The sequence below is a fragment of the Castanea sativa genome, chromosome 5 (assembly GCF_040712315.1).
Source record: "Castanea sativa cultivar Marrone di Chiusa Pesio chromosome 5, ASM4071231v1".
Lineage (NCBI taxonomy): Eukaryota > Viridiplantae > Streptophyta > Magnoliopsida > Fagales > Fagaceae > Castanea > Castanea sativa.
In genome coordinates this window covers 36474238-36546326 of record NC_134017.1, presented here as the reverse complement: position 1 = coordinate 36546326, position 72089 = coordinate 36474238, and positions in this window count along the sequence as shown.

The following is a 72089-nucleotide window of genomic DNA, read 5'->3' as shown; positions in this document are numbered from 1 at the left end:
GTAGTTGCTTTGATGTATCAGTAGTGAGATCTAAAGTCACGATCAAAATCTCAATATGTTGGGGAGCCACATCTAGTGTTGATGGAACATATATTCTCAAGATGGAATTCATAATCTCTTAACGGATATATAAAATATTCCATTGAGATAAGTTTAATGGGTTTGGTCATTTAGAGTGTTAGGCCTAACCATTCAAAGTGACAGTCTACATTCATGACTTTATATTACTACGAATATTTTATAAATGGGTTGCATGTATAATAAAGTTTTGGGATATAATTTATTAATAACGTCTAAAGTGCAATTATATTTATATAATAGTATTAAATATAATTCATGGTTACTTTGGACTTGTCAAGAGTTGACAGAAAAGGCCAAGGCCCATTGAAGCTAGTGTGTTATTGGTCCCTTTTGGTCCCACTCTAAGCCACACACTAAAGCCCAATTGGAAAGGCCTAATAGGCTAGCCCAATTATATAATCGGTTAGATATAAAGGGCGAAACATATAGAATTTTATAGATGAAACATCGTTTTGAAATGGTGTGTATGTGTGAGTGAAGCCACTCGATTATTCTCCCTTGAAAACTGATTAAGAGACCACACTTCTTGGGCATAAAGTGGAATTGGTGTGAAGATTAAAAGTGTTCCTAAGTACTTCTAATATTTTGTTTTGAATTTCACCACACCAAGGTATGCTACCTTGTTCTTAAATTCTGAAATTTACATAGTGCATGTTATCAATCATGAATGAAATAGATACATGTTTATTGTTTCCGCTGTGTGTTTTGTATGAGATACAAAACTAGATTTTCCAACACAAGCGTCCTCGCTCCATGTGTTGGAGTTTATGCCCTAAAATCCAATTTATTTGCATGTCATAAATAATTAAATTGTTTAATTATATGAGACTATTTATAAATGAACTAATGGGACATTATCTTAGTCCATGAGATGTATTGTATGTGATTTAGTCACAAAAGATGTAAATCACAAGTTGCTTGTAAACTCAAAATGTAGTTCGTAGTCGGTGATGAAATTGGGCGTTTCATCTGCGAAGGCTATAACATATCAACTAAGATGATTTATATTGATCATGGAAAAGGAGATTTCTAGTCGGTATGTTGATAAGTTTTAAGAGTTAAGACATATTGAACTGAACTGTTGTGAGATTTATTATTCTCCTAACGACTGTCACATGAATAATAAATCTCATGACTTCTATTTACATGAACTCTTAATTTTGAGAGCATAATGAACTTGATCGTGAAATGTAGTTGCTTTGATGTATAAGGAGTGAGATCTAAAATCACGATCAAAATCTCAATATGTTGGGGAGCCACATCTAGTGTTGATGGAACATATATTCTCAAGATGGAATTCATAATCTCTTAACGGATATATAAAATATTCCATTGAGATAAGTTTAATGGGTTTGGTCATTTAGAGTGTTAGGCCTAACCATTCAAACTGACAGTCCATATTCATGACTTTATATTACTCCGAATATTTTATAAATGGGTTGCATGTATAATAAAGTCTTGGGATATAATTTATTAATAAGGTCTAAAGTGCAATTATATTTATATAATAGTATTAAATATAATTCATGGTAACTTTGGACTTGTCAAGAGTTGACAGAAAAGCCCAAGGCCCATTGAAGCTAGTGTCTTATTGGTCCCTTTTGGTCCCACTCTAAGCCACACACTAAAGACCAATTGGAAAGGCCTAATAGGCTAGCCCAATTATATAATCAGTTAGATATAAAGGGAGAAACATACTGAATTTTATATATGAAACATCGTTATGAAATGGTGTGGATGTGTGAGTGAAGCCACTCGATTAATCTCCCTTGAAAACTGATTAAGAGACCACACATCTTGGGCATAAAGTGGAATTGGTGTGAAGATTAAAAGTGTTCCTAAGTACTTCTAAGATTTTGTTTTGAATTTCACCATACCAAGGTATGCTACCTTGTTCTTAAATTCTGAAATTTACATAGTGCATGTTATCAATCATGAATGAAATAGATACATGTTTATTGTTTCCGCTGTGTGTTTTGTATGAGATACAAAACTAGAATTTCCAACACAAGCGTCCTCGCTCCATGTGTTTGAGTTTATGCCCTAAAATCCAATTTATTTGCATGTCATAAATAATTAAATTGTTTAATTATATGAGACTATTTATAAATGAACTAATGGGACATTATCTTAGTCCATGAGATGTATTGTATGTGATTTAGTCACAAAAGATGTAAATCACAAGTTGCTTATAAACTCAAAATGTAGTTCGTAGTCGGTGATGAAATTGGGCGTTTCATCTGCGAAGGCTATAACATATCAACTAAGATGATTTATATTGATCATGGAAAAGGAGATTTCTAGTCGGTATGTTGATAAGTTTTAAGAGTTAAGACATATTGAACTGGACTGTTGTGAGATTTATTATTCTCCTAACGACTGTCAAATGAATAATAAATCTCCCGACTTCTATTTACATGAACTCTTAATTTTGAGAGCATAATGAACTTGATCATGAAATGTAGTTGCTTTGATGTATCAGGAGTGAGATCTAAAATCACGATCAAAATCTCAATATGTTGGGCAGCCACATCTAGTGTTGATGGAACATATATTTTCAAGATGGAATTCATAATCTCTTAACGGATATATAAAATATTCCATTGAGATAAGTTTAATGGGTTTGGTCATTTAGAGTGTTAGGCCTAACCATTCAAAGTGACAGTCTACATTCATGACTTTATATTACTACAAATATTTTATAAATGGTTTGCATGTATAATAAAGTCTTGGGATATAATTTATTAATAAGATCTAAAGTGCAATTATATTTATATAATAGTATTAAATATAATTCATGGTAACTTTGAACTTGTCAAGAGTTGATAGAAAAGCCCAAGGCCCATTGAAACTAGTGTCTTATTGGTCCCTTTTGGTCCCACTCTAAGCCACACACTAAAGCCCAATTGGAAAGGGGTAATAGGCTAGCCCAATTATATAATCAGTTAGATATAAATGGAGAAACATACAGAATTTTATAGATGAAACATCGTTATGAAATGGTGTGTATGTGTGAGTGAAGCCACTCGATTATTCTCCCTTGAAAACAGATTAAGAGACCACACTTCCTGGGCATAAAGTGGAATTGGTGTGAAGATTAAAAGTGTTCCTAAGTACTTCTAATATTTTGTTTTGAATTTCACCACACCAAGGTATGCTACCTTGTTCTTAAATTCTGAAATGTACATAGTGCATGTTATCAATCATGAATGAAATAGATACATGTTTATTGTTTCCTCTGTGTGTTTTGTATGAGATACAAAACTAGATTTTCCAACACAAGCGTCCTAGCTACATGTGTTGGAGTTTATGCCCTAAAATCCAATTTATTTGCATGTCATAAATAATTAAATTGTTTAATTATATGACACTATTTATAAATAAACTAATGGGACATTATCTTAGTCCATGAGATGTATTGTATGTGATTTAGTCACAAAAGATGTAAATCACAACTTGCTTGTAAACTCAAAATGTAGTTCGTAGTCAGTGATGAAATTGGGCGTTTCATCTGCGAAGGCTATAACATATCAACTAAGATGATTTATATTGATCATGGAAAAGGAGATTTCTAGTTGGTATGTTGATATGTTTTAAAGGTTAAGACAAATTGAACTGGACCGTTGTGAGATTTATTATTCTCCTAACGACTGTCAAATGAATAATAAATCTCACGACTTCTATTTACATGAACTCTTAATTTTGAGAGGATAACGAACTTGATCATGAAATGTAGTTGCTTTGATGTATCAGGAGTGAGATCTAAAGTCACGATCAAAATCACAATATGTTGGGGAGCCACATCTAGTGTTGATGGAACATATATTCTCAAGATGGAATTCATAATATCTTAACGGATATATAAAATATTCCATTGAGATAAGTTTAATGGGTTTGGTCATTTAGAGTGTTAGGCCTAACCATTCAAAGTGGCAGTCTACATTCATGACTTTATATTAATACGAATATTTTATAAATGGGTTGCATGTATAATAAAGTCTTGGGATATAATTTATTAATAAGGTCTAAAGTGCAATTATATTTATATAATAGTATTAAATATAATTCACGGTAACTTTGGACTTGTCAAGAGTTGACAGAAAAGGCCAAGGCCCATTGAAGCTAGTGTCTTATTGGTCCCTTTTGGTCCAACTCTAAGTCACACACTAAAGCCCAATTGGAAAGGCCTAATAGGCTAGCCCAATTATATAATCAGTTAGATATAAATGGAGAAACATACAGAATTTTATAGATGAAACATCGTTATGAAATGGTGTGTATGTGTGAGTGAAGCCACTCGATTATTCTCCCGTGAAAACTGATTAAGAGACCACACTTCTTGGGCACAAAGTGGAATAAGTGTGAAGATTAAAAGTGTTCCTAAGTACTTCTAATATTTTGTTTTGAATTTCACCACACCAAGGTATGCTACCTTGTTCTTAAATTCTGAAATTTACATAGTGCATGTTATCAATCATGAATGAAATAGATACATGTTTATTGTTTCCGCTGTGTGTTTTGTATGAGATACAAAACTAGATTTTCCAACACAAGCGTCCTCGCTCCATGTGTTGGAGTTTATGCCCTAAAATCCAATTTATTTGCATGTCATAAATAATTAAATTGTTTAATTATATGAGACTATTTATAAATGAACTAATGGGACATTATCTTAGTCCATAAGATGTATTGTATGTGATTTAGTCACAAAAGATGTAAATCACAAGTTGCTTGTAAACTCAAAATGTAGTTCGTAGTCGGTGATGAAATTGGGCGTTTCATCTGCGAAGGCTATAACATATCAACTAAGATGATTTATATTGATCATGGAAAAGGAGATTTCTAGTCGGTATGTTGATAAGTTTTAAGAGTTAAGACATATTGAACTGAACTGTTGTGAGATTTATTATTCTCCTAACGACTGTCAAATGAATAATAAATCTCATGACTTCTATTTACATGAACTCTTAATTTTGAGAGCATAATGAACTTGATCGTGAAATGTAGTTGCTTTGATGTATAAGGAGTGAGATCTAAAATCACGATCAAAATCTCAATATGTTGGGGAGCCACATCTAGTGTTGATGGAACATATATTCTCAAGATGGAATTCATAATCTCTTAACGGATATATAAAATATTCCATTGAGATAAGTTTAATGGGTTTGGTCATTTAGAGTGTTAGGCCTAACCATTCAAACTGACAAATCCATATTCATGACTTTATATTACTCCGAATATTTTATAAATGGGTTGCATGTATAATAAAGTCTTGGGATATAATTTATTAATAAGGTCTAAAGTGCAATTATATTTATATAATAGTATTAAATATAATTCATGGTAACTTTGGACTTGTCAAGAGTTGACAAAAGCCCAAGGCCCATTGAAGCTAGTGTCTTATTGGTCCCTTTTGGTCCCACTCTAAGCCACACACTAAAGACCAATTGGAAAGGCCTAATAGGCTAGCCCAATTATATAATCAGTTAGATATAAAGGGAGAAACATACTGAATTTTATATATGAAACATCGTTATGAAATGGTGTGGATGTGTGAGTGAAGCCACTCGATTAATCTCCCTTGAAAACTGATTAAGAGACCACACATCTTGGGCATAAAGTGGAATTGGTGTGAAGATTAAAAGTGTTCCTAAGTACTTCTAAGATTTTGTTTTGAATTTCACCATACCAAGGTATGCTACCTTGTTCTTAAATTCTGAAATTTACATAGTGCATGTTATCAATCATGAATGAAATAGATACATGTTTATTGTTTCCGCTGTGTGTTTTGTATGAGATACAAAACTAGAATTTCCAACACAAGCGTCCTCGCTCCATGTGTTTGAGTTTATGCCCTAAAATCCAATTTATTTGCATGTCATAAATAATTAAATTGTTTAATTATATGAGACTATTTATAAATGAACTAATGGGACATTATCTTAGTCCATGAGATGTATTGTATGTGATTTAGTCACAAAAGATGTAAATCACAAGTTGCTTATAAACTCAAAATGTAGTTCGTAGTCGGTGATGAAATTGGGCGTTTCATCTGCGAAGGCTATAACATATCAACTAAGATGATTTATATTGATCATGGAAAAGGAGATTTCTAGTCGGTATGTTGATAAGTTTTAAGAGTTAAGACATATTGAACTGGACTGTTGTGAGATTTATTATTCTCCTAACGACTGTCAAATGAATAATAAATCTCACGACTTCTATTTACATGAACTCTTAATTTTGAGAGCATAATGAACTTGATCATGAAATGTAGTTGCTTTGATGTATCAGGAGTGAGATCTAAAATCACGATCAAAATCTCAATATGTTGGGCAGCCACATCTAGTGTTGATGGAACATATATTTTCAAGATGGAATTCATAATCTCTTAACGGATATATAAAATATTCCATTGAGATAAGTTTAATGGGTTTGGTCATTTAGAGTGTTAGGCCTAACCATTCAAAGTGACAGTCTACATTCATGACTTTATATTACTACAAATATTTTATAAATGGTTTGCATGTATAATAAAGTCTTGGGATATAATTTATTAATAAGATCTAAAGTGCAATTATATTTATATAATAGTATTAAATATAATTCATGGTAACTTTGAACTTGTCAAGAGTTGATAGAAAAGCCCAAGGCCCATTGAAACTAGTGTCTTATTGGTCCCTTTTGGTCCCACTCTAAGCCACACACTAAAGCCCAATTGGAAAGGGGTAATAGGCTAGCCCAATTATATAATCAGTTAGATATAAATGGAGAAACATACAGAATTTTATAGATGAAACATCGTTATGAAATGGTGTGTATGTGTGAGTGAAGCCACTCGATTATTCTCCCTTGAAAACAGATTAAGAGACCACACTTCCTGGGCATAAAGTGGAATTGGTGTGAAGATTAAAAGTGTTCCTAAGTACTTCTAATATTTTGTTTTGAATTTCACCACACCAAGGTATGCTACCTTGTTCTTAAATTCTGAAATGTACATAGTGCATGTTATCAATCATGAATGAAATAGATACATGTTTATTGTTTCCTCTGTGTGTTTTGTATGAGATACAAAACTAGATTTTCCAACACAAGCGTCCTAGCTACATGTGTTGGAGTTTATGCCCTAAAATCCAATTTATTTGCATGTCATAAATAATTAAATTGTTTAATTATATGACACTATTTATAAATAAACTAATGGGACATTATCTTAGTCCATGAGATGTATTGTATGTGATTTAGTCACAAAAGATGTAAATCACAACTTGCTTGTAAACTCAAAATGTAGTTCGTAGTCAGTGATGAAATTGGGCGTTTCATCTGCGAAGGCTATAACATATCAACTAAGATGATTTATATTGATCATGGAAAAGGAGATTTCTAGTTGGTATGTTGATATGTTTTAAAGGTTAAGACAAATTGAACTGGACCGTTGTGAGATTTATTATTCTCCTAACGACTGTCAAATGAATAATAAATCTCACGACTTCTATTTACATGAACTCTTAATTTTGAGAGGATAACGAACTTGATCATGAAATGTAGTTGCTTTGATGTATCAGGAGTGAGATCTAAAGTCACGATCAAAATCACAATATGTTGGGGAGCCACATCTAGTGTTGATGGAACATATATTCTCAAGATGGAATTCATAATATCTTAACGGATATATAAAATATTCCATCGAGATAAGTTTAATGGGTTTGGTCATTTAGAGTGTTAGGCCTAACCATTCAAAGTGGCAGTCTACATTCATGACTTTATATTAATACGAATATTTTATAAATGGGTTGCATGTATAATAAAGTCTTGGGATATAATTTATTAATAAGGTCTAAAGTGCAATTATATTTATATAATAGTATTAAATATAATTCACGGTAACTTTGGACTTGTCAAGAGTTGACAGAAAAGGCCAAGGCCCATTGAAGCTAGTGTCTTATTGGTCCCTTTTGGTCCAACTCTAAGTCACACACTAAAGCCCAATTGGAAAGGCCTAATAGGCTAGCCCAATTATATAATCAGTTAGATATAAATGGAGAAACATACAGAATTTTATAGATGAAACATCGTTATGAAATGGTGTGTATGTGTGAGTGAAGCCACTCGATTATTCTCCCTTGAAAACTGATTAAGAGACCACACTTCTTGGGCACAAAGTGGAATAAGTGTGAAGATTAAAAGTGTTCCTAAGTACTTCTAATATTTTGTTTTGAATTTCACCACACCAAGGTATGCTACCTAGTTCTTAAATTCTGAAATTTACATAGTGCATGTTATCAATCATGAATGAAATAGATACATGTTTATTGTTTCCGCTGTGTGTTTTGTATGAGATACAAAACTAGAATTTCCAACACAAGCGTCCTCGCTCCATGTGTTTGAGTTTATGCCCTAAAATCCAATTTATTTGCATGTCATAAACAATTAAATTGTTTAATTATATGAGACTATTTATAAATGAACTAATGGGACATTATCTTAGTCCATGAGATGTATTGTATGTGATTTAGTCACAAAAGATGTAAATCACAAGTTGCTTCTAAACTCAAAATGTAGTTCGTAGTCGGTGATGAAATTGGGCGTTTCATCTGCGAAGGCTATAACGTATCAACTAAGATGATTTATATTGATCATGGAAAAGGAGATTTCTAGTCGGTATGTTGATATGTTTTAAGAGTTAAGACATATTGAACTGGACTGTTGTGAGATTTATTATTCTCCTAACGACTGTCAAATGAATAATAAATCTCACGACTTCTATTTACATGAACTCTTAATTTTGAGAGCATAATAAACTTGATCATGAAATGTAGTTGCTTTGATGTATCAGGAGTGAGATCTAAAGTCACGATCAAAATCTCAATATGTTGGGCAGCCACATCTAGTGTTGATGGAACATATATTCTCAAGATGGAATTCATAATCTCTTAACGGATATATAAAATATTCCATTGAGATAAGTTTAATGGGTTTGGTCATTTAGAGTGTTAGGCCTAACCATTCAAAGTGACAGTCTACATTCATGACTTTATATTACTACAAATATTTTATAAATGGGTTGCATGTATAATAAAGTCTTGGGATATAATTTATTAATAAGATCTAAAGTGCAATTATATTTATATAATAGTATTAAATATAATTCATGGTAACTTTGGACTTGTCAAGAGTTGACAGAAAAGCCCAAGGCCCATTGAAACTAGTGTCTTATTGGTCCCTTTTGGTCCCCCTCTAAGCCACACACTAAAGCCCAATTGGAAAGGCATAATAGGCTAGCCCAATTATATAATCAGTTAGATATAAAGGGAGAAACATACAGAATTTTATAGATGAAACATCGTTATGAAATGGTGTGTATGTGTGAGTGAAGCCACTCAATTATTCTCCCTTGAAAACTGATTAGGAGACCACACTTCTTGGGCATAAAGTGGAATTGGTGTGAAGATTAAAAGTGTTCCTAAGTACTTCTAATATTTTGTTTTGAATTTCACCACACCAAGGTATGCTACCTTATTCTTAAATTCTGAAATTTACATAGTGCATGTTATCAATCATGAATGAAATAGATACATGTTTATTGTTTCCTCTGTGTGTTTTGTATGAGATACAAAACTAGATTTTCCAACACAAGCGTCCTAGCTACATGTGTTGGAGTTTATGCCGTAAAATCCAATTTATTTGCATGTCATAAATAATTAAATTGTTTAATTATATGAGACTATTTATAAATGAACAAATGGGACATTATCTTAGTCCATGAGATGTATTGTATGTGATTTAGTCACAAAAGATGTAAATCACAAGTTGCTTGTAAACTCAAAATGTAGTTCGTAGTCGGTGATGAAATTGGGCGTTTCATCTGCGAAGGCTATAACATATCAACTAAGTTGATTTATATTGATCATGGAAAAGGAGATTTCTAGTCGGTATGTTAATATGTTTTAAGAGTTAAGACATATTGAACTGGACTGTTGTGAGATTTATTATTCTCCTAACGACTGTCAAATGAATAATAAATCTCACGACTTCTATTTACATGAACTCTTAATTTTGAGAGGATAATGAACTTGATCATGAAATGTAGTTGCTTTGATGTATCAGGAGTGAGATCTGAAATCACGATCAAAATCTCAATATGTTGGGCAGCCACATCTAGTGTTGATGGAACATATATTCTCAAGATAGAATTCATAATCTCTTAACGGATATATAAAATATTCCATTGAGATAAGTTTAATGGGTTTGGTCATTTAGAGTGTTAGGCCTAACCATTCAAAGTGGCAGTCTACATTCATGACTTTATATTAATACGAATATTTTATAAATGGGTTGCAAGTATAATAAAGTCTTGGGATATAACTTATTAATAAGGTCTAAAGTACAATTATATTTATATAATAGTATTAAATATAATTCATGGTAACTTTGGACTTGTCAAGAGTTGATAGAAAAGGCCAAGGCCCATTGAAGCTAGTGTCTTATTGGTCCCTTTTGGTCCAACTCTAAGCCACACACTAAAGCCCAATTGGAAACGCCTAATAGGGTAGCCCAATTATATAATCAGTTAGATATAAATGGAGAAACATACAGAATTTTATAGATGAAACATCGTTATGAAATGGTGTGTATGTGTGAGTGAAGCCACTCGATTATTCTCCCTTGAAAACTGATTAAGAGACCACACTTCTTGGGCATAAAGTGGAATTCGTGTGAAGATTAAAAGCGTTCCTAAGTACTTCTAATATTTTGTTTTGAATTTCACCACACCAAGGTAGGCTACCTTGTTCTTAAATTCTGAAATTTACATAGTGCATGTTATCAATCATGAATGAAATAGATACATGTTTATTGTTTCCGCTGTGTGTTTTGTATGAGATACAAAACTAGATTTTCCAACAGAGGCGTCCTCGCTACATGTGTTGGAGTTTATGCCCTAAAATCCAATTTATTTGCATGTCATAAATAATTAAATTGTTTAATTATATGAGACTATTTATAAATGAACTAATGGGACATTATCTTAGTCCATGAGATGTATTGTATGTGATTTAGTCACAAAAGATGTAAATCACAAGTTGCTTGTAAACTCAAAATGTAGTTCGTAGTCGGTGATGAAATTGGGCGTTTCATCTGCGAAGGCTATAACATATCAACTAAGTTGATTTATATTGATCATGGAAAAGGAGATTTCTAGTCGGTATGTTAATATGTTTTAAGAGTTAAGACATATTGAACTGGACTGTTGTGAGATTTATTATTCTCCTAACGACTGTCAAATGAATAATAAATCTCACGACTTCTATTTACATGAACTCTTAATTTTGTGAGGATAATGAACTTGATCATGAAATGTAGTTGCTTTGATGTATCAGGAGTGAGATCTAAAATCATGATCAAAATCTCAATATGTTGGGCAGCCACATTTAGTGTTGATGGAACATATATTCTTAAGATGGAATTCATAATCTCTTAACGGATATATAAAATATTCCATTGAGATAAGTTTAATGGGTTTGGTTATTTAGAGTGTTAGGCCTAACCATTCAAAGTGGCAGTCTACATTCATGACTTTGTATTACTACGAATATTTTATAAAGGGGTTGCATGTATAATAAAGTCTTGGGATATAATTTATTAATAAGGTCTAAAGTGCAATTATATTTATATAATAGTATTAAATATAATTAATGGTAACTTTGGACTTGTCAAAAGTTGACAGAAAAGCCCAAGGCCCATTGAAGCTAGTGTCTTATTGGTCCCTTTTGGTCCCACTCTAAGCCACACACTAAAGCCCAATTGGAAAGGCCTAATAGGGTAGCCCAATTATATAATCAGTTAGATATAAAGGGAGAAACATACAGAATTTTATAGATGAAACATCGTTATGAAATGGTGTGTATGTGTGAGTGAAGCCAGTCGATTATTCTCCCTTAAAAACTGATTAAAAGACCACACTTCTTGGGCATAAAGTGGAATTGGTGTGAAGATTAAAAGTGTTCCTAAGTACCTCTAATATTTTGTTTTGAATTTCACCACACCAAGGTATGCTACCTAGTTCTTAAATTCTGAAATTTACATAGTGCATGTTATCAATCATGAAAGAAATAGATCAATGTTTATTTGTTCCGCTGTGTGCTTTCTATGAGATACAAAACTAGATTTTCCAACACAAGCGTCCTCGCTCCATGTGTTGGAGTTTATGCCCTAAAATCCAATTTATTTGCATGTCATAAAGAATTAAATTGTTTAATTATATGAGACTATTTATAAATGAACTAATGGGACATTATCTTAGTCCATGAGATGTATTGTATGTGATTTAGTCACAAAAGATCTGAATCACAAGTTGCTTGTAAACTCAAAATGTAGTTCGTAGTCGGTGATGAAATTGGGCGTTTCATCTGCGAAGATTATAACATATCAATTAAGATGATTTATACTGATCATGGAAGAGGAGATTTCTAGTTAGTATGTTGATATGTTTTAAGGGTTAAGATAAATTGAACTGGACCGTTGTGAGATTTATTATTCTCCTAACGACTGTCAAATGAATAATAAATCTCACGACTTCTATTTACATGAACTCTTAATTTTGAGAGAATAATGAACTTGATCATGAAATGTAGTTGCTTTGATGTATCAGGAGTGAGATCTAAAATTACGATCAAAATCTCAATATGTTGGGCAGCCACATCTAGTGTTGATGGAACATATATTCTCAAGATGGAATTCTTAATCTCTTAACGGATATATAAAATATTCCATTGAGATAAGTTTAATGGGTTTGGTCATTTAGAGTGTTAGGCCTAACCATTCAAAGTGACAGTCTACATTCATGACTTTATATTACTACGAATATTTTATAAATGGGTTGCATGTATAATAAAGTCTTGGGATATAATTTATTAATAAGGTTTAAAGTGCAATTATATTTATATAATAGTATTAAATATAATTCATGGTAACTTTGGACTTGTCAAGAGTTGACAGAAAAGCCCAAGGCCCATTGAAGCTAGTGTCTTATTGGTCCCTTTTGGTCCTACTCAAAGCCACACACTAAAGCCCAATTGGAAAGGCCTAATAGGGTAGCCCAATTATATAATCAGTTAGATATAAAGGGAGAAACATACATAATCTTATAGATGAAACATCGTTATGAAATGGTGTGTATGTGTGAGTGAAGCCACTCGATTATTCTCCCTTGAAAACTGATTGAGAGACCACACTTCTTGGGCATAATGTGGAATTGGTGTGAAGATTAAAAGTGTTCCTAAGTACCTCTAATATTTTGTTTTGAATTTCACCACACCAAGGTATGCTACCTTGTTCTTAAATTCTGAAATTTACATAGTGCATGTTTTCAATCATGAAAAAAATAGATCAATGTTTATTTGTTCCGCTGTGTGCTTTGTATGAGATTCAAAACTAGATTTTCCAACACAAGCGTCCTCGCTCCATGTGTTGGAGTTTATGCCCTAAAATCCATTTTATTTGCATGTCATAAAGAATTAAATTGTTTAATTATATGAGACTATTTATAAATGAACTAATGGGACATTATCTTAGTCCATGAGATGTATTGTATGTGATTTAGTCACAAAAGATGTAAATCACAAGTTGCTTGTAAACTCAAAATGTAGTTCGTAGTCGGTGATGAAATTGGGCGTTTCATCTGCGAAGACTATAACATATCAATTAAGATGATTTATACTGATCATGGAAGAGGAGATTTCTAGTTAGTATGTTGATATGTTTTAAGGGTTAAGATAAATTGAACGGACCGTTGTGAGATTTATTATTCTCCTAACGACTGTCAAATGAATAATAAATCTCAGGACTTCTATTTACATGAACTCTTAATTTTGAGAGCATAATGAACTTGATCATGAAATGTAGTTGCTTTGATGTATCAGGAGTGAGATCTAAAATCACGATCAAAATCTCAATATGTTGGGCAGCCACATCTAGTGTTGATGGAACATATATTCTCAAGATGGAATTCATAATCTCTTAACGGATATATAAAATATTCCATTGAGATAAGTTTAATGGGTTTGGTCATTTAGAGTGTTAGGCCTAACCATTCAAAGTGACAGTCTACATTCATGACTTTATATTACTACGAATATTTTATAAATGGGTTGCATGTATAATAAAGTCATGGGATATAATTTATTAATAAGGTCTAAAGTGCAATTATATTTATATAATAGTATTAAATATAATTCATGGTAACTTTGGACTTGTCAAGAGTTGACAGAAAAGCCCAAGGCCCATTGAAGCTAGTGTCTTATTGGTCCCTTTTGGTCCCACTCAAAGCCACACACTAAAGCCCAATTGGAAAGGCCTAATAGGGTAGCCCAATTATATAATCAGTTAGATATAAAGGGAGAAACATACATAATTTTATAGATGAAACATCGTTATGAAATGGTGTGTATGTGTGAGTGAAGCCACTCGATTATTCTCCCTTGAAAACTGATTGAGAGACCACACTTCTTGGGCATAAAGTGGAATTGGTGTGAAGATTAAAAGTGTTCCTAAGTACCTCTAATATTTTGTTTTGAATTTCACCACACCAAGGTATGCTACCTTGTTCTTAAATTCTGAAATTTACATAGTGCATGTTATCAATCATGAAAGAAATAGATCAATGTTTATTTGTTCCGCTGTGTGCTTTGTATGAGATACAAAACTAGATTTTCCAACACAAGCGTCCTCGCTCCATGTGTTGGAGTTTATGCCATAAAATTCAATTTATTTGCATGTCATAAAGAATTAAATTGTTTAATTATATGAGACTATTTATAAATGAACTAATGGGACATTATCTTAGTCCATGAGATGTATTGTATGTGATTTAGTCACAAAAGATGTAAATCACAAGTTGCTTGTAAACTCAATATGTAGTTCGTAGTCGGTGATGAGATTGGGCGTTTAATCTGCGAAGACTATAACATATCAACTAAGATGATTTATATTGATCATGGAAAAGGAGATTTCTAGTTGGTATGTTGATATGTTTTAAGGGTTAAGACAAATTGAACTGGACCGTTGTGAGATTTATTATTCTCCTAACGACTGTCAAATGAATAATAAATCTCACGACTTCTATTTACATGAACTCTTAATTTTGAGAGCATAATGAACTTGATCATGAAATGTAGTTGCTTTGATGTATCAGGAGTGAGATCTAAAATCACGATCAAAATCTCAATATGTTGGGCAGCCACATCTAGTGTTGATGGAACATATATTCTCAAGATGGAATTCATAATCTCTTAACGGATATATAAAATATTCCATTGAGATAAGTTTAATGGGTTTGGTCATTTAGAGTGTTAGGCCCAACCATTCAAAGTGACAGTCTACATTAATGACTTTATATTACTACGAATATTTTCTAAATGGGTTGCATGTATAATAAAGTCTTGGGATATAATTTATTAATAAGGTCTAAAGTGCAGTTATATTTATATAATAGTATTAAATATAATTCATGGTAACTTTGGACTTGTCAAGAGTTGACAGAAAAGCCCAAGGCCCATTGAAGCTAGTGTCTTATTGGTCCCTTTTGGTCCCACTCTAAGCCACACACTAAAGACCAATTGGAAAGGCCTAATAGGGTAGCCCAATTATATAATCTGTTAGATATAAAGGGAGAAACATACAGAATTTTATAGATGAAACATCGTTATGAAATGGTGTGTATGTGTGAGTGAAGCCACTCGATTATTCTCCCTTGAAAACTGATTATGAGACCACACTTCTTGGGCATAAAGTGGAATTGGTGTGAAGATTAAAAGTGTTCCTAAGTACCTCTAATATTTTGTTTTGAATTTCACCACACCAAGGTATGCTACCTTGTTCTTAAATTCTGAAATTTACATAGTGCATGTTATCAATCATGAAAGAAATAGATCCATGTTTATTTGTTCCGCTGTGTGTTTTGTATGAGATACAAAACTAGATTTTCCAACACAAGCGTCCTCGCTCCATGTGTTAGAGTTTATGCCCTAAAATCCAATTTATTTGCATGTCATAAAGAATTAAATTGTTTAATTATATGAGAGTATTTATAAATGAACTAATGGGACATTATCTTAGTCCATGAGATGTATTGTATGTGATTTAGTCACAAAAGATGTAAATCACAAGTTGCTTGTAAACTCAAAATGTAGTTCGTAATCGGTGATGAAATTGGGCGTTTCATCTGCGAAGGCTATAACATATCAACTAAGATGATTTATATTGATCATGGAAAAGGAGATTTCTAGTCGGTATGTTGATATGTTTTAAGAGTTAAGACATATTGAACTGGACTGTTGTGAGATTTATTATTCTCCTAACGACTGTCAAATGAATAATAAATCTCACGACTTCTATTTACATGAACTCTTAATTTTGAGAGCATAATGAACTTGATCATGAAATGTAGTTGCTTTGATGTATCATGAGTGAGATCTAAAATCACGATCAAAATCTCAATATGTTGGGCAGCCACATCTAGTGTTGATGGAACATATATTCTCAAGATGGAATTCATAATCTCTTAACGGATATATAAAATATTCCATTGAGATAAGTTTAATGGGTTTGGTCATTTAGAGTGTTAGGCCTAACCATTCAAAGTGACAGTCTACATTCATGACTTTATATTACTACGAATATTTTATAAATGGGTTGCATGTATAATAAAGTCTTGGGATATAATTTATTAATAAGGTCTAAAGTGCAATTATATTTATATAATAGTATTAAATATAATTCATGGTAACTTTGGACTTGTCAAGAGTTGACAGAAAAGTCCAAGGCCCATCGAAGCTAGTGTCTTATTGGTCCCTTTTGGTCCCACTCTAAGCCACACACTAAAGCCCAATTGGAAAGGCCTAATAGGGTAGCCCAATTATATAATCAGTTAGATATAAAGGGAGAAACATACATAATTTTATAGATGAAACATCGTTATGAAATGGTGTGTATGTGTGAGTGAAGGCACTCGATTATTCTCCCTTGAAAACTGATTGAGAGACCACACTTCTTTGGCATAAAGTGGAATTGGTGTGAAGATTAAAAGTGTTCCTAAGTACCTCTAATATTTTGTTTTGAATTTCACCACACCAAGGTATGCTACCTTGTTCTTAAATTCTGAAATTTACATAGTGCATGTTGTCAATCATGAAAGAAATAGATCCATGTTTATTTGTTCCGCTGTGTGTTTTGTATGAGATACAAAACTAGATTTTCCAACACAAGCGTCCTCGCTCCATGTGTTGGAGTTTATGCCCTAAAATCCAATCTATTTGCATGTCATAAAGAATTAAATTGTTTAATTATATGAGACTATTTATAAATGAACTAATGGGACATTATCTTAGTCCATGAGATGTATTGTATGTAATTTAGTCACAAAAGATGTAAATCACAAGTTGCTTGTAAACTCAAAATGTAGTTCGTAGTCGGTGATGAGATTGGGCGTTTCATCTGCGAAGACTATAACATATCAACTAAGATGATTTATATTGATCATGGAAAAGGAGATTTCTAGTTGGTATGTTGATATGTTTTAAGGGTTAAGACAAATTGAACTGGACCGTCGTGAGATTTATTATTCTCCTAACGACTGTCAAATGAATAATAAATCTCACGACTTCTATTTACATGAACTCTTAATTTTGAGAGGATAATGAACTTGGTCATGAAATGTAGTTTCTTTGATGTATCATGAGTGAGATCTAAAATTACTATCAAAATCTCAATATGTTGGGCAGCCACATCTAGTGCTGATGGAACATATATTCTCGAGATGGAATTCATAATCTCTTAACGGATATATAAAATATTCCATCGAGATAAGTTTAATAGGTTTGGTCATTTAGAGTGTTAGGCCTAACCATTCAAAGTGACAGTCTACATTCATGACTTTATATTACTACGAATATTTTATAAATGGGTTGCATGTATAATAAAGTCTTGGGATATAATTTATTAATAAGGTCTAAAGTGCAGTTATATTTATATAATAGTATTAAATATAATTCATGGTAACTTTGGACTTGTCAAGAGTTGACAGAAAAGCCCAAGGCCCATTGAAGCTAGTGTCTTATTGGTCCCTTTTGGTCCCACTCTAAGCCACACACTAAAGACCAATTGGAAAGGCCTAATAGGCTAGCCCAATTATATAATCAGTTAGATATAAAGGGAGAAACATACAGAATTTTATAGATGAAACATCGTTATGAAATGGTGTGTATGTGTGAGTGAAGCCACTCGATTATTCTTCCTTGAAAACTGATTAAGAGACCACACTTCTTGGGCATAAAGTGGAATTGGTGTGAGGATTAAAAGTGTTCCTAAGTACTTCTAATATTTTGTTTTGAATTTCACCACACCAAGGTATGCTACCTTGTTCTTAAATTCTGAAATTTACATAGTGCATGTTATCAATCATGAAAGAAATAGATCAATGTTTATTTGTTCCGCTGTGTGCTTTGTATGAGATACAAAACTAGATTTTCCAACACAAGCGTCCTCGCTCCATGTGTTGGAGTTTATGCCCTAAAATACAATTTATTTGCATGTCATAAAGAATTAAATTGTTTAATTATATGAGACTATTTATAAATGAACTAATGGGACATTATCTTAGTCCATGAGATGTATTGTATGTGATTTAGTCACAAAAGATGTAAATCACAAGTTGCTTGTAAACTCAATATGTAGTTCGTAGTCGGTGATGAGATTGGGCTTTTCATCTGCGAAGACTATAACATATCAACTAAGATGATTTATATTGATCATGGAAAAGGAGATTTCTAGTTGGTATGTTGATATGTTTTAAGGGTTAAGACAAATTGAACTGGACCGTTGTGAGATTTATTATTCTCCTAACGACTGTCAAATGAATAATAAATCTCACGACTTCTATTTACATGAACTCTTAATTTTGAGAGTATAATGAACTTGATCATGAAATGTAGTTGCTTTGATGTATCAGGAGTGAGATCTAAAATTACTATCAAAATCTCAATATGTTGGGCAGCCACATCTAGTGCTGATGGAACATATATTCTCGAGATGGAATTCATAATCTCTTAACGGATATATAAAATATTCCATCGAGATAAGTTTAATAGGTTTGGTCATTTAGAGTGTTAGGCCTAACCATTCAAAGTGACAGTCTACATTCATGACTTTATATTACTACGAATATTTTATAAATGGGTTGCATGTATAATAAAGTCTTGGGATACAATTTATTAATAAGGTCTAAAGTGCAATTATATTTATATAATAGTATTAAATATAATTCATGGTAACTTTGGACTTGTCAAGAGTTGACTGAAAAGCCCAAGGCCCATTGAAGCTAGTGTCTTATTGGTCCCTTTTGGTCCCACTCTAAGCCACACACTAAAGCCCAATTGGAAAGGCCTAATAGGGTAGCCCAATTATATAATCAGTTAGATATAAAGGGAGAAACATACATAATTTTATAGAAGAAACATCGTTATGAAATGGTGTGTATGTGTGAGTGAAGCCACTCGATTATTCTCCCTTGTAAACTGATTGAGAGACCACACTTCTTGGGCATAAAGTGGAATTGGTGTGAAGATTAAAAGTGTTCCTAAGTACCTCTAATATTTTGTTTTGAATTTCACCACACCAAGGTATGCTACCTTGTTCTTAAATTCTGAAATTTACATAGTGCATGTTATCAATCATGAAAGAAATAGATCAATGTTTATTTGTTCCGCTGTGTGCTTTGTATGAGATACAAAACTAGATTTTCCAACACAAGCGTCCTCGCTCCATGTGTTGGAGTTTATGCCCTAAAATTCAATTTATTTGCATGTCATAAAGAATTAAATTGTTTAATTATATGAGACTATTTATAAATGAACTAATGGGACATTATCTTAGTCCATGAGATGTATTTTATGTGATTTAGTCACAAAAGATGTAAATCACAAGTTGCTTGTAAACTCAATATGTAGTTCGTAGTCGGTGATGAGATTGGGCGTTTAATCTGCGAAGACTATAACATATCAACTAAGATGATTTATATTGATCATGGAAAAGGAGATTTCTAGTTGGTATGTTGATATGTTTTAAGGGTTAAGACAAATTGAACTGGACCGTTGTGAGATTTATTATTCTCCTAACGACTGTCAAATGAATAATAAATCTCACGACTTCTATTTACATGAACTCTTAATTTTGAGAGCATAATGAACTTGATCATGAAATGTAGTTGCTTTGATGTATCAGGAGTGAGATCTAAAATCACGATCAAAATCTCAATATGTTGGGCAACCACATCTAGTGTTGATGGAACATATATTCTCAAGATGGAATTCATAATCTCTTAACGGATATATAAAATATTCCATTGAGATAAGTTTAATGGGTTTGGTCATTTAGAGTGTTAGGCCCAACCATTCAAAGTGACAGTCTACATTAATGACTTTATATTACTACGAATATTTTCTAAATGGGTTGCATGTATAATAAAGTCTTGGGATATAATTTATTAATAAGGTCTAAAGTGCAATTATATTTATATAATAGTATTAAATATAATTCATGGTAACTTTGGACTTGTCAAGAGTTGACTGAAAAGCCCAAGGCCCATTGAAGCTAGTGTCTTATTGGTCCCTTTTGGTCCCACTCTAAGCCACACACTAAAGCCCAATTGGAAAGGCCTAATAGGGTAGCCCAATTATATAATCTGTTAGATATAAAGGGAGAAACATACAGAATTTTATAGATGAAACATCGTTATGAAATGGTGTGTATGTGTGAGTGAAGCCACTCGATTATTCTCCCTTGAAAACTGATTATGAGACCACACTTCTTGGGCATAAAGTGGAATTGGTGTGAAGATTAAAAGTGTTCCTAAGTACCTCTAATATTTTGTTTTGAATTTCACCACACCAAGGTATGCTACCTTGTTCTTAAATTCTGAAATTTACATAGTGCATGTTATCAATCATGAAAGAAATAGATCCATGTTTATTTGTTCCGCTGTGTGTTTTGTATGAGATACAAAACTAGATTTTCCAACACAAGCGTCCTCGCTCCATGTGTTAGAGTTTATGCCCTAAAATCCAATTTATTTGCATGTCATAAAGAATTAAATTGTTTAATTATATGAGAGTATTTATAAATGAACTAATGGGACATTATCTTAGTCCATGAGATGTATTGTATGTGATTTAGTCACAAAAGATGTAAATCACAAGTTGCTTGTAAACTCAAAATGTAGTTCGTAATCGGTGATGAAATTGGGCGTTTCATCTGCGAAGGCTATAACATATCAACTAAGATGATTTATATTGATCATGGAAAAGGAGATTTCTAGTCGGTATGTTGATATGTTTTAAGAGTTAAGACATATTGAACTGGACTGTTGTGAGATTTATTATTCTCCTAACGACTGTCAAATGAATAATAAATCTCACGACTTCTATTTACATGAACTCTTAATTTTGAGAGCATAATGAACTTGATCATGAAATGTAGTTGCTTTGATGTATCAGGAGTGAGATCTAAAATCACGATCAAAATCTCAATATGTTGGGCAGCCACATCTAGTGTTGATGGAACATATATTCTCAAGATGGAATTCATAATCTCTTAACGGATATATAAAATATTCCATTGAGATAAGTTTAATGGGTTTGGTCATTTAGAGTGTTAGGCCTAACCATTCAAAGTGACAGTCTACATTCATGACTTTATATTACTACGAATATTTTATAAATGGGTTGCATGTATAATAAAGTCTTGGGATATAATTTATTAATAAGGTCTAAAGTGCAATTATATTTATATAATAGTATTAAATATAATTCATGGTAACTTTGGACTTGTCAAGAGTTGACAGAAAAGCCCAAGGCCCATCGAAGCTAGTGTCTTATTGGTCCCTTTTGGTCCCACTCTAAGCCACACACTAAAGCCCAATTGGAAAGGCCTAATAGGGTAGCCCAATTATATAATCAGTTAGATATAAAGGGAGAAACATACATAATTTTATAGATGAAACATCGTTATGAAATGGTGTGTATGTGTGAGTGAAGGCACTCGATTATTCTCCCTTGAAAACTGATTGAGAGACGACACTTCTTGGGCATAAAGTGGAATTGGTGTGAAGATTAAAAGTGTTCCTAAGTACCTCTAATATTTTGTTTTGAATTTCACCACACCAAGGTATGCTACCTTGTTCTTAAATTCTGAAATTTACATAGTGCATGTTGTCAATCATGAAAGAAATAGATCCATGTTTATTTGTTCCGCTGTGTGTTTTGTATGAGATACAAAACTAGATTTTCCAACACAAGCGTCCTCGCTCCATGTGTTGGAGTTTATGCCCTAAAATCCAATCTATTTGCATGTCATAAAGAATTAAATTGTTTAATTATATGAGACTATTTATAAATGAACTAATGGGACATTATCTTTGTCCATGAGATGTATTGTATGTAATTTAGTCACAAAAGATGTAAATCACAAGTTGCTTGTAAACTCAAAATGTAGTTCGTAGTCGGTGATGAGATTGGGCGTTTCATCTGCGAAGACTATAACATATCAACTAAGATGATTTATATTGATCATGGAAAAGGAGATTTCTAGTTGGTATGTTGATATGTTTTAAGGGTTAAGACAAATTGAACTGGACCGTCGTGAGATTTATTATTCTCCTAACGACTGTCAAATGAATAATAAATCTCACGACTTCTATTTACATGAACTCTTAATTTTGAGAGGATAATGAACTTGGTCATGAAATGTAGTTGCTTTGATGTATCAGGAGTGAGATCTAAAATTACTATCAAAATCTCAATATGTTGGGCAGCCACATCTAGTGCTGATGGAACATATATTCTCGAGATGGAATTCATAATCTCTTAACGGATATATAAAATATTCCATCGAGATAAGTTTAATAGGTTTGGTCATTTAGAGTGTTAGGCCTAACCATTCAAAGTGACAGTCTACATTCATGACTTTATATTACTACGAATATTTTATAAATGGGTTGCATGTATAATAAAGTCTTGGGATATAATTTATTAATAAGGTCTAAAGTGCAGTTATATTTATATAATAGTATTAAATATAATTCATGGTAACTTTGGACTTGTCAAGAGTTGACAGAAAAGCCCAAGGCCCATTGAAGCTAGTGTCTTATTGGTCCCTTTTGGTCCCACTCTAAGCCACACACTAAAGACCAATTGGAAAGGCCTAATAGGCTAGCCCAATTATATAATCAGTTAGATATAAAGGGAGAAACATACAGAATTTTATAGATGAAACATCGTTATGAAATGGTGTGTATGTGTGAGTGAAGCCACTCGATTATTCTTCCTTGAAAACTGATTAAGAGACCACACTTCTTGGGCATAAAGTGGAATTGGTGTGAAGATTAAAAGTGTTCCTAAGTACTTCTAATATTTTGTTTTGAATTTCACCACACCAAGGTATGCTACCTTGTTCTTAAATTCTGAAATTTACATAGTGCATGTTATCAATCATGAAAGAAATAGATCAATGTTTATTTGTTCCGCTGTGTGCTTTGTATGAGATACAAAACTAGATTTTCCAACACAAGCGTCCTCGCTCCATGTGTTGGAGTTTATGCCCTAAAATCCAATTTATTTGCATGTCATAAAGAATTAAATTGTTTAATTATATGAGACTATTTATAAATGAACTAATGGGACATTATCTTAGTCCATGAGATGTATTGTATGTGATTTAGTCACAAAAGATGTAAATCACAAGTTGCTTGTAAACTCAATATGTAGTTCGTAGTCGGTGATGAGATTGGGCTTTTCATCTGCGAAGACTATAACATATCAACTAAGATGATTTATATTGATCATGGAAAAGGAGATTTCTAGTTGGTATGTTGATATGTTTTAAGGGTTAAGACAAATTGAACTGGACCGTTGTGAGATTTATTATTCTCCTAACGACTGTCAAATGAATAATAAATCTCACGACTTCTATTTACATGAACTCTTAATTTTGAGAGTATAATGAACTTGATCATGAAATGTAGTTGCTTTGATGTATCAGGAGTGAGATCTAAAATTACTATCAAAATCTCAATATGTTGGGCAGCCACATCTAGTGCTGATGGAACATATATTCTCGAGATGGAATTCATAATCTCTTAACGGATATATAAAATAGTCCATCGAGATAAGTTTAATAGGTTTGGTCATTTAGAGTGTTAGGCCTAACCATTCAAAGTGACAGTCTACATTCATGACTTTATATTACTACGAATATTTTATAAATGGGTTGCATGTATAATAAAGTCTTGGGATATAATTTATTAATAAGGTCTAAAGTGCAATTATATTTATATAATAGTATTAAATATAATTCATGGTAACTTTGGACTTGTCAAGAGTTGACTGAAAAGCCCAAGGCCCATTGAAGCTAGTGTCTTATTGGTCCCTTTTGGTCCCACTCTAAGCCACACACTAAAGCCCAATTGGAAAGGCCTAATAGGTTAGCCCAATTATATAATCAGTTAGATATAAAGGGAGAAACATACAGAATTTTATAGATGAAACATCGTTATGAAATGGTGTGTATGTGTGAGTGAAGCCACTCGATTATTCTCCCTTGAAAACTGATTATGAGACCACACTGCTTGGGCATAAAGTGGAATTGGTGTGAAGATTAAAAGTGTTCCTAAGTACCTCTAATATTTTGTTTTGAATTTCACCAGACCAAGGTATGCTACCTTGTTCTTAAATTCTGAAATTTACATAGTGCATGTTATCAATCATGAAAGAAATAGATCCATGTTTATTTGTTCCGCTGTGTGTTTTGTATGAGATACAAAACTAGATTTTCCAACACAAGCGTCCTCGCTCCATGTGTTGGAGTTTATGCCCTAAAATCCAATTTATTTGCATGTCATAAAGAATTAAATTGTTTAATTATAGGAGACTATTTATAAATGAACTAATGGGACATTATCTTAGTCCATGAGATGTATTGTATGTGATTTAGTCACAAAAGATGTAAATCACAAGTTGCTTGTAAACTCAAAATGTAGTTCGTAATCGGTGATGAAATTGGCCGTTTCATCTACGAGGGCTATAACATATCAACTAAGATGATTTATATTGATCATGGAAAAGGAGATTTCTAGTCGGTATGTTGATATGTTTTAAGAGTTAAGACATATTGAACTGGACTGTTGTGAGATTTATTATTCTCCTAACGACTGTCAAATGAATAATAAATCTCACGACTTCTATTTACATGAACTCTTAATTTTGAGAGCATAATGAACTTGATCATGAAATGTAGTTGCTTTGATGTATCAGGAGTGAGATCTAAAATCACGATCAAAATCTCAATATGTTGGGCAGCCACATCTAGTGTTGATGGAACATATATTCTCAAGATGGAATTCATAATCTCTTAACGGATATATAAAATATTCCATTGAGATAAGTTTAATGGGTTTGGTCATTTAGAGTGTTAGGCCTAACCATTCAAAGTGACTGTCTACATTCATGACTTTATATTACTACGAATATTTTACAAATGGGTTGCATGTATAATAAAGTCTTGGGATATAATTTATTAATGAGGTCTAAAGTGCAATTATATTTATATAATAGTATTAAATATAATTCATGGTAACTTTGGACTTGTCAAGAGTTGACTGAAAAGCCCAAGGCCCATTGAAGCTAGTGTCTTATTGGTCCCTTTTGGTCCCACTCTAAGCCATACACTAAAGCCCAATTGGAAAGGCCTAATAGGCTAGCCCAATTATATAATCAGTTAGATATAAAGGGAGAAACATACAGAATTTTATAGATGAAACATCGTTATGAAATGGTGTGTATGTGTGAGTGAAGCCACTCGATTATTCTTCCTTGAAAACTGATTAAGAGACCACACTTCTTGGGCATAAAGTGGAATTGGTGTGAAGATTAAAAGTGTTCCAAAGTACTTCTAATATTTTGTTTTGAATTTCACCACACCAAGGTATGCTACCTTGTTCTTAAATTCTGAAATTTACATAGTGCATGTTATCAATCATGAATGAAATAGATACATGTTTATTTCTTCCGCTGTGTGTTTTGATGAGATACAAAACTAGATTTTCCAACAAAAGCGTCCTCGCTCCATGTGTTGGAGTTTATGCCCTAAAATCCAATTTATTTGTATGTCATAAAGAATTAAATTGTTTAATTATATGAGACTATTTATAAATGAACTAATGGGACATTATCTTAGTCCATGAGATGTATTGTATGTGATTTAGTCACAAAAGATGTAAATCACAAGTTGCTTGTAAACTCAAAATGTAGTTCGTAATCGGTGATGAAATTGGCCGTTTCATCTACGAGGGCTCTAACATATCAACTAAGATAATTTATATTGATCATGGAAAAGGAGATTTCTAGTCGGTATGTTGATATGTTTTAAGAGTTAAGACATATTGAACTGGACTGTTGTGAGATTTATTATTCTCCTAACGACTGTCAAATGAATAATAAATCTCACGACTTCTATTTACATGAACTCTTAATTTTGAGAGCATAATGAACTTGATCATGAAATGTAGTTGCTTTGATGTATCAGGAGTGAGATCTAAAATCACGATCAAAATCTCAATATGTTGGGCAGCCACATCTAGTGTTGATGGAACATATATTCTCAAGATGGAATTCATAATCTCTTAACGGATATATAAAATATTCCATTGAGATAAGTTTAATGGGTTTGGTCATTTAGAGTGTTAGGCCTAACCATTCAAAGTGACAGTCTACATTCATGACTTTATATTACTACGAATATTTTATAAATGGGTTGCATGTATAATAAAGTCTTGGGATATAATTTATTAATAACGTCTAAAGTGCAATTATATTTATAGAATAGTACTAAATATAATTCATGGTAACTTTGGACTTGTCAAGAGTTGACAGAAAAGCCCAAGGCCCATTGAAGCTAGTGTCTTATTGGTCCCTTTTGGTCCCACTCTAAGCCACACACTAAAGCCCAATTGGAAAGGCCTAATAGGCTTGCCTAATTATATAATCAGTTAGATATAAAGGGAGAAACATACAGAATTTTATAGATGAAACATCGTTATGAAATGGTGTGTATGTGTGAGTGAAGCCACTCGATTATTCTTCCTTGAAAACTGATTAAGAGACCACACTTCTTGGGCATAAAGTGGAATTGGTGTGAAGATTAAAAGTGTTCCAAAGTACTTCTAATATTTTGTTTTGAATTTCACCACACCAAGGTATGCTACCTTGTTCTTAAATTCTGAAATTTACATAGTGCATGTTATCAATCATGAATGAAATAGATACGTGTTTATTTCTTCCGCTGTGTGTTTTGATGAGATACAAAACTAGAATTCCCAACACAAGCATCCTCGCTCCATGGGTTGGAGTTTATTCCCTAAAATCCAATTTATTTGCATGTCATAAATAATTAAATTGTTTAATTATATGAGACTATTTATAAATGAACTAATGGGACATTATCTTAGTCCATGAGATGTATTGTATGAGATTTAATCACAAAAGATGTAAATCACAAGTTGCTTGTAAACTCAAAATGTAGTTCGTAGTCGGTGATGAAATTGGGCGTTTCATCTGCGAAGGCTATAACATATCAACTAAGATGATTTATATTGATCATGGAAAAGGAGATTTCTAGTCGGTATGTTGATATGTTTTAAGAGTTAAGACATATTGAACTGGACTGTTGTGAGATTTATTATTCTCTTAACGACTGTCAAATGAATAATAAATTTCACGACTTCTATTTACATGAACTCTTAATTTTGAGAGCATAATGAACTTGATCATGAAATGTAGTTGCTTTGATGTATCGGGAGTGAGATCTAAAATCACGATCAAAATCTCAATATGTTGGGCAGCCACATCTAGTGTTGATGGAACATATATTCTCAAGATGGAATTCATAATCTCTTAACGGATATATAAAATATTCCATTGAGATAAGTTTAATGGGTTTGGTCATTTAGAGTGTTAGGCCCAACCATTCAAAGTGACAGTCTACATTCATGACTTTATATTACAACGAATATTTTATAAATGGGTTGCATGTATAATAAAGTCTTGGGATATAATTTATTAATAAGGTCTAAAGTGCAATTATATTTATATAATAGTATTAAATATAATTCATGGTAACTTTGGACTTGTCAAGAGTTGACAGAAAAGCCCAAGGCCCATCGAAGCTAGTGTCTTATTGGTCCCTTTTGGTCCCACTCTAAGCCACACACTAAAGCCCAATTGAAAAGGCCTAATAGGGTAGCCCAATTATATAATCAGTTAGATATAAAGGGAGAAACATACATAATTTTATAGATGAAACATCGTTATGAAATGGTGTGTATGTGTGAGTGAAGCCACTCGATTATTCTCCCTTGAAAACTGATTGAGAGACCACACTTCTTGGGCATAAAGTGGAATTGGTGTGAAGATTAAAAGTGTTCCTAAGTACCTCTAATATTTTGTTTTGAATTTCACCACACCAAGGTATGCTACCTTGTTCTTAAATTCTGAAATTTACATAGTGCATGTTATCAATCATGAAAGAAATAGATCCATGTTTATTTGTTCCGCTGTGTGTTTTGTATGAGATACAAAACTAGATTTTCCAACACAAGCGTCCTCGCTCCATGTGTTGGAGTTTATGCCCTAAAATCCAATTTATTTGCATGTCATAAAGAATTAAATTGTTTAATTATATGAGACTATTTATAAATGAACTAATGGGAAATTATCTTAGTCCATGAGATGTATTGTATGTGATTTAGTCACAAAAGATGTAAATCACAAGTTGCTTGTAAACTCAAAATGTAGTTCGTAGTCGGTGATGAGATTGGGCGTTTCATCTGCGAAGACTATAACATATCAACTAAGATGATTTATATTGATCATGGAAAAGGAGATTTCTAGTTGGTATGTTGATATGTTTTAAGGGTTAAGACAAATTGAACTGGACCGTTGTGAGATTTATTATTCTCCTAACGACTGTCAAATGAATAATAAATCTCACGACTTCTATTTACATGAACTCTTAATTTTGAGAGGATAATGAACTTGATCATGAAATGTAGTTGCTTTGATGTATCAGGAGTGAGATCTAAAATCACGATCAAAATCTCAATATGTTAGGCAGCCACATCTAGTGTTGATGGAACATATATTCTCAAGATGGAATTCATAATCTCTTAACGGATATATAAAATATTCCTTCGAGATAAGTTTAATGGGTTTGGTCATTTAGAGTGTTAGGCCTAACCATTTAAAGTGACAGTCTACATTCATGACTTTATATTACTACGAATATTTTATAAATGGGTTGCATGTATAATAAAGTCTTGGGATATAATTTATTAATAAGGTCTAAAGTGCAATTATATTTATAGAATAGTATTAAATATAATTCATGGTGACTTTGGACTTGTCAAGAGTTGACTGAAAAGCCCAAGGCCCATTGAAGCTAGTGTCTTATTGGTCCCTTTTGGTCCCACTCTAAGCCACACACTAAAGCCCAATTGGAAAGGCCTAATAGGCTAGCCCAATTATATAATCAGTTAGATATAAAGGGAGAAACATACAGAATTTTATAGATGAAACATCGTTATGAAATGGTGTGTATGTGTGAGTGAAGCCACTCGATTATTCTTCCTTGAAAACTGATTAAGAGACCACACTTCTTGGGCATAAAGTGGAATTGGTGTGAGGATTAAAAGTGTTCCTAAGTACTTCTAATATTTTGTTTTGAATTTCACCACACCAAGGTATGCTATCTTGTTCTTAAATTCTGAAATTTACATAGTGCATGTTATAAATCATGAATGAAATAGATACATGTTTATTGTTTCCGCTGTGTGTTTTGATGAGATACAAAACTAGAATTTCCAACACAAGCGTCCTCGCTCCATGGGTTGGAGTTTATGCCCTAAAATCCAATTTATTTGCATGTCATAAATAATTAAATTGTTTAATTATATGAGACTATTTATAAATGAAATAATGGGACATTATCTTAGTCCATGAGATGTATTGTATGTGATTTAGTCACAAAAGATGTAAATCACAAGTTGCTTGTAAACTCAAAATGTAGTTCGTAGTCGGTGATGAAATTGGGCGTTTCATCTGCGAAGGCTATAACATATCAACTAAGATGATTTATATTGATCATGGAAAAGGAGATTTCTAGTCGGTATGTTGATATGTTTTAAGAGTTAAGACATATTGAACTGGACTGTTGTGAGATTTATTATTCTCTTAACGACTGTCAAATGAATAATAAATCTCACGACTTCTATTTACATGAACTCTTAATTTTGAGAGCATAATGAACTTGATCATGAAATGTAGTTGCTTTGATGTATCGGGAGTGAGATCTAAAATCACGATCAAAATCTCAATATGTTGGGCAGCCACATCTAGTGTTGATGGAACATATATTCTCAAGATGGAATTCATAATCTCTTAACGGATAATTAAAATATTCCATTGAAATAAGTTTAATGGGTTTGGTCATTTAGAGTGTTAGGCCTAACCATTCAAAGTGACAGTCTACATTCATGACTTTATATTACTACGAATATTTTATAAATGGGTTGCATGTATAATAAAGTCTTGGGATATAATTTATTAATAAGGTCTAAAGTGCAATTATATTTATATAATAGTATTAAATATAATTCATGGTAACTTTGGACTTGTCAAAAGTTGACAGAAAAGCCCAAGGCCCATTGAAGCTAGTGTCTTATTGGTCCCTTTTGGTCCCACTCTAAGCCACACACTAAAGCCCAATTGGAAAGGCCTAATAGGCTAGCCCAATTATATAATCAGTTAGATATAAATGGAGAAACATACAGAATTTTATAAATGAAACATCGTTATGAAATGGCGTGTATGTGTGAGTGAAGCCACTCGATTATTCTCCCTTGAAAACTGATTAAGAGACCACATTTCTTGGGCATAAAGTGGAATTCGTGGGAAGATTAAAAGTGTTCCTAGGTACTTCTAATATTTTGTTTTGAATTTCACCACACCAAGGTATGCTACATTGTTCTTAAATTCTGAAATTTACATATTGCATGTTATCAATCATGAATGAAATAGATACATGTTTATTGTTTCCGCTGTGTGTTTTGTATGAGATACAAAACTAGATTTTCCAACACAAGCGTCCTCGCTCCATGTGTTGGAGTTTATGCCCCAAAATCCAATTTATTTGCATGTCATAAATAATTAAATTGTTTAATTATATGAGACTATTTATAAATGAACTAATGGGACATTATCTTAGTCCATGAGATGTATTGTATGTGATTTAGTCACAAAAGATGTAAATCACAAGTTGCTTGTAAACTCAAAATGTAGTTCGTAGTCGGTGATGAGATTGGGCGTTTCATCTGCGCAGACTATAACATATCAACTAAGATGATTTATATTGATCATGGAAAAGGAGATTTCTAGTTGGTATGTTGATATGTTTTAAGAGTTAAGACAAATTGAACTGGACCGTTGTGAGATTTATTATTCTCCTAACAACTGTCAAATGAATAATAAATCTCACGACTTCTATTTACATGAACTCTTAATTTTGAGAGGATAAGGAACTTGATCATGAAATGTAGTTGCTTTGATGTATCAGGAGTGAGATCTAAAGTCACGATCAAAATCTCAATATGTTGGGCAGCCACATCTAGTGTTGATGGAACATATATTCTCAAGATGGAATTCATAATCTCTTAACGGATATATAAAATATTCCATTGAGATAAGTTTAATGGGTTTGGTCATTTAGAGTGTTAGGCCTAACCATTCAAAGTGACAGTCTACATTCATGACTTTATATTACTACGAATATTTTATAAATGGGTTACATGTATAATAAAGTCTTGGGATATAATTTATTAATAAGGTCTAAAGTGCAATTATATTTATATAATAGTATTAAATATAATTCATGGTAACTTTGGACTTGTCAAAAGTTGACATAAAAGCCCAAGGCCCATTGAAGCTAGTGTCTTATTGGTCCCTTTTGGTCCCACTCTAAGCCACACACTAAAGCCCAATTGGAAAGGCCTAATAGGCTAGCCCAATTATATAATCAGTTAGATATAAATGGAGAAACATACAGAATTTTATAGATGAAACATCGTTATGAAATGGTGTGTATGTGTGAGTGAAGCCACTCGATTATTCTCCCTTGAAAACTGATTAAGAGACCACACTTCTTGGGCATAAAGCGGAATTGGTGGGAAGATTAAAAGTGTTCCTAGGTACTTCTAATATTTTGTTTTGAATTTCACCACACCAAGGTATGCTACCTTGTTCTTAAATTCTGAAATTTACATATTGCATGTTATCAATCATGAATGAAATAGATACATGTTTATTGTTTCCGCTGTGTGTTTTGTATGAGATACAAAACTAGATTTTCCAACACAAGCGTCCTCGCTCCATGTGTTGGAGTTTATGCCCTAAAATCCAATTTATTTGCATGTCATAAATAATTAAATTGTTTAATTATATGAGACTATTTATAAATGAACTAATGGGACATTATCTTAGTCCATGAGATGTATTGTATGTGATTTAGTCACAAAAGATGTAAATCACAAGTTGCTTGTAAACTCAAAATGTAGTTCGTAGTCGGTGATGAAATTGGGCGTTTCATCTGCGAAGGCTATAACATATCAACTAAGATGATTCATATTGATCATGGAAAATGAGATTTCTAGTCGGTATGTTGATATGTTTTAAGAGTTAAGACATATTGAACTGGACTGTTGTGAGATTTATTATTCTCCTAACGACTGTCAAATGAATAATAAATCTCACGACTTCTATTTACATGAACTCTTAATTTTGAGAGCATAATGAACTTGATCATGAAATGTAGTTGCTTTGATGTATCAGGAGTGAGATCTAAAATCACGATCAAAATCTCAATATGTTGGGCAGCCACATCTAGTGTTGATTAAACATATATTCTCACGATGGAATTCATAATCTCTTAACGGATATATAAAATATTCCATTGAGATAAGTTTAATGGGTTTGGTCATTTAGAGTGTTAGGCCTAACCATTCAAAGTGACAGTCTACATTCATGACTTTATATTACTACGAAATTTTATAAATGGGTTACATGTATAATAAAGTCTTGGGATATAATTTATTAATAAGGTCTAAAGTGCAATTATATTTATATAATAGTATTAAATATAATTCATGGTAACTTTGGACTTGTCAAGAGTTGACAGAAAAGCCCAAGGCCCATTGAAGCTAGTGTCTTATTGGTCCCTTTTGGTCCCATTCTAAGCCACACACTAAAGCCCAATTGGAAAGGCCTAATAGGCTAGCCCAATTATATAATCAGTTAGATATAAATGGAGAAACATACAGAATTTTATAGATGAAACATCGTTATGAAATGGTGTGTATGTGTGAGTGAAGCCACTCGATTATTCTCCCTTGAAAACTGATTGAGAGACTACACTTCTTGAGCATAAAGTGGAATTGGAGTGAAGATTAAAAGTGTTCCTAAGTACTTCTAATATTTTGTTTTGAATTTCACCACACCAAGGTATGCTACCTTGTTCTTAAATTCTGAAATTTACATAGTGCATGTTATCAATCATGAATGAAATAGATCCATGTTTATTTGTTCCGCTGTGTGTTTTGTATGAGATACAAAACTAGATTTTCCAACATAAGCGTCCTCGCTCCATGTGTTGGAGTTTATGCCCTAAAATCCAATTTATTTGCATGTCATAAATAATTAAATTGTTTAATTATATGAGACTATTTATAAATGGACTAATGGGACATTATCTTAGTCCATGAGATGTATTGTATGTGATTTAGTCACAAAAGATGTAAATCACAAGTTGCTTGTAAACTCAAAATGTAGTTCGTAGTCGGTGATGAAATTGGGCGTTTCATCTGCGAAGACTATAACATATCAACTAAGATGATTTATATTGATCATGGAAAAGGAGATTTCTAGTTGGTATGTTGATATGTTTGAAGAGTTAAGACATACTGAACTGGACCGTTGTGAGATTTATTATTCTCCTAATGACTGTCAAATGAATAATAAATCTCACGACTTCTATTTACATAAACTCTTAATTTTGAGAGGATAATGAACCTGATCATGAAATGTAGTTGCTTTGATGTATCAGGAGTGAGATCTAAAATCATGATCAAAATCTCAATATGTTGGGCAGCCACATTTAGTGTTGATGGAACATATATTCTTAAGATGGAATTCATAATCTCTTAACGGATATATAAAATATTCCATTGAGATAAGTTTAATGCGTTTTGGCATTTAGCGTGTTAGGCCTAACCATTCAAAGTGGCAGTCTACATTCATGACTTTGTATTACTACGAATATTTTATAAAGGGGTTGCATGTATAATAAAGTCTTGGGATATAATTTATTAATAAGGTCTAAAGTGCAATTATATTTATATAATAGTATTAAATATAATTCATGGTAACTTTGGATGTGTCAAGAGTTGACAGAAAAGCCCAAGGCCCATTGAAGCTAGTGTCTTATTGGTCCCTTTTGGTCCCACTCTAAGCGACACACTAAAGCCCAATTGGAAAGGCCTAATAGGCTAGCCCAATTATATAATCATTTAGATATAAAGGGAGAAACATACAGAATTTTATAGATGAAACATCGTTATGAAATGGTGTGTATGTGTGAGTGAAGCCACTCGATTATTCTCCCTTGGAAACTGATTGAGAGACCACACTTCTTGGGCATAAAGTGGAATTGGAGTGAAGATTAAAAGTGTTCCTAAGTACTTCTAATCTTTTGTTTTGAATTTCACCACACCAAGGTATGCTACCTTGTGCTTAAATTCTGAAATTTACATAGTGCATGTTATCAATCATGAATGAAATAGATCCATGTTTATTGTTTCTGCTGTGTGTTTTGTATGAGATACAAAACCAGATTTTCCAACACAAGCGTCCTCGCTCCATGTGTTGGAGTTTATGCCCTAAAATCCAATTTATTTGCATGTCATAAATAATTAAATTGTTTAATTATATGAGACTATTTATAAATGAACTAATGGGACATTATCTTAGTCCATGAGATATATTGTATGTGATTTAGTCATAAAAGATGTAAATCACAAGTTGCTTGTAAACTCAAAATGTAGTTCGTAGTCGGTGATGAAATTGGGCGTTTCATCTGCGAAGACTATAACATATCAACTAAGATGATTTATATTGATCATGGAAAAGGAGATTTCTAGTTGGTATGTTGATATGTTTTAAGAGTTAAGACATATTGAACTAGACCGCTGTGAGATTTATTATTCTCCTAATGACTGTCAAATGAATAATAAATCTCATGACTTCTATTTACATGAACTCTTAATCCTGAGAGAATAATGGACTTGATCATGAGATGTAGGTTGCTTTGATATATCAGGAATGAGATCTATTAGTCACGGTCAAAACCACAGTATGTTGGACAACCACATTTAGTGTTGATGGAACATATATTCTCAAAATGGAATTCATAGTCTCTTAACGGAGATACAAAATATTCCCTTGAGATAAATTTAATGGGTTTGGTTATTCAGAGAGTTGGGTTCAACCACTTTAGTAAGGAGTTACTAAAGTATATATTTATGAACTTGGATTTCATAAATATTTGATGAATAACTTAAAGGATTAAATTGAGTGCTCAAGGATTAATATGTAGTAATCTTCAAAGTGACAGTCTACATTCATGATTTTGTATTACTACGAATATTTTATGAAGGGGTTTCATGTACAATAAAGTCTTGGGAGAAACATGTTTTCATAAGCTAGCCCAATTAGATAATCAGTTATATATAAGGAGAGAAACATACAGAATTTCATTAAGGTTTTCATAAGCCATTTTCATAAGTGTTTTCATACAAGGAATGAAATGGTTTGTATGTGAGTGTTGGACACTCTCCTATTCTCTCCTTGGAAACTGATTGAGAGACCACACTTCTTGGGCATTAAGTGGAATTGAAGTGAAGATTAAAAGTGTTCCCAAGTGCTTCTGATCTTCGGTTTTGAATTTCACTGCACCAAGGTACGTTTTCTTGTTCTTAAATTCTGAAGCTTACATAGTATATGTTATCAATTGCGAATGAAGTAGATCAGTTATTTTTCTGCTGTGCATGTTTTGTATGAGATACAAACACGTATTTTTCCACATGTTTTCCAACACCATGCGTGTACATGAAACAAACAAAGAAAGTAGCCAACAAACAAGCAAAGGAGATAATGAAGAGGTAAAGAGAGCATGCAAAGAGACACACTAGCAATGAGAGCCAAACGAGGGCAAACAAACATGTTGTAAAAAAAAAAGGGGTGTCCTAGGAGGACAAATGTAGGTTTGGATTGGGTGTCCATAGTTCCATTGAATTGGAATATGGACGGCACAAAGAAAGCCCAACGGGTGGCACAAAGCAATTAAGGCAAGCATAACATTATCGCATGGAGTGGAGAAAGGTGCGTATCAAGCACACCAACACCATGGAGATGTGTCTCATAAGTGGTCACATCCAAACAAACCACAAGAGGGACAGATACAACCACACAAGCAAGTGGCCCCAAAGATCGACATGCACAAGCCCACGAAGGGTGCCAAGAATGGCAAAACCTAGATCTAGGTAGGCCAACATGGATATAAAGCGGGAAGAAAACAAGCATACACATGCATAAAAGAAATGATCAAAACCTTTCGATATAGGCCTAGGTGTATGGATGTAGGCCTAGACCACAGGATCTTGATCTACTCCTTACCTAAAGGGCCAAAACACAAGAAAAAGATGTGACAAGAGACAAAAAGGGCTATAGAAGCACATGGCATAGCAACCAACATGTAGATCTAGACACATGAACATGGCACGGAGCACATAAAGATATAGATCCAAGCATAAACACGGCAAAGAGCATATAAACATGTAGATCTAGGCATAAACATGGCGAAAAGCACCTAGGCATATGGATCTATGCATAAACATAGTATTTCGGCATATCCTAGCTAAAGAAGGCTAGGCCAACATCATCAAATCAATAAAACATGTTAAATAGCAAGTAGACATGCTAGGAAAGTTATAAAATATGCTAGGAAGCAAGATAAATCAAAGATATATTAAGGATAGCAATAAAGCATGTTATGAAGCAAGATAAAGCAAAGGGTGTAGATTGTAACTAAAGAGCTATATCTACACCCTTAGAACCTCAAATTCGAGGCCCTAAGACCAAGGAGAGGAAAAAGAGTGCAAGACCACTACCTCTTGGTTGCTGAGAAAAGAGAGGAATCAAATGTTTTTGGATGTGTATAGGAGAGAATTTAGAGAGAAAAAGAGAAAGAATCTTCCTAGAAAAGTGCTCCAAAATGCCCAAAATCGTTTCTTTTTGAAATCTCGGGGTTTGGGGGTTAAATAGACTTTTGGCACGCTTCTTGAGGCTTGGCAGCCACTTTTTGTGCACCAGTTCAAATATGCTAAGATCATCAATTTTGTCTTTTCCCCACTAACTTTGATCACATATTTGAAGGCCTTTCCTAACTCCGATTGAGCTGATCATCACAATGACGCTAGCCCCAACCCAGTCTAAAAGTTTGATCAAAATTAAGATTTTTGGTCCCCTTGGGAGTTAACCTCTAGTCAAACTTGGTTAAAATTAACAAAAATCTCCAAGCGGCTCGAGTTTGATGTAGAAACATGAAAAATATTGTTTTGGGGTGATTTTAACAAACTTTGACTTTCAGTCAACCTAGGGTTGACCAAGGGCGTTTTGGTTATTCTAACCTGAAATGGCGCGTTGAGTGCTCTGATGCCCAAACATGTTGTGCCAAGTCAATCTAGATGCTTCCGTGGCCCTAGGGATAAAAGTTAATATTTTTTGGAATTTTCGGAGTCTAGCACACAAATCAAGGGTGGTCAAAATACAGTATTTACAGCTGCCCCTTCTTTATCTAACATCTCGATTATAATGAAAGGTGTTGGGTAAAGAATGTGGTTTTGCATTTTGTAGCCCCAAAATTGCGTGCAAAAACTGCACCGTTCATAGCCCGAAACTGATCTTACCCTAATTAGGTTAAGCCTCTTAAGAGGATTTGATTGTCTCTAGGTCTTTTCTTTACAATCTGACATTCTTTGGCACTAAGAAAACTCGCCTCCTTTTTTTTTTTTTTTTTTTTTACTTCCTACAAATATGTTTGTGGTAATGCAACTAGGAAATAATGCTAGATCTTATTATTATTTTTGGCATTTATATATGTTTTCATTTTTTTAGGCAACATAGATGAATCATGCAAATGCTGGATGCTATGAAAACACATTAAAAAACAACGAAAAACTAGGAGAAACGCTATGTAGACATTGTTGATGCCCGGGCCTCGAACGGTTGGAAAACTACTGTTGGGCCTTCGTTCGACCACCCCATAACGCCTGTCCAAGGACAATCCTTTGTTTTGATAAAACCTTAATTTTTGGAGATAAGCAGTAAAACAACATGATTTTGGCATTGGCTTTTGGGGATTTGCATGCATGGGGGCTTTGAGGTTTGGCTTTTGAATGGGTGTGGTCTCAATCTATGCTTTCCTAAAGCATTCAAGCAGAGTACCAGATTTCCATAGTGAAAATCCAGCGACATATCACCTTACTTTCATGGAAGAAATTAGGCATCGCTTTGCCTTAGGTGACATGGACTGTGACAATCACATTGGAAAGGGTGAATAGGTATATACATACATACATACATCATGCACAATGCAAGCACACAGAGCGGGAAAGTAAATGCCTTCATCCCTAGAGTAGGCCCAAAATATAGGTGCAAGCAAGTAAACAGGGGTCGCCATACTCTAGAGATGAGGACGAATGGTACACACCATGATATACCTAATACAAACCATCTAAGAGAGAAATGAGGGAGGGGGGGAGGAAGGGGGTTTGAAAGAGTACATAACCAAAAGGGAGAGGCTAGACCCCCTAAATCTATAGAGCATAGCAGCTTGGCTTATATACACATGCTCACATCCTCGCCCTTTTTGCTTGCACCTAGGAGACTGTGCCCTAGCTCCATACGTCTTCGCTCTATGTGTGTACATGCAAAGGCAAAGACAAGAAACCAGCAGACAAGCAATGGAAGGAAAAAGATGCAAAGAGAATGTGAAAGAGACATAAAGTAGATAAACATGATAGACATGGCAAGCATAGAAACAAGAAAGCAAGCAAACAAACGAGAAGGAAGACAAGTAAGAAAGCAAACAAAAGGTGGCATCCGCAAGGGACAAATGTAGGTTTGGATTGAATGCCATAACTTCATTGTGTTGAAGCATGGACGACACACTAGCAAGCAAGACTCATGCATGGACATGTAAGCAAGCGTGTAAAGATGCATAGAAAGCCAACGGGTGGCACAAACAAGCATGGTAAGCATAGCATCACACGGAGCGGAAAGGGAAGGGTATGTACGAAGTAACCCGATGACGGAAAAATGCATGTGCGCAGTGGAAAAATAACGGATCTACTTCATTCATAAAAGTTAACATGCACTATATAAGTTTTAGAATTTAAGAACAAGAGAGTGTACCTTGGAGCGGTGAATTTCAAAACCGAAGATCAGAATCACTTGGGAACACTTTCAATCTTCACTCCAATTCCACTAACGCCCAAGATGTGTGGTCTCTCAATTAGTTCCAAAGGGAGAATGTCAAAAAGTGTCTAACACCTTTTGCACCACTTTGCAATAGTGTTCTTCTAATTCTCAACAGAAAATTTTGTATCTTTCTCCCTTTGTATCTAACTAATTATCTAATTGGGGTGGCCTTTTAGGCCTTTCCAATTGGGCTTAAGTGTGTGGCTTGGAATATGACCAAAATGGACCAATAAGACACTAGCTCCAATGGGCCTTGGGCTTTTTCTGTCAACTCTTGACAAGTCCAAAGTTACCATTAACTATATTTAATACCACTATATAAATATAGTTGCACTCTAGGCCTTATTTATAAATTATATCCCAAGACTTTATTGTACATGCAACCCCTTCATAAAATATTCGTAGTAATACAAAGTCATGAAAGAAGACTGCCACTTTGTAGATTACTACATCTTAATTCTTTGAGTACCCGGTTTAATCCTTCAAGGTTATTCATTATATATATATATATATATTTATGAAATCCAATTCCGTAAATATATATATACTTTAGTAACTCATTACTAAAGTGGTTAGGCCTAACTCTTTGAATAACAATCCCATTAAACTTATCTCAAGGGAATATTTTGTATCTCCGTTAAGAGACTATGAATTCCATCTTGAGAATATATGTTCCATCAACACTAAATGTGGTTGCCCAACATACTGAGGTTTTGACCGTTACTCTAGATCTCACTCCTGGTATATCAAAACAACCTAAATCTCATGATCAAGTTCATTATTCTCCTAGGATTAAGAGTTCACGCAAATATAAGTCGTGAGTTTATTATTCATTTGACAATCGTTAGAAGAATAATAAATCTCACACCGGTCCAGTTCAATATGTTTTAACTCTTAAAACATATCAACATACCAACTAGAAATCTCTATTTCCATGATCAAGACAAATCATCTTAGTTGATATGTTATAGTCTTCGCTGATAAAATGCCCAATTTTCATCACCGACTACGAGCTACATTTTGAATTTACAAGGAACTTGTGATTTACATCTTTTGTGACTAAATCACATAAATCACATACAATGCATCTAATGGACTATATGATAATATCCCAATATTCATGTTACCATTTTTTTTAGATAATAATAAAACAATTTTATTAAACACAACATTAAGTCATACATAATAAAATACATAGCATCATACAATAGGATTTAAGGGCACTAATCCTAACACTCAACATCCTGAGATGCTTCCTAAATGGTCACATCCAAACAAGGCCTCATTGGTGTTGGATGTAACCAAACAAGATTGAGCTCATGGAGGGTGTCAAGCATGGAAAAGACAAGAATAAGAGAGGCTATCACAATCATAAAGCATAGAATCAAGCAAGCATAGACATGCAAATAGGATGATCCAAACCCTTTGATGTGGGCCTTGGTGTATGGACGATGACAAAGACCATAGGGTCTAGATTGGGTCTTAAACATTAGGCCAAAACACAAGAATACAATAGCACATGGCATGACAAACAAGGTTGAGGCGTAAGCACATAAACATGGCGTGAAGCACGCAAGCACATAGATGATGGCATAAAACACGTAGAGAACATTGATCTAAGCATGTAAACACATAGATCTATACATATAAGCATGGAAATGCACATGTAAGCATGTGGATATACATTTAAGCATGTAGATATAAACCTAAAGGCATGGGAGAACGCAAACCCAAGCATACAAGCATGTGAAGGCATATACATAGGCATAGGAGCATAGAACATGCATACAAACATGTAGATCTAAGCAAGGCATAGCTGAGGACATGATATCAAGCATGTGAGCATATAGATCCAAACATCAACACATAAGAAAGAAGGATCTAAATATGGCATAAAGCATAAAGTATGAAGAAAAGGCAACTAGCACATGAACAATCATGGAAGCATATGGAAATAAACCAAAAACATGCTAGAAACAAAATAAAACAAAGAGTATGCTAGATAAAGCAATAAATCATGTTATTAAGGAAAAAAGAGCAAGATAAATGTTAGGGAAAGATTTAGAGAGCTAGGGGTGTGGATAGTAGCTAAAAAGCTACATCCACACCCCTAGACCCAAAATCCAAAGTGTAGAACCAAGGAGAAGAAAATTAGGTATAAGAACAATACCTTGCATTTTTGGTGAAGGAGGAAGAATCAATAGGCTTGGATGTGTTTTTTTGTGTGTTTTTATGTGTAAAATTGTGTTTGGGAGAGAAGAAAAATGTGTAGAAAACGTCCAGGCAGAGAGAAAAACCAAAAAAGTCCCTCATTTTTTGGTCTGGAGGTGCCTGAGGCCTTTTATAGCCTCAACACACTTTTGTCTCAGATCAGGTTGATCTTGACACCCCTAGAAAGATCTTGAATTTCTGTTTCTAAAAAGGTATGGAACTTGAAAATCCAACAGTCAGATCAAATGTTATGGCTATCAGAAGTTTGCGGTGCATAGCACGATTTTTGTGATATCTCGGCCATTCTAACTCTGATTTTGACCCATGAATGGTTGTTGGACTGAGAATTTGATAATCTTTGCAATGGCATTGGCTTCAACCCGTTTTGATGGTCGGATTAAAATTAGGGTTTATGGGCCCATTTGGAGTCAACTCCGAGTCCAACTTGGTCAAAGTTGTCAACAGTCTCCGAAAAGCTCGAGTTTGATGTAAAACTATGAAAGGTGCTGTTTTGATGGGATTTTGACTTTGTTTGATTTTTGGTCAACCCGAGGCTGACTAGGGGAATTTTTGTTATTTTAACTGAAAAAGGCACTTTGGGTGCTCCGATATCCGAACGAGTTGTGTCGCGTTGTTCTGAATGTTCTTGCAGCCCCATGGAGAGAAAATAATATTTTTGGATTTTTCGGGGTCTAGCACGTAAATGAAGGGCAGACAAAATACGGTATCAACAACTACCCCTTCTTTATCTAACATCTCGAGTGAAATGAGAGGTGTTGGATAAAGAACGTGATTTCGAATTTTGTCGCCCCCCTAAATTGCGTGTGGAGACTACTCACGGATCGAGAACAGATTTTACCTGACTAAACAATCTGTTGTAGTTGCTTTTGAAACATTTATGGACCTGTCTCTAAGCTCTAGGAGAGGAAAAGGCTTCACTTTTTTTCTTGGAAGTTTGACCGGGTTAATCGGTCAACGTTGACTTGGTTAACATTGACTAGCAGCCCGACGGCCCAAAAAGGTGCGCTAGGCAGCCCAGGCCGTGCAAAGGCCTATAAAAGCTCCCCTTTGGCTCATTTTGACCTCGTTTCACTCATTTCTTTGAATTCTCACTTCTAAAAAGTTCTCTAGAGCAACTTGCGAACTTAATGGGTCCGACTTTTCAGCTTTAGTCTGCTACTGTAGCCTTTTATGCACTTGAGGTCAGTGTCTATTTTTCCTCTTCTCTTCCCTTTTTTCTACAAAATGTTAGTAGCAATACTACTACGGATGCCTGCTAGTGCTTATTTTATTTTTGGAATTTTCATAAGCATATATTTTTTGCCATGATTTATGCCATGCTATCTTAGGAAAATGCATATATATATATATATATATATTTTTTTTTTTTCTGTGTTATATGGGTGTGCAAATATGCAGGAATTTAAATGCTGAAAATAAAATGCGGGACATAGGTAATGGGCCTTACCTAGTAGTCAAGAATAGTGGAAATAGTGAGTGTATGACATGGCCGTTAGTTAACACATGGTAGATTAGGAACTTGGAAACTTTTTAGTGACTTGATAACTGTATGGTGGCAAGGCGCACGACACAGCCGCTAGTTAACCTCAAGATAAGATTTGAGCATACGGCATGGCCGCTAGTTAACCCATTGTAGGTCAAGAACTCGAAACTTTTTTAGGAACTTGATAACTGTGTAATGGCGAGGCGTACAACACGGCCACTAGTTAAGCCACTGTAGATCAAGAACTTGAAAACTCTTCAGTGACTTGATAATTGTGATGGTGAGTCATATGGCACGGCCGCTAGTTAACCTTAAAAGGATGTGAGCATATGGCACGGCTGCTAGTTAACCCACTGTAGATTAGGAACTTGAAAATTCTTTAGAAATTTGATAACTGTGTGATGGTGAGGCATACGACACGACCGCTAGTTAACCTCAAAAGGATGTGAGCATACGACACTATCGCTAGTTAACCCACTGTAGATCATGAACTTGAACACTTTTTGTGACTTGATAGCTCTGTGATGGCAAGGCATACGGTACCCCTGCTAGTTAACCTCAAGATAGGATGTGAGCATATGGCATGGCCACTAGTTAACCCACTGTAGATCATGAACTTGAAATTTTTTTTAGTGACTTGATAGCTGTGTGATGGCGAGGCATATGGCACAACCTCTAGTTAACCTCAAGACAGGATGTAAGCATACGGCACGGCCGCGAGTTAACCCACTGTAGATCAGGAACTTGGAAACTTTTTAGTGACTTGATAACTGTATGGTGGCAAGGCGCACGACACAGCCGCTAGTTAACCTCAAGATAAGATGTGAGCATACGGCAAGGCCGCTAGTTAACCCATTGTAGGTCAAGAACTCGAAACTTTTTTAGGAACTTGATAGCTGCGTAATGGCGAGGCGTACAACACGGCCACTAGTTAAGCCACTGTAGATCAAGAACTTGAAAACTCTTCAGTGACTTGATAATTGTGATGGCGAGTCATATGGCACGGCCGCTAGTTAACCTTAAAAGGATGTGAGCATATGGCACGGCTGCTAGTTAACCCACTGTAGATTAGGAACTTGAAAATTCTTTAGAAATTTGATAACTGTGTGATGGTCAGGCATACGACACGACCGCTAGTTAACCTCAAAAGGATGTGAGCATACGACACGATTGCTATTTAAAACACTGTAGATCATGAACTTGAACACTTTTTGTGACTTGATAGCTGTGTGATGGCAAGGCATACGGTACCCCTGCTAGTTAACCTCAAGATAGGATGTGAGCATATGGCATGGCCACTAGTTAACCCACTGTAGATCATGAACTTGAAATTTTTTTTTAGTGACTTGATAGCTGTGTGATGGCGAGGCATATGGCACAACCTCTAGTTAACCTCTAGACAGGATGTAAGCATACGGCACGGCCGCTAGTTAACCCACTGTAGATCAGGAACTTGGAAACTTTTGAGTGACTTGATAACTGTATGGTGGAAAGGCGCACGACACAGCCGCTAGTTAACCTCAAGATAAGATGTGAGCATACGGCATGGCCGCTAGTTAACCCATTGTAGGTCAAGAACTCGAAACTTTTTTAGGAACTTGATAGCTGTGTAATGGCGAGGCGTACAACACCGCCACTAGATAAGCCACTGTAGATCAAGAACTTGAAAACTCTTCAGTGACTTGATAATTGTGATGGCGAGTCATATGGCACGGCCGCTAGTTAACCTTAAAAGGATGTGAGCATATGGCACGGTTGCTAGTTAACCCACTGTAGATTAGGAACTTGAAAATTCTTTAGAAATTTGATAACTGTGTGATGGTAAGGCATACGACACGACCGCTAGTTAACCTCAAAAGGATGTGAGCATACGACACGATCGCTAGTTAACCCACTGTAGATCATGAACTTGAACACTTTTTGTGACTTGATAGCTCTGTGATGGCAAGGCATACGGTACCCCTGCTAGTTAACCTCAAGATAGGATGTGAGCATATGGCATGGCCACTAGTTAACCCACTGTAGATCATGAACTTGAAATTTTTTTTAGTGACTTGATAGCTGTGTGATGGCGAGGCATATGGCACAACCTCTAGTTAACCTCAAGACAGGATGTAAGCATACGGCACGGCCGCGAGTTAACCCACTGTAGATCAGGAACTTGGAAACTTTTTAGTGACTTGATAACTGTATGGTGGCAAGGCGCACGACACAGCCGCTAGTTAACCTCAAGATAAGATGTGAGCATACGGCATGGCCGCTAGTTAACCCATTGTAGGTCAAGAACTCGAAACTTTTTTGGGAAGTTGATAGCTGCGTAATGGCGAGGCGTACAACACGGCCACTAGTTAAGCCACTGTAGATCAAGAACTTGAAAACTCTTTAGTGACTTGATAATTGTGATGGCGAGTCATATGGCACGGCCGCTAGTTAACCTTAAAAGGATGTGAGCATATGGCACGGCTGCTAGTTAACCCACTGTAGATTAGGAACTTGAAAATTCTTTAGAAATTTGATAACTGTGTGATGGTAAGGCATACGACACGACCGCTAGTTAACCTCAAAAGGATGTGAGCATACGACACGATCGCTAGTTAACCCACTGTAGATCATGAACTTGAACACTTTTTGTGACTTGATAGCTCTGTGATGGCAAGGCATACGGTACCCCTGCTAGTTAACCTCAAGATAGGATGTGAGCATATGGCATGGCCACTAGTTAACCCACTGTAGATCATGAACTTGAAATTTTTTTTAGTGACTTGATAGCTGTGTGATGGCGAGGCATATGGCACAACCTCTAGTTAACCTCAAGACAGGATGTAAGCATACGGCACGGCCGCGAGTTAACCCACTGTAGATCAGGAACTTGGAAACTTTTTAGTGACTTGATAACTGTATGGTGGCAAGGCGCACGACACAGCCGCTAGTTAACCTCAAGATAAGATGTGAGCATACGGCATGGCCGCTAGTTAACCCATTGTAGGTCAAGAACTCGAAACTTTTTTAGGAACTTGATAGCTGCGTAATGGCGAGGCGTACAACACGGCCACTAGTTAAGCCACTGTAGATCAAGAACTTGAAAACTCTTCAGTGACTTGATAATTGTGATGGCGAGTCATATGGCACGGCCGCTAGTTAACCTTAAAAGGATGTGAGCATATGGCACGGCTGCTAGTTAACCCACTGTAGATTAGGAACTTGAAAATTCTTTAGAAATTTGATAACTGTGTGATGGTCAGGCATACGACACGACCGCTAGTTAACCTCAAAAGGATGTGAGCATACGACACGATTGCTATTTAAAACACTGTAGATCATGAACTTGAACACTTTTTGTGACTTGATAGCTGTGTGATGGCAAGGCATACGGTACCCCTGCTAGTTAACCTCAAGATAGGATGTGAGCATATGGCATGGCCACTAGTTAACCCACTGTAGATCATGAACTTGAAATTTTTTTTTAGTGACTTGATAGCTGTGTGATGGCGAGGCATATGGCACAACCTCTAGTTAACCTCTAGACAGGATGTAAGCATACGGCACGGCCGCTAGTTAACCCACTGTAGATCAGGAACTTGGAAACTTTTGAGTGACTTGATAACTGTATGGTGGCAAGGCGCACGACACAGCCGCTAGTTAACCTCAAGATAAGATGTGAGCATACGGCATGGCCGCTAGTTAACCCATTGTAGGTCCAGAACTCGAAACTTTTTTAGGAACTTGATAGCTGTGTAATGGCGAGGCGTACAACACCGCCACTAGATAAGCCACTGTAGATCAAGAACTTGAAAACTCTTCAGTGACTTGATAATTGTGATGGCGAGTCATATGGCACGGCCGCTAGTTAACCTTAAAAGGATGTGAGCATATGGCACGGTTGCTAGTTAACCCACTGTAGATTAGGAACTTGAAAATTCTTTAGAAATTTGATAACTGTGTGATGGTAAGGCATACGACACGACCGCTAGTTAACCTCAAAAGGATGTGAGCATACGACACGATCGCTAGTTAACCCACTGTAGATCATGAACTTGAACACTTTTTGTGAATTGATAGCTCTGTTATGGCAAGGCTTACGGTACCACTGCTATTTAACCTCAAGATAGGATGTGAGCATATGGCATGGCCACTAGTTAACCCACTGTAGATCATGAACTTGAAATTTTTTTTAGTGACTTGATAGCTGTGTGATGGCGAGGCATATGGCACAACCTCTAGTTAACCTCAAGACAGGATGTAAGCATACGGCACGGCCGCGAGTTAACCCACTGTAGATCAGGAACTTGGAAACTTTTAAGTGACTTGATAACTGTATGGTGGCAAGGCGCACGACGCAGCCGCTAGTTAACCTCAAGATAAGATGTGAGCATACGGCATGGCCGCTAGTTAACCCATTGTAGGTCAAGAACTCGAAACTTTTTTAGGAACTTGATAGCTGCGTAATGGCGAGGCGTACAACACGGCCACTAGTTAAGCCACTGTAGATCAAGAACTTGAAAACTCTTTAGTGACTTGATAATTGTGATGGCGAGTCATATGGCACGGCCGCTAGTTAACCTTAAAAGGATGTGAGCATATGGCACGGCTGCTAGTTAACCCACTGTAGATTAGGAACTTGAAAATTCTTTAGAAATTTGATAACTGTGTGATGGTAAGGCATACGACACGACCGCTAGTTAACCTCAAAAGGATGTGAGCATACGACACGATCGCTAGTTAACCCACTGTAGATCATGAACTTGAACACTTTTTGTGACTTGATAGCTCTGTGATGGCAAGGCATACGGTACCCCTGCTAGTTAACCTCAAGATAGGATGTGAGCATATGGCATGGCCACTAGTTAACCCACTGTAGATCATGAACTTGAAATTTTTTTTAGTGACTTGATAGCTGTGTGATGGCGAGGCATATGGCACAACCTCTAGTTAACCTCAAGACAGATGTAAGCATACGGCACGGCCGCGAGTTAACCCACCGTAGATCGGGAACTTGGAAACTTTTTAGTGACTTGATAACCGTATGGTGGCAAGGCGCACGACACCGCCGCTAGTTAACCTCAAGATAAGATGTGAGCATACGGCATGGCCGCTAGTTAACCCATTGTAGGTCAAGAACTCGAAACTTTTTTAGGAACTTGATAGCTGCGTAATGGCGAGGCGTACAACACGGCCACTAGTTAAGCCACTGTAGATCAAGAACTTGAAAACTCTTCAGTGACTTGATAATTGTGATGGCGAGTCATATGGCACGGCCGCTAGTTAACCTTAAAACTATTAGAGCATATGTCAAGGCTTCTAGTTAACACACTGTATATTAGGAACTTGAAAATTCTTTAGAAATTTGATAACTGTGTGATGGTCAGGCATACGACACGACCGCTAGTTAACCTCAAAAGGATGTGAGCATACGACACGATTGCTATTTAAAACACTGTAGATCATGAACTTGAACACTTTTTGTGACTTGATAGCTGTGTGATGGCAAGGCATACGGTACCCCTGCTAGTTAACCTCAAGATAGGATGTGAGCATATGGCATGGCCACTAGTTAACCCACTGTAGATCATGAACTTGAAATTTTTTTTTAGTGACTTGATAGCTGTGTGATGGCGAGGCATATGGCACAACCTCTAGTTAACCTCTAGACAGGATGTAAGCATACGGCACGGCCGCTAGTTAACCCACTGTAGATCAGGAACTTGGAAACTTTTGAGTGACTTGATAACTGTATGGTGGCAAGGCGCACGACACAGCCGCTAGTTAACCTCAAGATAAGATGTGAGCATACGGCATGGCCGCTAGTTAACCCATTGTAGGTCCAGAACTCGAAACTTTTTTAGGAACTTGATAGCTGTGTAATGGCGAGGCGTACAACACCGCCACTAGATAAGCCACTGTAGATCAAGAACTTGAAAACTCTTCAGTGACTTGATAATTGTGATGGCGAGTCATATGGCACGGCCGCTAGTTAACCTTAAAAGGATGTGAGCATATGGCACGGTTGCTAGTTAACCCACTGTAGATTAGGAACTTGAAAATTCTTTAGAAATTTGATAACTGTGTGATGGTAAGGCATACGACACGACCGCTAGTTAACCTCAAAAGGATGTGAGCATACGACACGATCGCTAGTTAACCCACTGTAGATCATGAACTTGAACACTTTTTGTGACTTGATAGCTCTGTGATGGCAAGGCATACGGTACCCCTGCTAGTTAACCTCAAGATAGGATGTGAGCATATGGCATGGCCACTAGTTAACCCACTGTAGATCATGAACTTGAAATTTTTTTTAGTGACTTGATAGCTGTGTGATGGCGAGGCATATGGCACAACCTCTAGTTAACCTCAAGACAGGATGTAAGCATACGGCACGGCCGCGAGTTAACCCACTGTAGATCAGGAACTTGGAAACTTTTAAGTGACTTGATAACTGTATGGTGGCAAGGCGCACGACGCAGCCGCTAGTTAACCTCAAGATAAGATGTGAGCATACGGCATGGCCGCTAGTTAACCCATTGTAGGTCAAGAACTCGAAACTTTTTTAGGAACTTGATAGCTGCGTAATGGCGAGGCGTACAACACGGCCACTAGTTAAGCCACTGTAGATCAAGAACTTGAAAACTCTTTAGTGACTTGATAATTGTGATGGCGAGTCATATGGCACGGCCGCTAGTTAACCTTAAAAGGATGTGAGCATATGGCACGGCTGCTAGTTAACCCACTGTAGATTAGGAACTTGAAAATTCTTTAGAAATTTGATAACTGTGTGATGGTAAGGCATACGACACGACCGCTAGTTAACCTCAAAAGGATGTGAGCATACGACACGATCGCTAGTTAACCCACTGTAGATCATGAACTTGAACACTTTTTGTGACTTGATAGCTCTGTGATGGCAAGGCATACGGTACCCCTGCTAGTTAACCTCAAGATAGGATGTGAGCATATGGCATGGCCACTAGTTAACCCACTGTAGATCATGAACTTGAAATTTTTTTTAGTGACTTGATAGCTGTGTGATGGCGAGGCATATGGCACAACCTCTAGTTAACCTCAAGACAGGATGTAAGCATACGGCACGGCCGCGAGTTAACCCACTGTAGATCAGGAACTTGGAAACTTTTTAGTGACTTGATAACTGTATGGTGGCAAGGCGCACGACACAGCCGCTAGTTAACCTCAAGATAAGATGTGAGCATACGACATGGCCGCTAGTTAACCCATTGTAGGTCAAGAACTCGAAACTTTTTTAGGAACTTGATAGCTGCGTAATGGCGAGGCGTACAACACGGCCACTAGTTAAGCCACTGTAGATCAAGAACTTGAAAACTCTTCAGTGACTTGATAATTGTGATGGCGAGTCATATGGCACGGCCGCTAGTTAACCTTAAAAGGATGTGAGCATATGGCACGGCTGCTAGTTAACCCACTGTAGATTAGGAACTTGAAAATTCTTTAGAAATTTGATAACTGTGTGATGGTCAGGCATACGACACGACCGCTAGTTAACCTCAAAAGGATGTGAGCATACGACACGATCGCTATTTAACCCACTGTAGATCATGAACTTGAACACTTTTTGTGACTTGATAGCTGTGTGATGGCAAGGCATACGGTACCCCTGCTAGTTAACCTCAAGATAGGATGTGAGCATATGGCATGGCCACTAGTTAACCCACTGTAGATCATGAACTTGAAATTTTTTTTTAGTGACTTGATAGCTGTGTGATGGCGAGGCATATGGCACAACCTCTAGTTAACCTCTAGACAGGATGTAAGCATACGGCACGGCCGCTAGTTAACCCACTGTAGATCAGGAACTTGGAAACTTTTGAGTGACTTGATAACTGTATGGTGGAAAGGCGCACGACACAGCCGCTAGTTAACCTCAAGATAAGATGTGAGCATACGGCATGGCCGCTAGTTAACCCATTGTAGGTCAAGAACTCGAAACTTTTTTAGGAACTTGATAGCTGTGTAATGGCGAGGCGTACAACACCGCCACTAGATAAGCCACTGTAGATCAAGAACTTGAAAACTCTTCTGTGACTTGATAATTGTGATGGCGAGTCATATGGCACGGCCGCTAGTTAACCTTAAAAGGATGTGAGCATATGGCACGGTTGCTAGTTAACCCACTGTAGATTAGGAACTTGAAAATTCTTTAGAAATTTGATAACTGTGTGATGGTAAGGCATACGACACGACCGCTAGTTAACCTCAAAAGGATGTGAGCATACGACACGATCGCTAGTTAACCCACTGTAGATCATGAACTTGAACACTTTTTGTGACTTGATAGCTCTGTGATGGCAAGGCATACGGTACCCCTGCTAGTTAACCTCAAGATAGGATGTGAGCATATGGCATGGCCACTAGTTAACCCACTGTAGATCATGAACTTGAAATTTTTTTTAGTGACTTGATAGCTGTGTGATGGCGAGGCATATGGCACAACCTCTAGTTAACCTCAAGACAGGATGTAAGCATACGGCACGGCCGCGAGTTAACCCACTGTAGATCAGGAACTTGGAAACTTTTTAGTGACTTGATAACTGTATGGGGGCAAGGCGCACGACGCAGCCGCTAGTTAACCTCAAGATAAGATGTGAGCATACGGCATGGCCGCTAGTTAACCCATTGTAGGTCAAGAACTCGAAACTTTTTTAGGAACTTGATAGCTGCGTAATGGCGAGGCGTACAACACGGCCACTAGTTAAGCCACTGTAGATCAAGAACTTGAAAACTCTTTAGTGACTTGATAATTGTGATGGCGAGTCATATGGCACGGCCGCTAGTTAACCTTAAAAGGATGTGAGCATATGGCACGGCTGCTAGTTAACCCACTGTAGATTAGGAACTTGAAAATTCTTTAGAAATTTGATAACTGTGTGATGGTAAGGCATACGACACGACCACTAGTTAACCTCAAAAGGATGTGAGCATACGACAAGATTGCTATTTAACCCACTGTAGATCATGAACTTGAACACTTTTTGTGACTTGATAGCTGTGTGATGGCAAGGCATACGGTACCCCTGCTAGTTAACCTCAAGATAGGATGTGAGCATATGGCATGGCCACTAGTTAACCCACTGTAGATCATGAACTTGAAATTTTTTTTTAGTGACTTGATAGCTGTGTGATGGCGAGGCATATGGCACAACCTCTAGTTAACCTCAAGACAGGATGTAAGCATACGGCACGGCCGCTAGTTAACCCACTGTAGATCAGGAACTTGGAAACTTTTGAGTGACTTGATAACTGTATGGTGGCAAGGCGCACGACACAGCCGCTAGTTAACCTCAAGATAAGATGTGAGCATACGGCATGGCCGCTAGTTAACCCATTGTAGGTCAAGAACTCGAAACTTTTTTAGGAACTTGATAGCTGTGTAATGGCGAGGCGTACAACACCGCCACTAGATAAGCCACTGTAGATCAAGAACTTGAAAACTCTTCAGTGACTTGATAATTGTGATGGCGAGTCATATGGCACGGCCGCTAGTTAACCTTAAAAGGATGTGAGCATATGGCACGGCTGCTAGTTAACCCACTGTAGATTAGGAACTTGAAAATTCTTTAGAAATTTGATAACTGTGTGATGGTAAGGCATACGACACGACCGCTAGTTAACCTCAAAAGGATGTGAGCATATGACACGATCGCTAGTTAACCCACTGTAGATCATGAACTTGAACACTTTTTGTGACTTGATAGCTCTGTGATGGCAAGGCATACGGTACCCCTGCTAGTTAACCTCAAGATAGGATGTGAGCATATGGCATGGCCACTAGTTAACCCACTGTAGATCATGAACTTGAAATTTTTTTTAGTGACATGATAGCTGTGTGATGGCGAGGCATATGGCACAACCTCTAGTTAACCTCAAGACAGGATGTAAGCATACGGCACGACCGCTAGTTAACCCACTGTAGATCAGGAACTTGGAAACTTTTGAGTGACTTGATAACTGTATGGTGGCAAGGCGCACGACACAGCCGCTAGTTAACCTCAAGATAAGATGTGAGCATACGGCATGGCCGCTAGTTAACCCATTGTAGGTCAAGAACTCGAAACTTTTTTAGGAACTTGATAGCTGTGTAATGGCGAGGCGTACAACACGGCCACTAGTTAAGCCACTGTAGATCAAGAACTTGAAAACTCTTCAGTGACTTGATAATTGTGATGGCGAGTCATATGGCACGACCGCTAGTTAACCTTAAAAGGATGTGAGCATATGGCACGGCTGCTAGTTAACCCACTGTAGATTAGGAACTTGAAAATTCTTTAGAAATTTGATAACTGTGTGATGGTAAGGCATACGACACGACCGCTAGTTAACCTCAAAAGGATGTGAGCATACGACACGATCGCTAGTTAACCCACTGTAGATCATGAACTTGAACACTTTTTGTGACTTGATAGCTGTGTGATGGCAAGGCATACGGTACCCCTGCTAGTTAACCTCAAGATAGGATGTGAGCATATGGCATGGCCACTAGTTAACCCACTGTAGATCATGAACTTGAAATTTTTTTTAGTGACTTGATAGCTTTGTGATGGCGAGGCATATGGCACAACCTCTAGTTAACCTCAAGACAGGATGTAAGCATACGGCACGGCCGCGAGTTAACCCACTGTAGATCAGGAACTTGGAAACTTTTTAGTGACTTGATAACTGTATGGTGGCAAGGCGCACGACACAGCCGCTAGTTAACCTCAAGATAAGATGTGAGCATACGGCATGGCCGCTAGTTAACCCATTGTAGGTCAAGAACTCGAAACTTTTTTAGGAACTTGATAGTTGCGTAATGGCGAGGCGTACAACACGGCCACTAGTTAAGCCACTGTAGATCAAGAACTTGAAAACTCTTCAGTGACTTGATAATTGTGATGGCGAGTCATATGGCACGGCCGCTAGTTAACCTTAAAAGGATGTGAGCATATGGCACGGCTGCTAGTTAACCCACTGTAGATTAGGAACTTGAAAATTCTTTAGAAATTTGATAACTGTGTGATGGTAAGGCATACGACACGACCGCTAGTTAACCTCAAAAGGATGTGAGCATACGACAAGATTGCTATTTAACCCACTGTAGATCATGAACTTGAACACTTTTTGTGACTTGATAGCTGTGTGATGGCAAGGCATACGGTACCCCTGCTAGTTAACCTCAAGATAGGATGTGAGCATATGGCATGGCCACTAGTTAACCCACTGTAGATCATGAACTTGAAATTTTTTTTAGTGACTTGATAGCTGTGTGATGGCGAGGCATATGGCACAACCTCTAGTTAACCTCAAGACAGGATGTAAGCATACGGCACGGCCGCTAGTTAACCCACTGTAGATCAGGAACTTGGAAACTTTTGAGTGACTTGATAACTGTATGGTGGCAAGGCGCACGACACAGCCGCTAGTTAACCTCAAGATAAGATGTGAGCATACGGCATGGCCGCTAGTTAACCCATTGTAGGTCAAGAACTCGAAACTTTTTTAGGAACTTGATAGCTGTGTAATGGCGAGGCGTACAACACCGCCACTAGATAAGCCACTGTAGATCAAGAACTTGAAAACTCTTCAGTGACTTGATAATTGTGATGGCGAGTCATATGGCACGGCCGCTAGTTAACCTTAAAAGGATGTGAGCATATGGCACGGCTGCTAGTTAACCCACTGTAGATTAGGAACTTGAAAATTCTTTAGAAATTTGATAACTGTGTGATGGTAAGGCATACGACACGACCGCTAATTAACCTCAAAAGGATGTGAGCATACGACACGATCGCTAGTTAACCCACTGTAGATCATGAACTTGAACACTTTTTGTGACTTGATAGCTCTGTGATGGCAAGGCATACGGTACCCCTGCTAGTTAACCTCAAGATAGGATGTGAGCATATGGCATGGCCACTAGTTAACCCACTGTAGATCATGAACTTGAAATTTTTTTTAGTGACTTGATAGCTGTGTGATGGCGAGGCATATGGCACAACCTCTAGTTAACCTCAAGACAGGATGTAAGCATACGGCACGGCCGCGAGTTAACCCACTGTAGATCAGGAACTTGGAAACTTTTTAGTGACTTGATAACTGTATGGTGGCAAGGCGCACGACACAGCCGCTAGTTAACCTCAAGATAAGATGTGAGTATACGGCATGGCCGCTAGTTAACCCATTGTAGGTCAAGAACTCGAAACTTTTTTAGGAACTTGATAGCTGTGTAATGGCGAGGCGTACAACACGGCCACTAGTTAAGCCACTGTAGATCAAGAACTTGAAAACTCTTCAGTGACTTGATAATTGTGATGGCGAGTCATATGGCACGGCCGCTAGTTAACCTTAAAAGGATGTGAGCATATGGCACGGCTGCTAGTTAACCCACTGTAGATCAGGAACTTGGAAACTTTTTAGTGACTTGATAACTGTATGGTGGCAAGGCGCACGACACAGCCGCTAGTGAACCTCAAGATAAGATGTGAGTATACGGCATGGCCGCTAGTTAACCCATTGTAGGTCAAGAACTCGAAACTTTTTTAGGAACTTGATAGCTGTGTAATGGCGAGGCGTACAACACGGCCACTAGTTAAGCCACTGTAGATCAAGTACTTGTATACTCGTGTGTGACTTGATAATTGTGATGGCGAGTCATATGGCACGGCCGCTAGTTAACCTTAAAAGGATGTGAGCATATGGCACGGCTGCTAGTTAACCCACTGTAGATTTGGAACTTGAAAATTCTTTAGAAATTTGATAACTGTGTGATGGTAAGGCATACGACACGACCGCTAGTTAACCTCAAAAGGATGTGAGCATACGACACGATCGCTAGTTAACCCACTGTAGATCATGAACTTGAACACTTTTTGTGACTTGATAGCTCTGTGATGGCAAGGCATACGGTACCCCTGCTAGTTAACCTCAAGATAGGATGTGAGCATATGGCATGGCCACTAGTTAACCCACTGTAGATCATGAACTTGAAATTTTTTTTTAGTGACTTGATAGCTGTGTGATGGCGAGGCATATGGCACAACCTCTAGTTAACCTGAAGACAGGATGTAAGCATACGGCACGGCCGCTAGTTAACCCACTGTAGATCAGGAACTTGGAAACTTTTTAGTGACTTGATAACTGTATGGGGGCAAGGCGCACGACACAGCCGCTAGTTAACCTCAAGATAAGATGTGAGCATACGGCATGGCCGCTAGTTAACCCATTGTAGGTCAAGAACTCGAAACTTTTTTAGGAACTTGATAGCTGTGTAATGGCGAGGTGTACAACACGGCCACTAGTTAAGCCACTGTAGATCAAGAACTTGAAAACTCTTCAGTGACTTGATAATTGTGATGGCGAGTCATATGGCACGGCCGCTAGTTAACCTTAAAAGGATGTGAGCATATGGCACGGCTGCTAGTTAACCCACTGTAGATTAGAAACTTGAAAATTCTTTAGAAATTTGATAACTGTGTGATGGTGAGGCATACGACACGACCGCTAGTTAACCTCAAAAGGATGTGAGCATACGACACGATCGTTAGTTAACCCACTGTAGATCATGAACTTGAACACTTTTTGTGACTTGATAGCTCTGTGATGGCAAGGCATACGGTACACCTGCTAGTTAACCTCAAGATAGGATGTGAGCATATGGCATGGCCACTAGTTAACCCACTGTAGATCATGAACTTGAAATATTTTTTTAGTGACTTGATAGCTGTGTGATGGCAAGGCATATGGCACAACCTCTAGTTAACCTCAAGACAGGATGTAAGCATACGGCACGGCCGCTAGTTAACCCACTGTAGATCAGGAACTTGGAAACTTTTTAGTGACTTGATAACTATATGGTGGCAAGGCGCACGACACAGCCGCTAGTTAACCTCAAGATAAGATGTGAGCATACGGCATGGCCGCTAGTTAACCCATTGTAGGTCAAGAACTCGAAACTTTTTTAGGAACTTGATAGCTGTGTAATGGCGAGGCGTACAACACGGCCACTAGTTAAGCCACTGTAGATCAAGAACTTGAAAACTCTTCAGTGACTTGATAATTGTGATGGCGAGTCATATGGCACGGCCGCTAGTTAACCTTAAAAGGATGTGAGCATATGGCCCGGCTGCTACTTAACCCACTGTAGATTAGGAACTTGAAAATTCTTTAGAAATTTGATAACTGTGTGATGGTAAGGCATACGACACGACCGCTAGTTAACCTCAAAAGGATGTGAGCATACGACACGATCGCTAGTTAACCCACTGTAGATCATGAACTTTTTAGCTCTGGGATGGCAAGGCATACGGTACCCCTGCTAGTTAACCTCAAGATAGGATGTGAGCATATGGCATGGCCACTAGTTAACCCACTGTAGATCATGAACTTGAAATTTTTTTTAGTGACTTGATAGCTGTGTGATGGCGAGGCATATGGCACAACCTCTAGTTAACCTCAAGACAGGATGTAAGCATACGGCACGGCCGCTAGTTAACCCACTGTAGATCAGGAACTTGGAAACTTTTTAGTGACTTGATAACTGTATGGTGGCAAGGCGCACGACACAGCCGCTAGTTAACCTCAAGATAAGATGTGAGCATACGGCATGGCCGCTAGTTAACCCATTGTAGGTCAAGAACTCGAAACTTTTTTAGGAACTTGATAGCTGCGTATTGGCGAGGCGTACAACACGGCCACTAGTTAAGCCACTGTAGATCAAGAACTTGAAAACTCTTCTGTGACTTGATAATTGTGATGGCGAGTCATATGGCACGGCCGCTAGTTAACCTTAAAAGGATGTGAGCATATGGCACGGCTGCTAGTTAACCCACTGTAGATTAGGAACTTGAAAATTCTTTAGAAATTTGATAACTGTGTGATGGTAAGGCATACGACACGACCGCTAGTTAACCTCAAAAGGATGTGAGCATACGACACGATCGCTAGTTAACCCACTGTAGCTCATGAACTTGAACACTTTTTGTGACTTGATAGCTCTGTGATGGCAAGGCATACGGTACCCCTGCTAGTTAACCTCAAGATAGGATGTGAGCATATGGCATGGCCACTAGTTAACCCACTGTAGATCGTGAACTTGAAATTTTTTTTAGTGACTTGATAGCTGTGTGATGGCGAGGCATATGGCACAACCTCTAGTTAACCTCAAGACAGGATGTAAGCATACGGCACGGCCGCTAGTTAACCCACTGTAGATCAGGAACTTGGAAACTTTTTAGTGACTTGATAACTGTATGGTGGCAAGGCGCACGACACAGCCGCTAGTTAACCTCAAGATAAGATGTGAGCATACGGCATGGCCGCTAGCTAACCCATTGTAGGTCAAGAACTCGAAACTTTTTTAGGAACTTGATAGCTGTGTAATGGCGAGGCGTACAACACGGCCACTAGTTAAGCCACTGTAGATCAAGAACTTGAAAACTCTTCAGTGACTTGATAATTGTGATGGCGAGTCATATGGCACGACCGCTAGTTAACCTTAAAAGGATGTGAGCATATGGCACGCCTGCTAGTTAACCCACTGTAGATTAGGAACTTGAAAATTCTTTAGAAATTTACTAACTGTGTGATGGTGAGGCATACGACACGACCGCTAGTTAACCTCAAAAGGATGTGAGCATACGACACGATCGCTATTTAACCCACTGTAGATCATGAACTTGAACACTTTTTGTGACTTGATAGCTCTGTGATGGCAAGGCATACGGTACCCCTGCTAGTTAACCTCAAGATAGGATGTGAGCATATGGCATAGCCACTAGTTAACCCACTGTAGATCATGAACTTGAAATTTTTTTTAGTGACTTGATAGCTGTGTGATGGCGAGGCATATGGTACAACCTCTAGTTAACCTCAAGACAGGATGTAAGCATACGGCACGGCCGCTAGTTAACCCACTGTAGATCAGGAACTTGGAAACTTTTTAGTGACTTGATAACTGTATGGTGGCAAGGCGCACGACACAGCCGCTAGTTAACCTCAAGATAAGATGTGAGCATACGGCATGGCCGCTAGTTAACCCATTGTAGGTCAAGAACTCGAAACTTTTTTAGGAACTTGATAGCTGTGTAATGGCGAGGCGTACAACACGGCCACTAGTTAAGCCACTGTAGATCAAGAACTTGAAAACTCTTCAGTGACTTGATAATTGTGATGGCGAGTCATATGGCACGGCCGCTAGTTAACCTTAAAAGGATGTGAGCATATGGCACGGCTGCTGGTTAACCCACTGTAGATTAGAAACTTGAAAATTCTTTAGAAATTTGATAATTGTGTGATGGTGAGGCATACGACACGACCGCTAGTTAACCTCAAAAGGATGTGAGCATACGACACGATCGCTAGTTAACCCACTGTAGATCATGAACTTGAACACTTTTTGTGACTTGATAGCTCTGTGATGGCAAGGCATACGGTACCCCTGCTAGTTAACCTCAAGATAGGATGTGAGCATATGGCATGGCCACTAGTTAACCCACTGTAGATCATGAACTTGAAATTTTTTTTTAGTGACTTGATAGCTGTGTGATGGCGAGGCATATGGCACAACCTCTAGTTAACCTCAAGACAGGATGTAAGCATACGGCACGGCCGCTAGTTAACCCACTGTAGATCAGGAACTTGGAAACTTTTTAGTGACTTGATAACTGTATGGTGGCAAGGCGCACGACACAGCCGCTAGTTAACCTCAAGATAAGATGTGAGCATACGGCATGGCCGCTAGTTAACCCATTGTAGGTCAAGAACTCGAAACTTTTTTAGGAACTTGATAGCTGTGTAATGGCGAGGCGTACAACACGGCCACTAGTTAAGCCACTGTAGATCAAGAACTTGAAAACTCTTCAGTGACTTGATAATTGTGATGGCGAGTCATATGGCACGGCCGCTAGTTAACCTTAAAAGGATGTGAGCATATGGCCCGGCTGCTAGTTAACCCACTGTAGATTAGGAACTTGAAAATTCTTTAGAAATTTGATAACTGTGTGATGGTAAGGCATACGACACGACCGCTAGTTAACCTCAAAAGGATGTGAGCATACGACACGATCGCTAGTTAACCCACTGTAGATCATGAACTCGAACACTTTTTGTGACTTGATAGCTCTGGGATGGCAAGGCATACGGTACCCCTGCTAGTTAACCTCAAGATAGGATGTGAGCATATGGCATGGCCACTAGTTAACCCACTGTAGATCATGAACTTGAAATTTTTTTTAGTGACTTGATAGCTGTGTGATGGCGAGGCATATGGCACAACCTCTAGTTAACCTCAAGATAGGATGTAAGCATACGGCACGGCCGCTAGTTAACCCACTGTAGATCAGGAACTTGGAAACTTTTTAGTGACTTGATAACTGTATGGTGGCAAGGCGCACGACACAGCCGCTAGTTAACCTCAAGATAAGATGTGAGCATACGGCATGGCCGCTAGCTAACCCATTGTAGGTCAAGAACTCGAAACTTTTTTAGGAACTTGATAGCTGTGTAATGGCGAGGCGTACAACACGGCCACTAGTTAAGCCACTGTAGATCAAGAACTTGAAAACTCTTCAGTGACTTGATAATTGTGATGGCGAGTCATATGGCACGACCGCTAGTTAACCTTAAAAGATTGTGAGCATATGGCACGGCTACTAGTTAACCCACTGTAGATTAGGAACTTGAAAATTCTTTAGAAATTTGATAACTGTGTGATGGTGAGGCATACGACACGACCGCTAGTTAACCTCAAAAGGATGTGAGCATACGACACGATCGCTATTTAACCCACTGTAGATCATGAACTTGAACACTTTTTGTGACTTGATAGCTGTGTGATGGCAAGGCATACGGTACCCCTGCTAGTTAACCTCAAGATAGGATGTGAGCATATGGCATGGCCACTACTTAAGCCACTGTAGATCATGAACTTGAAATTTTTTTTAGTGACTTGATAGCTGTGTGATGTTGAGGCATATGGCACAACCTCTAGTTAACCTCAAGACAGGATGTAAGCATACGGCACGGCCGCTAGTTAACCCACTGTAGATTAGGAACTTGGAAACTTTTTAGTGACTTGATAACTGTATGGTGGCAAGGCGCACGACACAGCCGCTAGTTAACCTCAAGATAAGATGTGAGCATACGGCATGGCCGCTAGTTAACCCATTGTAGGTCAAGAACTCGAAACTTTTTTAGGAACTTGATAGCTGTGTAATGGCGAGGCGTACAACACGGCCACTAGTTAAGCCACTGTAGATCAAGAACTTGAAAACTCTTCAGTGACTTGATAATTGTGATGGCGAGTCATATGGCACGGCCGCTAGTTAACCTTAAAAGGATGTGAGCATATGGCACGACTGCTAGTTAACCCACTGTAGATTAGGAACTTGAAAATTCTTTAGAAATTTGCTAACTGTGTGATGGTGAGGTATACGACACGACCGCTAGTTAACCTCAAAAGGATGTGAGCATACGACACGATCGCTATTTAACCCACTGTAGATCATGAACTTGAACACTTTTTGTGACTTGATAGCTCTGTGATGGCAAGGCATACGGTACCCCTGCTAGTTAACCTCAAGATAGGATGTGAGCATATGGCATGGCCACTAGTTAACCCACTGTAGATCATGAACTTGAAATTTTTTTTAGTGACTTGATAGCTGTGTGATGGCGAGGCATATGGCACAACCTCTAGTTAACCTCAAGACAGGATGTAAGCATACGGCACGGCCGCTAGTTAACCCACTGTAGATCAGGAACTTGGAAACTTTTTAGTGACTTGATAACTGTATGGTGGCAAGGCGCACGACACAGCCGCTAGTTAACCTCAAGATAAGATGTGAGCATACGGCATGGCCGCTAGTTAACCCATTGTAGGTCAAGAACTCGAAACTTTTTTAGGAACTTGATAGCTGTGTAATGGCGAGGCGTACAACACGGCCACTAGTTAAGCCACTGTAGATCAAGAACTTGAAAACTCTTCAGTGACTTGATAATTGTGATGGCGAGTCATATGGCACGGCCGCTAGTTAACCTTAAAAGGATGTGAGCATATGGCACGGCTGCTAGTTAACCCACTGTAGATTAGAAACTTGAAAATTCTTTAGAAATTTGATAACTGTGTGATGGTGAGGCATACGACACGACCGCTAGTTAACCTCAAAAGGATGTGAGCATACGACACGATCGCTAGTTAACCCACTGTAGCTCATGAACTTGAACACTTTTTGTGACTTGATAGCTGTGTGATGGCAAGGCATACGGTACCCCTGCTAGTTAACCTCAAGATAGGATGTGAGCATATGGCATGGCCACTAGTTAACCCACTGTAGATCATGAACTTGAAATTTTTTTTTAGTGACTTGATAGCTGTGTGATGGCGAGGCATATGGCACAACCTCTAGTTAACCTCAAGACAAGATGTAAGCATACGGCACGGCCGCTAGTTAACCCACTGTAGATCAGGAACTTGGAAACTTTTTAGTGACTAGATAACTGTAATGTGGCAAGGCGCACGACACAGCCGCTAGTTAACCTCAAGATAAGATGTGAGCATACGGCATGGCCGCTAGTTAACCCATTGTAGGTCAAGAACTCGAAACTTTTTTAGGAACTTGATAGCTGTGTAATGGCGAGACGTACAACACGGCCACTAGTTACGCCACTGTAGATCAAGAACTTGAAAACTCTTCAGTGACTTGATAATTGTGATGGCAAGTCATATGGCACGGCCGCTAGTTAACCTTAAAAGGATGTGAGCATATGGCACGGCTGCTAGTTAACCCACTGTAGATTAGAAACTTGAAAATTCTTTAGAAATTTGATAACTGTGTGATGGTGAGGCATACGACACGACCGCTAGTTAACCTCAAAAGGATGTGAGCATACGACACGATCGCTAGTTAACCCACTGTAGATCATGAACTTGAACACTTTTTGTGACTTGATAGCTCTGTGATGGCAAGGCATACGGTACCCCTGCTAGTTAACCTCAAGATAGGATGTGAGCATATGGCATGGCCACTAGTTAACCCACTGTAGATCATGAACTTGAAATTTTTTTTAGTGACTTGATAGCTGTGTGATGGCGAGGCATATGGCACAACCTCTAGTTAACCTCAAGACAGGATGTAAGCATACGGCACGGCCGCTAGTTAACCCACTGTAGATCAGGAACTTGGAAACTTTTTAGTGACTTGATAACTGTATGGTGGCAAGGCGCACGACACAGCCGCTAGTTAACCTCAAGATAAGATGTGAGCATACGGCATGGCCGCTAGCTAACCCATTGTAGGTCAAGAACTCGAAACTTTTTTAGGAACTTGATAGCTGTGTAATGGCGAGGCGTACAACACGGCCACTAGTTAAGCCACTGTAGATCAAGAACTTGAAAACTCTTCAGTGACTTGATAATTGTGATGGCGAGTCATATGGCACGACCGCTAGTTAACCTTAAAAGATTGTGAGCATATGGCACGGCTGCTAGTTAACCCACTGTAGATTAGGAACTTGAAAATTCTTTAGAAATTTGATAACTGTGTGATGGTGAGGCATACGACACGACCGCTAGTTAACCTCAAAAGGATGTGAGCATACGACACGATCGCTATTTAACCCACTGTAGATCATGAACTTGAACACTTTTTGTGACTTGATAGCTGTGTGATGGCAAGGCATACGGTACCCCTGCTAGTTAACCTCAAGATAGGATGTGAGCATATGGCATGGCCACTAGTTAACCCACTGTAGATCATGAACTTGAAATTTTTTTTAGTGACTTGATAGCTGTGTGATGGCGAGGCATATGGCACAACCTCTAGTTAACCTCAAGACAGGATGTAAGCATACGGCACGGCCGCTAGTTAACCCACTGTAGATCAGGAACTTGGAAACTTTTTAGTGACTTGATAACTGTATGGTTGCAAGGCGCACGACACAGCCGCTAGTTAACCTCAAGATAAGATGTGAGCATACGGCATGGCCGCTAGTTAACCCATTGTAGGTCAAGAACTCGAAACTTTTTTAGGAACTTGATAGCTGTGTATTGGCGAGGCGTACAACACGGCCACTAGTTAAGCCACTGTAGATCAAGAACTTGAAAACTCTTCAGTGACTTGATAATTGTGATGGCGAGTCATATGGCACGACCGCTAGTTAACCTTAAAAGGATGTGAGCATATGGCACGGCTGCTAGTTAACCCACTGTAGATTAGGAACTTGAAAATTCTTTAGAAATTTGCTAACTGTGTGATGGTGAGGCATACGACACGACCGCTAGTTAACCTCAAAAGGATGTGAGCATACGACACGATCGCTATTTAACCCACTGTAGATCATGAACTTGAACACTTTTTGTGACTTGATAGCTCTGTGATGGCAAGGCATACGGTACCCCTGCTAGTTAACCTCAAGATAGGATGTGAGCATATGGCATGGCCACTAGTTAACCCACTGTAGATCATGAACTTGAAATTTTTTTTTAGTGACTTGATAGCTGTGTGATGGCGAGGCATATGGCACAACCTCTAGTTAACCTCAAGACAAGATGTAAGCATACGGCACGGCCGCTAGTTAACCCATTGTAGATCAGGAACTTGGAAACTTTTTAGTGACTTGATAACTGTATGGTGGCAAGGCGCACGACACAGCCACTAGTTAACCTCAAGATAAGATGTGAGCATACGGCATGGCCGCTAGTTAACCCATTGTAGGTCAAGAACTCGAAACTTTTTTAGGAACTTGATAGCTGTGTAATGGCGAGGCGTACAACACGGCCACTAGTTAAGCCACTGTAGATCAAGAACTTGAAAACTCTTCAGTGACTTGATAATTGTGATGGCGAGTCATATGGCACGACCGCTAGTTAACCTTGAAAGGATGTGAGCATATGGCACGGCTGCTAGTTAACCCACTGTAGATTAGGAACTTGAAAATTCTTTAGAAATTTGATAACTGTGTGATGGTGAGGCATACGACACGACCGCTAGTTAACCTCAAAAGGATGTGAGCATACGACACGATCGCTATTTAACCCACTGTAGATCATGAACTTGAACACTTTTTGTGACTTGATAGCTGTGTGATGGCAAGGCATACGGTACCCCTACTAGTTAACCTCAAGATAGGATGTGAGCATATGGCATGGCCACTAGTTAACCCACTGTAGATCATGAACTTGAAATTTTTTTTAGTGACTTGATAGCTGTGTGATGGCGAGGCATATGGCACAACCTCTAGTTAACCTCAAGACAAGATGTAAGCATACGGCACGGCCGCTAGTTAACCCATTGTAGATCAGGAACTTGGAAACTTTTTAGTGACTTGATAACTGTATGGTGGCAAGGCGCACGACACAGCCGCTAGTTAACCTCAAGATAAGATGTGAGCATACGGCATGGCCGCTAGTTAACCCATTGTAGGTCAAGAACTCGAAACTTTTTTAGGAACTTGATAGCTGTGTAATGGCGAGGCGTACAACACGGCCACTAGTTAAGCCACTGTAGATCAAGAACTTGAAAACTCTTCAGTGACTTGATAATTGTGATGGCGAGTCATATGGCACGACCGCTAGTTAACCTTGAAAGGATGTGAGCATATGGCACGGCTGCTAGTTAACCCACTGTAGATTAGGAACTTGAAAATTCTTTAGAAATTTGATAACTGTGTGATGGTGAGGCATACGACACGACCGCTAGTTAACCTCAAAAGGATGTGAGCATACGACACGATCGCTATTTAACCCACTGTAGATCATGAACTTGAACACTTTTTGTGACTTGATAGCTGTGTGATGGCAAGGCATACGGTACCCCTACTAGTTAACCTCAAGATAGGATGTGAGCATATGGCATGGCCACTAGTTAACCCACTGTAGATCATGAACTTGAAATTTTTTTTAGTGACTTGATAGCTGTGTGATGGCGAGGCATATGGCACAACCTCTAGTTAACCTCAAGACATGATGTAAGCATACGGCACGGCCGCTAGTTAACCCACTGTAGATCAGGAACTTGGAAACTTTTTAGTGACTTGATAACTGTATGGTGGCAAGGCGCACGACACAGCCGCTAGTTAACCTCAAGATAAGATGTGAGCATACGGCATGGCCGCTAGTTAACCCATTGTAGGTCAAGAACTCGAAACTTTTTTAGGAACTTGATAGCTGTGTAATGGCGAGGCGTACAACACGGCCACTAGTTAAGCCACTGTAGATCAAGAACTTGAAAACTCTTCAGTGACTTGATAATTGTGATGGCGAGTCATATGGCACGACCGCTAGTTAACCTTAAAAGGATGTGAGCATATGGCACGGCTGCTAGTTAACCCACTGTAGATTAGGAACTTGAAAATTCTTTAGAAATTTGGTAACTGTGTGATGGTGATGCATACGACACGACCGCTAGTTAACCTCAAAAGGATGTGAGCATACGACACGATCGCTAGTCAACCCACTATAGATCATGAACTTGAACACTTTTTGTTACTTGATAGCTGTGTGATGGCAAGGCATACGGTACCCCTGCTAGTTAACCTCAAGATAGGATGTGAGCATATGGCATGGCCACTAGTTAACCCACTGTAGATCATGAACTTGAAATTTTTTTTAGTGACTTGATAGCTGTGTGATAGCGAGGCATATGGCACAACCTCTAGTTAACCTCAAGACAAGATGTAAGCATACGACACGGCCACTAGTTAACACACTGTAGATCAGGAACTTGAACACTTTTGAGTGACTTAATGGCTGTGATGGCAAGGCATATGACACGGCCGCTAGTTAACCTCAAGATAGGATGTGAGCATATGGCACGGCCGCTAGTTTACCCACTGTAGAGATGTACGGCATGACTGCTAGATAGCCTTCAAATAGGATGCGAGCTATGGCACGACTGCTAGTTAACTTGTTGTAGGATGTGAACATATGACATGGCCGTTAGTTAACCTACTGTAGAGACCTACGACACTGCCGCTAGATAGCCTCCACATAAGGTGTGAGTATAAGGCAAGGCAACTAGTTAACTTGTTGTAGGATGTGAGCATACGACACGACCGCTAGTTAACCCTCAGTAGAGATGTACGGCACGACGTTTAGATAGCCTCCAAATAAAATGCGAGCATACGGCACGGCCACTAGTTAGCCTGCTGTAGGATGTGAGCATACGGCGTGGTCGCTAGTTAACCACTGTAGAGACATACGACACAACCACTAGATAACCTCCAATTAAGATGTGAGCGTATGGCATGACCACTAGTTAACTTGCTATAGGATGTGAGCATACAACATGATCGGCAGTTAACCCACTTTAGAGACATATGGCACGGTCGCTAGATAGCCTCCAAGTAAGATGTGAGCATACAGCACAACCACTAGTTAACCCGTTGTAGGATGTGAGCATATGACATGGCCACTAATTAATCCACTATAGAGACGTACGGCACGGCCACTAGATAGCCTCCAAATAAGATGCAAGCATACGACACGGCCGCTAGTTAACCTGTTGTAGGATGTGAGCATACGACATGACTGCTAGTTAACCTGCTGTAGGATATAAGCATACGGCACGGCCGTTAGTTAACCCATTGTAGAGAAGTACGGCATGACTGCTAAATAGCCTTCAAATAAGATGTGAGCATACGACACAACTGCTAGTTAACCCGCTGTAGGATGTGAGCATGTGGCATGACTGCTAGTTAACCCACTAGGGATTCTCACAGGGGTTTGCATTCTTTTAAGACATATGCTTGACATGAATGGGGACTCCTCTTTTGATGATCAGACTATTTTTGCTGGTGAGCAGGTGACTCGAGTTCTGCAAAGCCATTTTGACCGCGGGGGTGACGACATTAGGCCCACCTGCAGGATTCCCATGGAGACTCGATCCAGGAGACAGCATTTAGCAAAGCTAGTTAGTGCTTCCTCTGAGTCTCACACTATTTCCAGTAGGGCTTCCTCATGGTGCACGCCGGGTACAAGGAAAGGGACATTTAGAGGAGACACGCCAGCTGAGGATCTCCTTTTTGATATAGAGGCTGATTTGTCTGGGGAGGAGATCTATACAGATTCAGGCACCCGGAGGCACAGTTCAAGGCCGAGATTCCTGCCACATCAGGTCGAAGCTTACTGTTGACATGGGCCAGTCGAGAGTACAAAGTTGGTTCTAGGCCTTGTTGAGCTAGGAGTTATTTTTGGCAGAGACGACCTTCCATCAAGTCATGCCGATTTTTGGAGTACCTAGAGATTGAACTCCTCTCATCTTGTCATTTGAGTCCATTGTCATGGACAACCCGGCTTACACGACGGGTTCTTTTAATGCATACGTGGATACTAGCAGGGATTATGCCACTTGGTTCGTAGAGTCCTCCATGGGGCTTGTCAATGGAGATGTTCTTACTAGTGGAGGTAGAGTGCTAGGAGGGATTGTTCATGCTAGCTCCGCCGGGCAGTTGGGGTTTTTTGCTCAGACTCCATGGCCTCCTCAAGATTTAGGGTACACTCCAAGTACTTCAAGAGGAGCAGGTCCTTCCATCGGTCTTCTTGGAGGCGATGGTGATGATGCCGACCAGTTTTTGAGGGATGATGATTTCCAATAGGGTTAGCTTTTTGCTATGGCATGATGTAGCCCCTGCATGGGCATGTATGTAATTTTCATGTATCTTGTAGACATTGCCCCATGGTGGGTCAGTTGTGTATGTATATTATGTATCACCTCTTGATAAGCTTGGACATGTGTGTATTATATTGCCCCACAATGGGCCTTGATGTATGATATTATCTCTTCGCTTCATGATGCATTTATAAAATAATATCTCTTGTTATGACTTACATGTATGATTTTGAAAACTGTCTTTGAGAGGGCTCATGTATGACTTTAGTAAAAGTGCCTTTGAGAGGGTTGCTGATATAAGTGAAAAACAATGCCTCTGATTTAGGACTTACATGCTGTTAGGATTAGTGCCCTTAAATCCTATTATATGATGTTATGTATGTTATTATGTATGACTTAATATTGTAATTAATAAAGTTGTTTTATTATTATCTAAAATAATGGTAACATGAATATTGGGACATTATCATATAGTCCATGAGATGCATAGTATGTGATTTAGTCACAAAAGATATAAATCACAAGTTCTTTGTAAACTCAGAATTTATAGTTCGTAGTCGGTGATGAAATTGGGCATTTCATCTACGAAGACTATAACGTATCAACTAAGATGATTTGTCTTGATCATGGAAGTGGAGACTTCTAGTTGATATGTTGATATGTTTTAAGAGTTAAGACATATTGAACTGGACCACTGTGAGATTTATTATTCTCCTAACGACTGTCAAATGAATAATAAATCTCACGACTTTTATTTGCATGAACTCTTAATCCTGAGAGAATAATGGACCTGATCATGAGGTGTAGGTTGTTTTGATATATTAGGAGTAAAATTTAAAGTAACGATCAAAATCTCAGTATGTTGGGCAGCCACATTTAGTGTTGATGGAACATATATTCTCAAGATGGAATTCTTAATCTCTTAACGGAGATATAAAATATTCCCTTGAGATAAGTTTAATAGGTTTGGTTATTTAGAGTGTTAGGCCTAACCACTTTAGTAAAGAGTTACTAAAGTATATTTATGAAATTGGATTTCATAAATATATGATGAATAACTTAAAGGATTAAACCGAGTACTCAAGGATTAAGATGCAGTAATTTTCAAAGTGACAGTCTGTATTTATGACTTTGTATTACTACGAATATTTTATGAAGGGGTTGCATGTATAATAAAGTCTTGGGATATAGTTTATTAATAAGGTCTAGAGTGCAATTATATTTATATAGTGGTATTAAATATAATTATGGTAACTTTGGACTTGTCAAGAGTTGATGGAAAAGCCCAAGGCCCATTGGAGCTAATGTCTTATTGGTCCCTTTTGGTCCCACTCCAAGCCACACACTAAAGCCCAATTGGAAAGGCCCAATAGGCCAGCCCAATTAGATAATCAGTTAGTTATAAAGGGAGAAACATACATAATTTTTTATAGAAGAAAAAGAACTAGAGAGAGACATCATTGTGAAATGGTGTGTATTTGAGAGTGAGACACTCTATCATTCTCCCTTGAAAAACTGATTGAGAGACCACATATCTTGGGCATAAAGTGGAATTGGAGTGAAGATTAAAAGTGTTCCCAAGTACTTCTAATCTTTGTTTTGAATTTCTACACACCAAGGTACGCTATCTTGTTCTTAAATTCTGAAATTTACATAGTGCATGTTGTCAATCATGAATGAAATAGATCCTTATTTGTTGCTTTCGCTATGTGTTTTGTATAAGATACAAAACCAGTTTTTTCTACGCATGCATAGTTCTAGGAAATCGGCTTTGAGAGGGATACTGATGTATATAAAAGACAATGCATCTAGTTAGGACTTATATGTGTAACTCTAGATAAATCGCCTTTGAGAGGGCTGTGGACATATGTGAGAAGCAATGCCTTTTGGTAGGGCTTACATGCATAACTCTAGGAAATCGCCTTTGAGAGGGTTGTTGACATGTGTGAGAAGCAATAGTAGGACTTACATGCATAACACTAGAAAACTGCCTTTTAGATGGCTACTGCTGGTGTAGGAGAAACAATGCCTCTGATTAGGACTTACATGTACAACCATAGAAGAATCGCCTTTGAAAGGGGTGCTGACATGTGAAAAACAATGCCTCTAGGTAGGACTTACATGCATGATTCTGGATGTCGCCTTTCAAAGGGTTGGTGATGTGTGCAAGAAACAATGCCTCTAGGTAGGACTTACATGTACAATTTTGGATGCCACCTTTACAAGGGCTGATGCTGTATGCATGAAACAATGCCTCTGGGTAGGACTTACATGTATAATTCTGGGCGTCGCCTTTCAAAAGGCTGCTGGTGTATGCAAGAAACAATGCCTCTATGCAGGACTTGCATGAAAAATTTTGGATGTTGCCTTTAAAATGGCTATTAATGTATGCAAGAAACAATGCTTCTTGGCAAGACATACATGTACAATTCTGGATGTCTCCTTTAAAAAGGCTGCTGCTCTATGCATGAAACAATGCCTTTAGGTAGGACTTACATGTATAATTCTGGATGTCGCATTTCAAAGGGCTGCCCTGTATGTATGCACTTTCGCATTTTCATCATATATGTTGGTTTTGAACCAGCTTGTGTCACACTCATTTGTATTGCACTGCAATTTCATGAGTTTATTAGTGGATCTTGAGAATGATCATCCCATTGGGGGGAGAGAGAATGGAGATACCACATGAAATAAACTGCCCTAGTTTAAGGTTTCATGTGATTCTTGACATGAGGGACACATCCTCAGCGGGACGGATCCATTCTTGTATATTGGACAAGGTGGAGGGAACTGCGCAAAATAAACTGCCCCAATTTAGGGTTTTACAGGGTTCCAAGCCTACAGACCGGCTAAAAATGGCCTCGACTTCACAGACCATACCAAATGCTAGTAATGAATGTAGACATTCTGAATGAAATCCTCTTAGACATGCCATGAGGC